Source organism: Bos javanicus, chromosome 21 (assembly GCF_032452875.1).
Source record: "Bos javanicus breed banteng chromosome 21, ARS-OSU_banteng_1.0, whole genome shotgun sequence".
Lineage (NCBI taxonomy): Eukaryota > Metazoa > Chordata > Mammalia > Artiodactyla > Bovidae > Bos > Bos javanicus.
The window spans coordinates 27,225,730-27,296,364 of NC_083888.1; the positions used below are offsets into that span (position 1 = coordinate 27,225,730).

General features: G+C 52.9%; 1 protein-coding gene across 1 annotated transcript; it reads left to right on the plus strand.

The window, feature by feature from the left end:
- Nucleotides 1-14,808: 14,808 nt before the first annotated feature.
- Nucleotides 14,809-57,751, plus strand: KLF13 (KLF transcription factor 13). The gene is made up of 2 exons (XM_061394620.1): nt 14,809-15,759; nt 51,993-57,751. Exons 1-2 carry the CDS (start codon nt 15,165-15,167, stop codon nt 52,280-52,282), a joined length of 885 nt encoding a protein of 294 aa, XP_061250604.1. The 5' UTR covers nt 14,809-15,164; the 3' UTR covers nt 52,283-57,751.
- Nucleotides 57,752-70,635: the final 12,884 nt, after the last annotated feature.

The window sequence follows — 70,635 nt, forward strand, 5'->3', positions numbered from 1 at the left end:
AGGCTTGGAATCCAGACAGGGCCCTGGCTGTTCCTGAGCCTCTGTGCCTCTCTGGGTGGGCTTCCCTGTGCAGCAGAAAGTTACCCTACCTCCAGGTGACTGCAGCCATGAAATTAAAAGACTCTTGCTCCTTGGAAGAAATGGAAATGATGATTTCAAATTGTAATGCTAGAAAAGACTCTTGAGAGTCCTTTGGACAGTAATGAGATCCAACCAGTCAATCTTAAAGGAAATCAGCCCTGAATATTCACTGGAAGGACTGATGCTGAAGCTGAAGCTCCAATACTTTGGCCACCTTATGTGAAGAGCCTACTCATTGGAAAAGACCCTGATGCTGGGAAAGATTGAAAACAAGAGGAGAAGGGGACAATAGAGGATAAAATGGTTGGATGGCATCATCAACTCAATGGACATGAGTTTGAGCAAGCTCTGGGAGATGGTGATGGACAGGAAAGCCTGGGATACTGCAGTCCATGGGGTTGCAAAGAGTTGGACAGCACTCAGCAACTGAACAACAACAGGCTGTTTCAGTCAACTCCAGCTGCTATAACAAAATACTGTAGGTTAGGTGATTCAGACAACAAATACGAATTTCTCAAAGTTCGGGAGGTTGGATTTCCCAGGTGGTGCAGATTCAAGATCTGGTGGGAATTCTCTTTCTGGTTTGCTGTGTCCTTATGTGGTGGAGAGAAAGAGACCTCTTATGTCTCCTCCTCTTCTTTTAAGGGCAGAGGACTTCCCTGGTGGCTCAGTTGGTAAAGAGTCTGCCTATAATGTGGGAAACCCGGGTTCAATCCCTGGGTCGGGAAGATCCCTTGGAGAAGGAAATGGCAACCCACTCCAGTACTCTTGCCTGGAAAATCCCATGGATTTTCCATGGGATAGGCTACAGTCCATGGTGTTGCAAAGAGTCAGACACGACTGAGCAACTTCACTTCACTCACTTCAATCCCATCTTGGGAGCTCCACCCATGACCTCCTCTAAACCCAATTACCTCCTACCTTTTAATACATTGAGGTTAAAGCTCCAACAGATGGATGTGGAGGAGACAAATATTCAGCCCATACAATGGAGCCATTTCACGGACCAGATACAAGTGCATGGTGTTAGCCATGGGTGGATAAACACAGACCTTTTGCTAGTGATCACTGCTCTCTTCCATGCATGATCCCCTTTCTTCTGAAGGGGATGCGTGTTCTTTTCTGTCTTTATGCATGGGTATGTTCTCAGTCTCTTCGTCATGTCTGACTCTGTGTGACCCCATGGACTGTAGCCTGCCAGGCTCCTCAATCCATGGGATTTCCCAGACAAGAATACTAGAGTGGGTTGCCATTTCCTTCTCCAAGTGATCTTCCTGACTGAGCAATCAAACCCATATCTCTCGTGTCTCCGGCATTGGCAGGCTAATTCTTTACCACTGTGCCATCTGGGGAGCTCATGTCTTTATGAGAAGAAATGAGATGGTGCCCAGGTGGGGCAGGGGTACAGATGACTGGGGGCTGAGGGCAGCCCTGTAGCTTGAGATAGATGAGGGTGAAGTCCCAGGGCTTGAGACCAAGCCAGTTAAAGGCAGAAAACCCCACACCTTTATCCAGACTCAACTCCATCCCTTTGGGTTGGATGAGGATGGCAGGGGGCAATGAGATATCCTGGTCCCTGGTGACTCCCTCACAGTGCCCCCTACCCAATGGGCAGGCTCCACAGAAACACCTGCAGTAGGTGTTTGGGAGGGAGTGCAGCTTTTTTAGTTTGGTTGATAAAGAAGAGATATGTGGCCAGAAAAGAGATTAAAATCCATTATAAAAAATTTAAATATGGTTTGTATATTATGTAATCATCATTAAAGGATGATGAACATTTTGAGTGCAACTATGGCTTCTTGGCTTCTCAAAGCCAAGAAATATTTAGGAGTAAGGTGTGAACACTGTACTTTCAAATGATTCAGGAAAAAATAGATACAGAAAGATATACAGAGAGAGAAAGAGAGGAAAGGATGGCAAAAACTCAACCACTGGTGAGTCTGCATAAAAGATGGTCATTTCACTTCTCTTTCAGGGAGAAAACTTTCAAAGTTAAGTGTTAGAGAAGAAAGCAAATGGCATTTGACCTTCTGCAGTGCCCACTGAGTTAGAGAAAGCCTGGGACACCTTGCCCTCTTGCCCTTCCTGCTACTACCAGGGACGTCTCTCACAGGCCAAGCATCACCCAGAGCCCTTCCTAATATTGAGGTGTTTATAGTGTGATGGAGAAGGATGCTTAGGATTTTAGGATGAGGATGCCGGGTGGTAGAGGTGGTCCAGCTGGGACTCCAACCCAGACAGACCCCACTCCCCTCTGCTGGCTGCATGTCCCCGCTAAGACATGGTGGGGCTAAGACTCTCTGGCTCCAGCTGCAAGCTTCTCCGCATCCTCCCCCTGCAGCAGGCAGGTCTCAGATACTCACCTAGGGCAGCTGCTCTACTGGCCAGGGCCCTGGGGACACCTGCTGTGTGAGCCACCCACCAGCAGGGCTGTCCCTCTGTCCATCGGGCCTCCTCCTGGTGGATCTGTCCCTGGAGCCTCAGTGGGGCAGCAGAGGGTGCTGAAGCCAAGCCGCCTGGAGACAGCTGAGAGAGGAAGCCAGGGTGCAGGAGCTGATGTGCACAGCAAGTGGAGAGAGGCGGCCACAGTGGCCTCAGAAGGAAGAACCCAAAGGATGGACAGATGGCAGCTCTTTTGTCCAAAGGTCCCGCTGCCATGCTTCTCCAGGCCTGGTCCCTCCAGGCCAATCCTACAGAAAGCATCCAGGGCCCAGCAGGCTCTGCTTAGGCATCCTCTCCTGGCTGAGGGACCACGCCTGCTCCAAGTATTGCGGGAGAGAGGCCATGAGCCGAGGGGCAGGCTGACTACACAGGAGAAAGCCCAGCCTGGCCTGATTCCTCCCCCAGGGAAGCAGCCCAGAGGTTGGGGCAGGACAGGTATGGCTGCTCCCAGAGCCCTAGATTCCAGGCAGTGGTACACTGGGAGTGGAAGGCAATAAGTGTCCACATCGCTCCATCCTGGGGTTTCCGGGACACCATATCTCCGTGGTCCCCTTAGATCCCATTGGTCCACATGGAGTCAGAGGCATGCCCAGGTCCGAGGGAGGCTGGGAAGACCAGAGACTTCATTTTCTCCTCTAATGCAGAGGCCCTGGGGAGACCCATCTGGGGTGCAGTGGATCTCTGCCAGAGTCACTCTCAGCACAACCCTCTGGGAAGTGGCCTTGGAACCATCTTTCAAACTGCTGGAATCTCTCTCCCTCTCCCAATAGACTCAGATTTCACAGGGACCACAGGTTGTTGTGGAGATCTACCTCTCCTTGACACTGATGAAATTAGAGTTTATCTTTAAAAGGAAATAACACCTCTTTTTCTCGAAAAAAATCTTTGGTTTCCTGGAAGAAAGGAAGGGAAATTGGGCTGTAGCTTTTCAGGCCTCTGCCATGTCCTTCCCAGAGAAGGCAATGGAGACCCACTCCGGTACTCTTGCCTGGAGAATCCCATTGACGAGGAGCCTGATAGGCTGCAGTCCATGGGGTCACGAAGAGTCGGACACGACTGAGTGACTTCACTTTCACTTTTCACTTTTATACATTGGAGAAAGAAATGGCAACCCACTCCAGTATTCTTGCCTGGAGAATCCCAGGGACGGTGGAGCCTGGTGGGCTGCCATCTATGGGGTCGCACAGAGTCGGATAAGACTGAAGCACCTTAGCAGCAGCCATGTCCTTATGAGCTGCAGAAGATTGCGACACCATCCCGCTTCAGCATGGAAACGCCTTCACTCTTGCTCCCAGTGGCAAGTTTCATTTCCTGAAGAATGCCACAGCAATACCTCTCACCCTGTATGCTCTTGGAGAATCTTGCCACTCACCCACCAAGAGGTGTCCTCCTCTTGAAGGAGGGAGGCCTTGTGACTGCCCTGGTGCAGAGAGTCCTGTGGAAACACTGCTGTGTGACTTCTGGGTGCCAGGTTTTTTTTTTTTTTTTTTGAGTGGGGGTTGCTCTGCCAGTTATTAGTTGTGGCATATGGGAACTAGTTCCCTGACCAGGGATTGAACTCAGGTCCCCTGCACTGGGGCTTCCCTGGTGGCTCAGCAGTAAAGAATCTGCCTGAAATGCAGGAGCCACAGGAGATGCAGGTTTGATCCCTAGGTCCAGAAGATCCCTTGGAGGAGGGCATGGCAACACACTCCAGTGTTCTTGCTTGAAGAATCCCATGGACAGAGGAGCCTGGCAGGCTACAGTTCACAGGATCCCAAAGAGTTGGACACGACTAAAGCGACTTACCATGCATGCATGCACACACCCCTGCTTTGGGAGCGTGGTGTCTTAACTACTGAACCACCAAGGAAGTCCCAACAATAAATGTTTATTGCTATCTCGAACAACTGAGTTGCGAGGCATTTTGTTATGCAGCAGTAGCTAAGACAGTAAACAATTATCAATGACCGTCACAATGAGTATGTAGAGGAAACTGGTCTGTCATTGGAAAAGATGGCAGAAAGGAGCGAAGAAGTGATTCTTTTCATGGAGAGAATGGAGATTATTAGCAACGTTTAAGCTTTTTAAGCTTTTGAATATTTTTCAAATTTAATAGTGTTATAATAAGGATGCTCCTGAAGCCTGGAATTTTAGTGTGTGTCAGAGGGGCCAGGCTTGGGACAGTCATAGTTCTGGTCACCTTCTGGAGGAGGAGGTCGGGCTGCAAAGACCCCCAAATGGGTCAGGTGCCAGAGGTGTGGCATGGATGGGGGTCCACACAATCACCTCTCCCTGGCTTGTCAGAGGAGAGTCTGAGGCAGGGAACTCGCCACTGGGGTCTCTCCCTGACCTATGAGGGGAGTCTCAAGTCAGTCCCTAAGTCAAACACAGAAGAGGTCAAGTCCCTTGAAAATCCCACAGCTCACAAATAGAGTCCAGACCTCAGACCCAAGCCCACTATCTTGGCTTTTCCCTCACCAAGATGGAAAGAAAACCTTTTCCTTCCTTCTTTCCTCCCTCCCTCCCTTCCTTTCTCTTTACTGTATGACACAGAGAATACAACCAACATTTTATAATACTATAAATGGAGTATCTTCAAAAATTGTCAATCTCTATGTTGTCCACTTGTAACTTATATAATATTGCACATCAACTCTACCTCGATTAAAAAAAAAGAATGCAATTCACCTTGAGAATAAAAAAGTAACCAGATCACCACACATAGAGAAATACTTCAATGAATTTGATTTTTCTCATTATGGAATATTATGTTGCTTACAGGATCAAATTTTTATAAAATTTACAACAACAAGAACAACAAAAACCTTTGCCTTGAATGAGCACTAGGTCAGACATTTCTTGGTTTACAGGGACCGTGTTTATTTCACCTAACTTATTTTAGTTTCCCTGGTGGCTCAGATGGTAAAGAATCTGCCTGCAATGCAGGAGAATGGGGTTTGATCCCTGGGTTGGGAAGATCCTCTGGAGAAGGGAATGGCAACCCAGTCTACAATTTTTGCCTGGAGAATTCATGGACAGACCGTGGGGTCGAAAAGAGTCCAACACAACTGAGCGACTAACACACTTTGCTCCACAATAACCCTGAATGTAACAGCCTACAGCAACAACCCTTGATTCCATGGATCAGGAATTTCAAAAGGGCTTGGAAGAGATGGTTTGTTTCTGCACCACTGATGCTTGGGCCTTATGGCTGCTCAACCCCTTCTACACTCACATGCTGGCTTCCAGGTCAAGGTGGTAGGACATCTTACATGGAAGCTCAGGGAAGTCACACCACCTCCCTTTCATTGGGCTCCATGGATTGAAGCAGTCACCAGTGTCAAAATGTTCATGGCCATTTTTTAAAACTGCGACAACACTGCAACAATATTCTAAAGCACCTTACGATCTTGCAACAATTTCTCCCTTGAAGAGAGCTCCCACAGGCGACGTGGGTAAAGCTGCTGTAGGTAGAACTATGTGCATCACTGGGATGGTTCAGATGATGAGCCTGGCTCCCTCCCCCTCAACCCACCCACCAGTCTGGGCTGCAGTCTCTGAGTTGGGTCCTCCCACCCCAGGAGTTACTGCTTCATAATGAAGCGTGGGCTGATAAAGGTCTCTAAAGTGAGACTTCAAGGACACAGCAGAACCCATCCCCATTCACTGAGGACTCGTCTGGGAGGGGCTGCATGCCCTGAGGCACTGCATATGACATAGCATTGTCCAGTGGCTGGCCCAGAGCATTGGGCATCCGTGTCCCCTTGGAAAGGAATCTTTGGAGGGCCTGTCTCCCAGTGACCTGCCAGAGCCGACGCAGATCCCTCAAAGGGCCTCCGTCAGCCGTTCCCAGTGGGAATTATTTCTGCTCTTAGAGAAACGGACTTCTGGTTGGAGATGGCAACCTCTTGGCTGCTCTCGAGCTACCTGAAATGTGATTAAAACAAATTCATGGGACTTCCCTGGTGGTCCAGTGGTTAAGACTCTACATTCCCGATGCAGAGGGCCCAGGTTCAATCTCTGGTAGGGGAACTAGATCCTGCATGCTGCAACTAAGATCCAGTGCAGCCAAATAGATAAAAATCAATACATTAAAAAAAAAAAAAACTAATTCATTTTCAACTTCTCCTTTCCTTTTCCTTGGGGGAAAATATTTCTTTTTTGTCACCTGAAACAATATCCCTGGTTGTGCAGTTCTCTGCTTTACACACGAAAGAAGTTTCATACTAAAGACCAAATCCAAATCCCAAACCAGAAAATTCTGGTTCAAAGACCCTCGAATAAAAACAATCAGCCCATACTACATTTGCAATATTTTAAATCAACCAGTTTAACTATAAAATCAGGTCTAATAGCTACGGACTTTCTCAATATATGGCTTCCCTGATGGCTCAGTGATAAAGAATCCGCCTGGCAATGCAGGAGATGTGGGTTCGATCCCTGGTATGGGAAGATCCCTCAGAGAAGGAAATAGCAACCCACTCGGATATTCTTGCCTGAAGAACCCCATAGGCAGAGGGGCCTGGGGGACTACATTCCATGGGGTCACAAAAGAGTCAGACATGACTGAGAGACTGAACAACTACTCTCGATGTACTGTCCTACATAGGAAGCCCACAATCCAGGAAACTAGATATGCATGTGAGGATGTGAATGATGGATGGATATTAAAGGTGACCACACAACCCTGGTGCCCATACTCAAGAGACTGGGCATGACCCCATCCCACTTTCTAACTCCCTTCTGCACTAACAAAAAAAATACTGCTTCCCTGTATCCTGTCAACTATCCTTCAGTCCTTCCCTAAGACCTACAAGCAAACAGCCAAGAATTAAGTCTTTATCTTACATTGTTCACTGCAAATCTGCCCAACCCTGTTAACAGGAATACTCATTAGACAGGATTCCCCTGAGAACCCAGAATGGACTAACCTGGCTCTAATTTAATTGATCTGATAAATTCTCACATTAATTAGCTAGCTTCCCAGAGGCTGGGGATGCAGGCACCAGGACAAGGCCAGAGAACCTGGGCTCTGCCTTTCGCTAGATGTGGCCTCGGGGAAGTCTCTGGACCTGACTGAGGCTTGATTTTCTTACCTGTAGGGTGGGAAGGCCTGGCCCCTTTTTTGTGTCTTCTCCAAGCGAGTCAATAAGTCAACATGTCAGGGGAGCTCTGAAGCATTTCCCGGAGGCTGGGACTTACTGACCTTGATGGGTGCTGAGCAAGAACCTCAGAATCAACTCAAAAGGATTAAATACAGCATTTGGCTCAGTATACCCACCAGGGAGGGGATTGCTGCTGCTGCTGCTAAGTCGCTTCAGTCGTGTCTGACTCTGTGCGACCCCATAGACGGCAGCCCACCAGGCTCCCCTGTCCCTGGGATTCTGCAGGCAAGAATATTGGAGTGGGTTGCCATTTCCTTCTCCAATGCATGCATGCATGTTAAGTCGCTTCAGTTGTGTCCGACTCTGTGCGACACTATGGACAGAAGCCCACCAGGCTCCTCTGTCCACGGGATTCTCTAGGCAAGAATACTGGAGTGGGTTGCCATTTCCTTCTCCTGGGGGAGGGGATTACAAGTTATGAATGGTTATTCGGGTGTGTGTGTGTTGAGGGTGGGGGTGGACAGTCCCAGAAAGAACAGACAATACCCACTGAGACCAGAGACCCTCCCAGATCATCGTGGAGGAGGGCAGGTCCCATGTCGCTTGTGCTCAGGCGTTGAAGCCATCTGCTCCAGGAAGCCTGGAAGAGACCATCCATCATTTTAACATGCCTTCCTCACACATTGTTGCTGACCCTATAGATATCTCTTAAGTCTTTGGATAGCGGAGTCTCAGAAGCATTTCCCATTTCATCTCTCCCCTGTGTAAACCTGTACCAGATGTGAGGATAGCTCTCATTGTTCAGGCCCCAGTGGGTTATTCTGCCCTTCAGCACCACTGGGAGACTGGACATGAAGACAGTTTTCTGCTCCACCCCCATGTCATACAGCAGAGAATGGTTTGTTCCCCTACTAGCACGGCAAGCCATCAGTGACTCCCTGGGAAAGAGGAAGGATGATGCCCAGAGTTGTCACCCCACAGCCTGGCTGCCACCAGGAAGCCAGCCCCAGAGGAGAATGCTATAGAACAAAGCACAGACCTCACTCCATCTGCCACCAAGCTTCTCTCTATAAACCATGTTCTATTGTTCCCCTTCGGTCACCTCCTCCCACTTTTGTATTCATGAAGGTGGGCTAAGTTGCAGTAATAGGTAGGCCCTGGATGATTATGGCTCAAACACAGTGACCATCTGTGAGCAACCTTGGCTAGATTTCTGGGTTCCAGGCTGCTCTATTTTGTGACTCCATCATCCCCCATCCCCTAGGGCTTTGTTGACATAAGCATCCACTGGGCAGAGGGAAAAGAAGAAGATACAGGAGGAAAGATCCACTCTCTAAAAGCCTGCAGTTCCTCTGCTCACAGTCCCACCCTGGGGACTTAGTCACCTGGTCACACCTCACTGCACAGGTCTGTGGAAAGTATGGTTGCTCACTGCTGTAGATAGAGGGGATGGATTTTGTGGATATCTTAGGCCAGTTGGGGTGCTGAAACACAATATCTGGTGTCTTATAAACAACAAATATTTATTTCTCATAGTTCTGGAGGCTGCAAGTCCAAGATCAAGGTTATCAGCATATTCAATGTCTATTAACTAGATTTTTGAGGAACTAGTAGGACCAAAGAAACCATATCCAAGCATTAATAGAGTTTGTGTCTGGAACTTAAGATAACCCTTCATTTCTAACCTCCTTCAGGCTGGAAGCACTATGGGGAAAGTGCTCAGCCCTCTAAGGGAGGCAGATTCCCATTGCCCACCATCACCGCCCCCCACTCCCAGGGCAGCCAAAGAGAATGATGGTGGAGGGGGATCCCCTCAAAGTGGAGGAGCACCCCACGGTGACCTGGCCTCCCAGGGAGCGGGGCTGGATTGTTCACACACTCACTCCAGGATGAAGGGCAAAATTTGCCCAGCAGTGTTCAGAATCACTGTGAACACCATCTGCTGGGGTTGCCCCCTCCTCCCCTTTCTGAATTGGTCTGTTTGTTGTGTATTCTGTCCCTTCCCATCACTGCACATTGGGGTTGTGTATTGGGGCTGGGGGTGGGGTGCAGCAGCCTACAGAGGTAATGGATCTCCAGTCGATGCTTGAATCTCTGTCTTCCTGCCTGTCTCTGATCTCTAGGTCAGGATTGATAAGGTTTCCCACCAGGGGAGGGGGACAGTGTATTTTGTGTATGGAAAAGAAGGCATGAGGGACACTCTGGGTCCCTCTGCCATGGCAACCAGCATGTTCTAGACAGAGGCTGCTCCATCAACTTGGGTGTCCCCAGGCAACTCACAAAGGAAGTGTAGCATTGCCAGAAATTAACACTTGAGATTTACAGGCAGTCTTTCCTGCAGCATGGCCCAGCTTCTCCTGACAGGTACATGGATCTTGTCTACTTCATCTCCTGAAGAAGTATCCGTGGAGCTTCTGCCCTGCTCCAGCCTGGCCTGGTGCTTCTATGCTCCTCCCTTTCCTTCTGTGTTGAATGCCTCTTTGCTGTATCACACGCCTCCCTCTTTCTCAGTTGGCTTCTTTATTTTGGTGAAATAAAATTTTGAGACCTCATTCATCTCAAAGTACTTGATTTACACTTTTGCTGGGTGATGACTGGAGAATAATTTTCCTTTAGATCCCCAAGGCTTTGCCCCTCACCTTCTGACTCCTGACCATCTATCTGTGACCTGCTTCTAATGTCAGGACACTTCTGTCCCCATTATTCTGCACTTCAACAGTGATATGCCTTTGGGAAGAACTGTTTTTTCCCTGTTGAGCTTCTTGTGGGTTTTTCAACACATGCTCTTGAGCTGGGGAGATTTTTTAAAGGATGAATTCATTGATGATTTCTTCCCTTCCACCTCCACCCCTGTGTTTCTCTGATCGCTCTTTTAGGGTTCCTATTATTTCATTAATGGACTTTCTGGATGGCCCGCCTTTGTTTCTTCTTTCCTGTTTCCCATTTTGGAGGTTTCTTTTTGTTTTGCTTTCACAGAGATTTCTTCAACTTTATCTTCCAATCCCTCCTGGCAGTATTGTTTTTTAAATTTTACATATGCAGTTGCTAAGTCACGTCTGACTCTTTTGAGACTTCACAGACTGTAGCCCACCAGACTCCTCTGTCCATAGGATTCTCCAGCCAAGAATATTGGAGTGGGTTGCCATTTCTTCCTCCAGGGAATCTTCCTGATCCAGGGATCAAACCTGTGTCTCCTGCACTGGCAGGCAGATTCTTTATCACTGAGCCACCTGGGAAGCCCTTTATTTCCACTACTTCAAATTTCCATGAACACTTTTTGTTTGCTCACCAAAAATTTCTTTATACATGGCCTCCCTTCATGGGTTGCTGTAGTTTCTTTAGTTACTCTGACGACATGACTTCGATTGATGGTTACATTGCTGTGTACTTCTCTCTGCACAGTCTCTGTTTCCTCCAAGTTGCTGTTAAAAAATCTATTGGGGCTTTAGATTTCATGACACAGGATTTCCTGAGATGTTTGATCAGCTCTGGCCACCTGTGAAAGCTGGACTAGAGGTTCTGTATCTGTGGGGGTTCGGGAAGTGCAGCCTTCCCTGGAGTGTGGTCTGGTGGGTGGTTCCACTAGGCAGCTGCATATGTAAGGAAACTAAGGTGTTCCCCTTGGCCTGCTTTAATGCCCCAGGAAAGACCCTTCTAGCCTCTTGGCTGCCCGCGTTCTGAAAACCCAGAAGGGAAGCTGGAACATGGTCTCAGCATCTAATATCTACAGGTTCATTTAACTCCTCTGTTCCTATTATGGCACCTCTGCCCTGTGCATGGTATCTCTCATCCCAAGATGCTTCCATTTACCTTATTTATATTATTATTATTATTTTAATTTGACCATGCTGAGCTGCATGTGGAATCTTAGTTCCCTTAACAGGGATTGAACCCATGACCCCAGTATTGGAAGCACAGAGTTTTAACTGCTGTACCACCAGGGAAGTACCCTTTAACCTTCTTTAGATGACAGACATCCCATCTTTGGTCAGGATGGGGAAGGCAGCATAGATCTGCTGAGACAGTCTGGGTGCTTCTTAAGCAATTCAGTTCAGTTCAGTCACTCAGTCGTGTCCGACTCATTGCGACCCCATGAACTGCATCACAGCAGGCCTCCCTGTCCATAACCAACTCCCGCAGACTTTCAGCCAATTACTATCTTAGCCCCCATTCAAACCCCCATCCAGAGGTGCCTAGTGCCATCCATTGGTGGACCTTATGGGGACTCCAGAGTTTTTTTTCTTGGCTCCCCACACCCTATCCCACCCTGCTACCATTTCAAGACTTCATTGTCTCAGGTCTGTATAGTATTCTAGCTTCAACAACTGTGTTGCAGTTACTTGTTCCCTTGCTTGCCCTATTCTTGCCAGTTTCTTTCTAACAACAGGTAAACACTGCTGTGAAAGGAGGTTCCACAAGTCAGAGTCAACACACACCATCCATCTGCCATCTCCAGTGGAAACCTCAGCCCCCTTTCCAGCCCAGCCTCTCCACTCTCCAGACACATCCCCATTCACTTGCTCTGGGCTGATCTTTCCTGAATTGTGTGCTCAGTCGTGTATGACTCTTTGCGACCCCATGGACCATATACCCCACCAGGCTCCTCTGGCCATGAGATTTTCCAGGCAAGAATACTGGAGTGGGTTGCCATTTCCTCCTCCAGGGGATCTTCCCACCCAGAGATTGAACCTCGGTCTCCGGCAGCTCCTGTTTTTGTTTATTCCATTCCTTCCATCTGACACTTGATCCCCACCCACCCTCAGACATACAGAAGCCATATCTGTCAAAATCTTATGAAGCAAAAATAACACAGGCCAGCGGTTATGGTGAGATTTTCCCCTGAGGAAGAGAATGTATGTATCTGGAAGACACTCCCATGTGGGGCTGGGATGAGGGTTGCTGGGCCCCAGAACCCCCTTCTATGAACAACCGTTAAAGGCCTGAGAAGCAGGCCTAGGGTGTGAGTTTTGCCCCCCAGGATGCTCTGAGAGTGCAGCCCAAACACTCAGGGAGGCTGCATCCATGCAGAGACCTGGGACTGTTCTGGGCTGTGGATGGGGGTGGGGTGTGTGTACCTGAGGAGGACCCTTGACCCAGGCCTATGTCCGTCACCCAGAACAGAGGATGGTCACTTGTAGCCCAACGCCTAGAAGGGTGCCTACTCCTAAGAGGCCTGCCAGGGTGTGCCCAGGCTGGAGTGTGTCAAGGGGGGGTCATGGAGCTAGTGGTACCTTGGAGATTGAGCAGAATCCTGCTTGCTGGAGGGAGTGGGGAGTGGGGTGGATGGCTGGTAAGTCAGCACCCGGCCAGCCCCATCCTAAATGAAGTGACTGATTGTGACATGTGGTGAGACTGCAGGAACATTCTGAATCATTATTTGGTCAGAACACAAATCTCTTAAATGTCATCAACACAAGTTGGCTGGGAGAAGAGAGATTATTTCCTGCCAGTAGGAGACCCTCTTAGAGGAGGAGTCTGACCCAATAGGCCAGTACAGAGCCCCACCCCTGCAGAGCACACTGTGTGGTCTTCCCAGGGGTCGCCCACCAGTGAGCTGCTGGAACTTTAGGGTTTTAGTCACGGTTCCCAGGGTTCCCAGGGCACCCAGACGTCCACACCAGTTTACAGGTCACCACAACATGCAACCCAAAATGCGTTTGTCCTTGGTGACCTGGAAAGTTTTTTCTACCCAGGCCTCAAGATAATTTGGTGTGAAATGGCTGCTCTTAATTTTGTGCGCAGGACGACACTGTCCCAACCACCCCTCTTCTCTGGTTCGAGGGATCCAGTGCCTGGGCTGCCCTCCTTCCACTCTCCCCGCGCGGGCAGCTAACACGTTTGAATGTCCATTAAGGGCTGCAGACCCCGGCCGGTCTCTCCGGGCCAGGGGCTTGCTGCGCTCGGCTTCAGCCTCTAACCTCTAGGCTGATGGCCTAGGCCTGGAGAAGGGCGGTGGGGTGGTCTCGGAGACAGCGAGAGTGAGGGCGCCGGGGAGAGCCAAGGGCAAGTGGGCGGGGCAGGGCAGGGAGCCTTTCCTCGGCGAGGCCCGGCAGCGGGTGGGCGGGGCCCGCGCAGTCTGTGGCGTCGGAAGCCTCCCCCGCCGGGAGGGAGAGGGGCAGCCGGGAGAAGTTGGCAGCGGGCCTGGGGAGGGGAGCCAGAGGAAGGGGCCCCGCGTTCCATGAGCAGCGGCGCCAGCGCCCCGGCACGTAGTTCACTCCTGCGAGCATGGGACGCGGTGGGCACGTCACCCACGCTGCCAGGCTAACCACCAGCCTGGTGCCAGTCCGCCTCCGGTTGACCCAGGCTCAAGGGCAGTGGGGCCGGGCCCAGTTCCCGGCTGCCCGGGACGATCGAGAGCTCCGGGTGCCTCCCGTCAGTGCATCCCCTGCCCCACCCGAGACCCCGCTCCCTGCTGGGCCGCGCCAAGCACCGGGCTCGGCAGGGGAGGAGCTTGCAGCGGGCGAGCGGCCCGAGTCTCGGGGCGCGGCCGCCCAGGAACCCAGCTTCGGCGGGGTGCGGCGGGGTTGTTCCGAGCTGGCCGGAGCGGACACGCCTCCTCGCTGGGCACCTCACTCGGGAGGGGAAAGGGAGAAGCGGAGGCGAGCGCCGCAGGGTGCGCCCACCCGGCGCACGGCAGAGGCGGGGCGGGAGGGACAAAGGGGCGCCCTCCTGAGCGCTCGCCTCCGCGCCGGGGTTCAAAGCTGTCACCGTACAAAAGCTCCAGCAGGAAAATACCCCGCGAGGTCCCAGCCGCTGAGGGGTGGGGGAGCGACCGCGCGGCCACGCCCCGGCCTGCCGCCCTCGGACGTGGTGCGTCAGCGTGCCCGGCTCACAGCTCTAATTTCCGCCCCTCCTCCCGCCGCCAAGGGGGCACGCCCATTGGCACGCGCAGGCCCCTAGGCCGAGTGGGAGTCTCTCACTGTGAGGATTGGCCGGGCCGTGTACCCGCGAACCAATGGCGCCAGTCCTTGTCCTCAGCCACGCCCCTTCCCCAGAGGCGGGCGCGCGACCGCTCCATCCCGCCGGTGCGCGCTCCGGGATCCCCGCCCCCTCCGCGTGCGCGGCTCCCCGCCGCCGCCACCGCCGCCTGTAACCTGCGCCGCCAGGATGTGGCTGGGGGCTGACGTCGGGTCCAGATGTGGCCCCGGCCCCGCCCACCCCCGGGGCCGGGCCGCCCACACCGAGCCGCGGCGCGCACGGCTGCTGTCCCGCCTGCCACAATGCGCGGCGAGGCTGCGGCCGCGACTTGGCGCGGTTGTCCCTAACGTCGCCGCTCGGCATCCTTAGGATAGGCCGCCCCTGACGTTGCGCGGGGATCCCACTCGCCCGCGCCCCCCATGCGTTCACTCTTCGGAGCCCAGCCGGGCGGGCGCCTAGCAGACGCGGAGCCGCGCGGGTGACGGCAGAGGCGGCTGCGCGCCTAGCCCAGCCCGCGGAGAGGGCGCGCCTCGCCCCCGCCCCCCGCCCGCTCTCCGGAGGCCGTGGGTGCGGATGCGCCGCTGACGACTCGCAGCAACCAGCAGTGCCGCCCGTCCGCCGGCTGGATCCCGCAGCATGGCAGCCGCCGCCTATGTGGACCACTTCGCCGCCGAGTGCCTCGTGTCCATGTCGAACCGCGCGGTCGTGCACGGGCCGCGGGAGGGGCCGGAGCCCGGACCCGAGGGCGCGGCCACTGTCGCCGCCACGCTGCCCCGCGTCGAAGAACGCCGCGACGGCAAGGACAGTGCCTCGCTCTTCGTGGTGGCGCGGATCCTAGCGGACCTTAACCAGCAAGCGCCGGCGCCCGCCCCGGCGGAGCGCAGAGAAGGCGCCGCGGCCCGGAAGGCGAGGACCCCCTGCCGCCTGCCGCCCGCGCCGCCACCCGCCCCCGAGCCCGCCTCCCCCGGCGCCAGTGGCGCGGCGGCCGCGCCCCTCAGCCCGGCGTGGAGCGAGCCCGAGCCCGAGCCCGAACCCGAGGCGGGGCTGGAGCCCGAGCGAGAGCCGGGGCCCGCGGGGAGCGGCGAGCCCGGCTTCAGACAAAGGGGCCGGCGGGGCCGAAGTCGCACCGACCTCGAGTCCCCGCAGAGAAAGCACAAGTGCCACTACGCGGGCTGCGAGAAAGTTTACGGGAAATCCTCGCACCTCAAGGCGCACCTGAGAACTCACACAGGTCAGTGGGGCGGCCCGGGAGCCCCGAGCAAGCGACCCGGGGGCAGTACTAGTGGCCCGGCCACGCCCCCGGAGCCACCAGCTGGGTGCGAGGGCGATCAGGCCGGGAACAGTCGGGGCCTCGCCTCTTTCCCCGTGGCTCCGGGCTGCGGGCAACCCTGCGCGCCGCGCGAGGCGGGTCCGTGCGCTGGGAGCCGGCACCCGCCCGGCGACCGCGCCCCCGCCGGGCACGCCCCCTCCTCCGGCGCGCTCGGGCGGGGCCGCGGGGGCGAGTGTCGTCATCTGGCCCGGGGGCGGGTACCCCGCCCAGGCCCGGGGGCGCGCGGGCAGGTGCGGGCGAGCTGGATGGGGGTCACTGGTGGCACCCGGGGAGATTGGCGGCCCGGACGCCCGGGAGCCGCGGGGAGCGGGTGTCCTCTCCTGGCCCCTCCCCCGTCGGTCGGGCGCGCGCTCAGCAGGGGCGGGCCCGGCTCGGGCGCGCGGCGGGCGAAGTTCACGCGGGGACAGGGCTTTCTCCAGCCACTCGGCACATTCTTCGCTCTCCTCTTCCTGTAATTTTTCCAGCGCTCTAAGGTTTAATTTGTCGAAACCGGAGCCAGAGGCTGCCGACGCGGGGGGCGGTCCCGGGTCCTCGTCCGGGGCTCTTTGTGGGAGCCCCGCCCATCCGGCCGGCGGGGGCGCGCCAGACCCGAGGGGCTCCTTGGGGCCGCGGCGCTGTCTCCCGAAAGGAGCGCACTGCCTTCTGGCCGCGGATCTGTGCCGCCTTCCTCGCGGCCTCGCTCTCACCTGCGGGGGCCGGATGCGGGCGGGCAGCACCTGCACGGGGGCGGGTGGCGGGAGCCGACATTCTAGGAGCCCCGGACCGCCGCCCGCCCCCACCCTAGGGCAGCATTTTCCTCTCGCTGGCCCAGGACTTTGTCTTAGATTCCTCTGTAGTGGTTTTCTGTCTTTAAACACAAAAGTGGAAACAACCTTTCAATGGATGGCATGCTTTCTCTCCCAGTTTGGTTTAAAGAATTGTGTATTTCCTCTGAGCCCACGCGAACTCTTCTGGACACAAGTCTTCCACTTTGGGAACCGGTTCAAAACTATCATACGATTAACCTTGTTTCAAAAGTTGAGGCGTCTCATTTGTCAAACAGTTCACAAGCTGATTAAATGACTAATTTAAAAGCCGCAGTTTTCAAGGATCTAGAGCTGAAAAGCTTTTTCTCCCGATAAATTTGCAAATGAACCGCCCCACGGTCTGCAGGTGTTAAGAACCGCGTATCTCATGAACTGCACCCCCCACGCCGGCCCCGCATTTCTGGTCCCGCGCTATGACCGCTCAAACCGCTTGGCAGGTGGTGGGGTCGCGGGTGAAGGTGGAGCCATTTCTAGGCTGAGTCAGAATTCGGGCTGTGTGGACTCCGGGGTGGGGACGTTGTTGCAAGAGTGGGTGTGGTCGTGGGGGAGGGGCCACGCTGGATTCTGAGCCAGGTGGACCCCGTCCCCTAGTAGCGGGGCCGCGTTTGGTTTGTGGCTGGAATTGAGCACTCGGTTGAGAGCCAGGCCAGTACCGAGCAGGGGACTGTATTGGGAAAAGCTTTCTGAATCCTGTGTTACTGTGGCCTCCCAACCCGGTAAAGAGTCTGCCTGCAGTGCGAGAGACCCGGGTTCGATCCCTGGATCGGGAAGATCCCCTGGAGAAGGAAATGGCAACCCACTCCAGTATTCTTGTCTGGAAAATCCCATGGACGGAGGAGCCTGGTCAGCTACAGTCTATGGGGTCGCAAACAGTCGGATACGACTGAGCGACTTCTCTTTCTTTCCCAACCCGGCAGCACCCGGTAGCCAGATTCGCGAATTTCGGAGGGATCGGCCCCGGGGCGGGGCTCGCCCGGGCCTCCGGCTGGGGCTGCCTTCCGGATTACCTCAGGCCCCTGAGCCAGGCTGCCTGTGCCCTACGCGGCACGGGGCAAGATGGCTAGATGTTTAGGGCAGGGGCGCTGGGAACCCGCGCCTTCGCAGTGGGGCGGAAGCCAGCCTCTCCGGGGTGCCTGGAAGCCAGAACAGGATGAATCCATTCTTTGGCCTGCAGTGTGCTAGTCTGTTCATTCTTAGAGCAGGGAGCCGGCCCCGCCTTCCAGGTGTGCAGAAACTCGAATCTGCCTCCAGAGCAGATCTCCAAGTCAGGAGTGCACAGGGTCCCCTGGGGCCTTTAGAAATGTAGGTTCCTAGGTCCCAGATGCTGACTGCAATTTAAGGAATCCCTCCAGATGCATCTGCTTATGAACTAAGGACCTACCTGTGGCCCAGGGCACCTTCAGGAAGCCTGAGCCCAGGTGTGCAGAGCATAAGTAACTGGTGATCATAGAGGGCATAGGGGCAGCCCACAGAAGGGAGAGGCTAGGCAAGCTGGCTGCAGGGGCTGACTCAGAGGCGATTTGCGGAGACCCAGGAGGCAGACCCTGGTTTGTGGGCTCCCAGAGTGTTCTGGTGGGGAGGGTCTCTGCAGGCAGTGACTCAGGTTATGCTAGGCCTTTCAAACTGTTAGGGACGCCCTAACAATAGTGATTGTATGGTGGGGGGCGTGAATACCAATATGACTTTAGCCAAGGAGGCAGTTGGAAGCTTGCTTTGCCTAGGGACTGATTCCCATGCCTCCTTGACCACCTGGAAGGTCTGCAGGAAACGGGTGTGCATATGTGAAAATCCTTTGGGAGGTCCTAAGGTCAGCTTTGACTTCGATTTCCCACCACCACCCTGACCAGCTGCATGGAAAGAGCCGCAGTTAGCTGTGTGGCAGTGTGGTCCCCTGTTACATTCCCCACTGGTCATCCTCAGGACTGATGACCTGCTGTCACCTTTAGGTAACTGGTGTTAGAGCATGCGCATGCTAGAACAAAACACACGATCATCTTTGCAACTGAATCCCCTTACTGTTGATCATAACTTCCCAGCCCAGACCTGGGAAGTTTGCTTAACCTCACTCTGGGGACTCCCTAAACCAGGAGCAGATTTTCTTGGAGTCTGAAGGGCTTTGATTTGAAAATTCAAGGACTTGGAGAAGGGAAGCACTGGATCCCTCTGAGGACACCCCTAAGCCCCTCTACCTGGCAAAGTCCCACATGGAAGGGTTCCTGCCTGCTGGGCTTGGTGGAGCTCAGGCAGAGTGGGCCCAGGCTTTCTTGGCAGACACATCCTGGATCCATTCTTCCCTGTGGGTTCTCACAAACAATTGTTTTCAGATAACCTTTATACCCTATTCACCCTCCAGCGCCAGCAGCCAGAACCTCTCCTTGCACCCTGGGCTGGGCCATCTCAGCAGGTCTGGGGGGCCTGGCTAGAAAGGTGGATCCAGCCCCGCCTCCTGCAGTCCCAGAGTTAGTTGCTCCTGCTCACCTGGCCTGTGTGGGATGGAAAGTAGAGAAGGTTGCATTGTCTCAGCCATTTCCTGTGATCACTTGGGGCAGGGTTTGTTTAAAATTTATCTTGACCCCCTGAACAAGGGATTTGATCCCCAGGGCCGTAACAGGGGCCAGGATTTATTCCTAACTCTCCCCTGACTTGAGCTCTGGCGTTAGAACGTGGTATTCCAAGCACACTGCCTGCCTAGACCCCTGGCAGGTGCTCCCCAGGCAGCTGTGTTGGGAAGGCAGCCTGTCAGCGTGGAGGGTGGCTGCCAGGATCTCCTTCACCCAGAGCAAGCCACGCTGGCACAGGGCCAGCACTTTGTCTGGGCCACAGCCAGGCCAGTATCTCCCGCCCCTGCTCCCCCACAGTCCTAGCCTGCCAGTCGGCCTGGTTGTGAAACTCTTCAAACAATGCAGAAGTGTACAGGCAGAATTCATGAGCCCTCCCCTCCCCCAGCTAGCCACTGTTACTCTTGTTATAGATACATTTCTTTCCAGACTCTTTTAATGCATTTTTGTGTATATACACATGCATGTTTATCCACGGAGTAGGTGATTTGAAAACACACATGTAGGATCCACAGAACACATCCAGTCAAGGCTTTTGTCCTGTGTGTTTGCTTAGGGAGGCAGCTTCATTCTTTTTCCTGGCTGCCTCATACTCCAGTGTGCAGCTATGTGGCAGTACTGTCAGTCACCCAGCCTCTTGCTGCAGGCACAGCTGTGCTGCTTTTCTCATCTGTTTGCTGTTGGAAACCATGTAGCAGGGGACTCTAGTGTGTGTCTTTGTGTCCACCTGGCATTTGTGGGGGATCAAGACTTAGCGGTATTAGTGACAGCATAGGTGGCGCATGTGTGGTGGAACTACTCTGTTGACTTAAAGGACAGGTTATGTTTTGAAAGGAAACAGACCAAAAGACCCCAGGGCTAAGGGTCCTGCTATATTGCTGGCTGCCCTTTCTTTTTTTCTAAAAAACAAAACTTCTTCCAGTTCTCCTTTTGTACATGTGAAAGCATCACATCGAGAACATTTTTTGAAGCAACCTCAACAAAGCTGTGTTAGCCATGCCTCACGACCAGCCGTCCTGCTATCCTGACATGGCTTACCCGCTGGTGCTCAGCCCCCGCTGCAGTGAGGTATGCCCCGTGGGCCGCCCAGCACAGCCTGCACTGGTGGGGGAGTGTCATGTGAGCTATTTGCTCCCCACTTCCCTGCCTAAAAGCAGACTGGAACCCTCCCCACCCTCTCCCCCACACACATATCCGCTTCCATGTGATTGGCTGGTAGAACCAGGTTTTACTTAATCAGAGGCCCTGTCTGTGTGTGGCCTCTGGAACCAACAGGGTTAGGGGAGTCCCCCCTTCAGAGCAGTTGCTGCTGCCAAGTCCACTCATTGAAGGGGGCTCGTGGGGACCCCTGGCTCTCAGGGCCTGTCTGCCCCAACATGACTTCGAATGCCGGTGGTTGTCTAACTCCTGGATGTAGTGCATCAGAAGGGCAAGGCTGAGATGCACTGCTGGTGGCTAAAAGCCTGGGAGAAAGGAAACCAAAGGCTTATTCACATGTAGTAGTAATGTGTTTAAATGCATAACTTGAGAAACCCCACAAACCCCACAGCACTAGAGCAGACAGACCCGGGGTGTCTGCAGAAGCCATGCCATCCCAAGGGTCTGTGCCCCGTGACACCTGATCTTCCCAACAGAGGTCTGGAGCTTTCAGGGCATAGTTAAGGTGTGTCTGGTTTGGGCTGAAAGAAGGCAGTGAAAAGAGTTTTCAAAATAAAAAACCTGTAGAATGACACACTCAGCTCTCAGGTTGTGTCCAGCATATCTACACTGCTCACCAGGGGCCAGGCCTTCCATTTGCAATAGGACCCTATGGAACAGGCATTGCCATCGCTATTGCTTTTTAAAGGACAGCCAGGCTCAGACTGGTTAAGAAATATGCCGGAGGTTGCAGAGCAGGTGAGGGTGGAGCTGGGACCTATGCCAGGCAGCCCCGCTCCAGAGTATGTCTGCGTGTGTGACGGCTGCGCCCATGTGAACCTGGGGATGGCGGGTGAGCAGGGCCTCAGGGTGTCAGAAGCCCATGTGCCCCTTGCACACTGCTTCCCCCACAAGTCCTTATTACTTCTGAAACATTAAGTGATGGTACAGTGTACTTTCATATATTCTCTTGCTGCTGCTACTGCTAAGTCGCTTCAGTCGTGTCCGACTCTGTGCGACCCCACAGATAGAAGCCCACTAGGCTCCCCCGTCCCTGGGATTCTCCAGGCAAGAACACTTGAGTGGGTTGCCATTTTCTTCTCCAATGCATGAAAGCGAAAAGTGAAAATGAAGTCGCTCAGTCCTGCCCGACTCTTGGCGACCCCATGGACTGCAGCCTACCAGGCTCCTCCGTCCATGGGATTTTCCAGGCAAGAGTACTGGAGTGTGGTGCCATTGCCTTCTCCATATATTCTCCTAGTCGGTAGTTAATATTCTCTCCCAGTTTAAAAAAAGTCTTTCTTCCCTCCTTCCCGCCTCCTCTCTCTAAATATTATATTTTCTACCTTCTTTGCCTCTCAAAATACTATTTACTATGTAACATACAGTCCATATTCAGTTTCCCTGATAACCAACCCCTCCCCAGGTGGCCCACACAAGAGCCAGGATGTGGTTAATCACACATTACATTTGGTTGTCCTCATTCTTCAGCATCCCTCAGTCTGAAAGCACACCACCTCTCCGCATCATTGGGTCTTTGGTTCATTGGCATTTTAGGACCCAGGCCAGTTGCCTTGCAGAAAAATCCCTCCATCTGCACTTGTTTCATCGTTTTTCTCATGATCAGATACCATGTAAACCATCTTTGGTAAAAACTATAGCACAGGTAGTGCTGGTGCCCCAGAGGGGGACATGCGGTGCTGTATTGCAAATGAAGGGGTGTTTGCCAAGCTGCCCCACTCTACAGGAATGTCCTGCTCTCAACAATAAGTACCACTCTGAGACCGTGGCTTGTCAGAGGGTCCCGCTGGTCGTGCGTGGAGCCAGGTGCCATGCTGGGGTGCCGTCTGCTCACCTGCACTCAGCCCCTGCTGCCCGGTCCACCTGCCTGGCTTCTGTGCATCCCCCAGCCTCCTTGCCTGGACCAGTGCTGGTTTTTCAGGTGTGTTGTTGGAAGTCTTTTTTAAAGTCAGAGGACAGCTCGAGAGTCCCCTAATGTTAGGTTGAATCAGATGTTTCTGGATGGTCTTTGTCACGGTTTAGGAGGTGGTCATGGGTGTGTTCTTCACGGTCAGCACACCCACACCCGGCTCTGTGCCCAAAGTGACCCGTCTCCCAGACCTGGGTGGGCGGGTCCTGCAGCCCATGGCACCCTTAATGTCCTAGTAGGTCTTGACATACTTTCCAGAAAAAACCCAAATCTGGATCTAAGTCCACACTCCTGAGCCTGCTTTCCGTTCCTTTTACAGCCCCAAGTTGGAAGTCAGTGTCCTGTCAAGATGGGAATAAACTTGTTAGTTAAGTCAGGAGCACCTGCTCCTGTGTGACTGGAAGCGGGTGGAGAGGACAGAGTCGCCTGGAGCTGAGCACTGGGCTCAGAGGACTCGGTCCCTGCCCTGGGCCAAGACAATGGAGGCTGTACCTCTTGAGTTTTTACTCTGAGGGCAGTGATCTAACATGAGGCACTTAGTGTAGGACAGGAGAACCCCTCACCCAACCCCAAGTTCTGCCATTTACAAGGTATTCTGTCCCTTGTAGCTGGCCTGAGTATCCCAGCCTGCAGCGTGTTTCCATGGAACCTGTTTCTATGGAACCCATGACTTCTGGTCCCGGTTGTCTGTTTTACACGTCGGGGCCCACACCCGCCCCCAGCCTTTTTCCAGCAAGGAGGCTCTGCAGGGGGTGAGTGGGCCCTGGAGGGGAGACAGCACTCCTTGGTCCTCTGGTGGCCTGGCTGTCCTGTGTCCTCCACCTGCTCCCTGTCCCCACTGAGTCAGGTGGGGCAGGGCATCCTCCCCATTCACCGTGGGCCTTGTGTGTGCAGTGGAGGGGGCGGCCTGGCCCAGTGCGGTGGATGGGGTGGGTGTCCTCCCTGTTCACCATGGGCCTTGTGTGTACAGTGAGGGCAGCCTGGCCCAGTGTGGCATCTGCATGACATCATTCTGAACCTGCAGCATGGATTGGGGAGCCACACTCCAGGTTTTTACTGTATGCAGAGGGAGTGGGGGTAGGAGTGATCTGTTGATTGTTCTCCTTTTCTCAAGTTCATCACGCAAAAACACTTGCTAACCAGGAACTTGGCCGCCCTCCGTGGCCATCGGCCAGTCTGTCCCAAGGTGACCTGTTTGGAAAAGTGCTGAGACTTGAGGCTTGGATTAAGTGTCCCTGTGCCGTAGCCTGTCCCGCACAGGTGGGTGGCCTATGGTCCCTGAGCACAGGCCTGCCTCCTGGAGCCAGAGAAAGCGCTTTGCAAGAAATAGTTTGGGGCCCAAATTGGCGGTCACTCACTGGGGGGTATGAGGCTTGGCCTGTGCTGGGTCCTGTCTCAGAAGGAGCTTCTGGCAAGGCCCATGTCCTGCAGACGCGGCCAGCTGGAAAGAAGCACAGGTGTGGGAGAGGGAGGGGGCTTAGGAGCTGGGGGGCTTCCTGGCTCCCACCTGGGGCCCCAGCAGGGTGACAGCTAGGCAGCCTGGCAGGGGGTCTGGGGCCCAGGACGGGGCTCCTTATACCCTTGGGTTAAGTTGGAGGTCATCCTCCTCCGATGGGAGCAGGACAGGAACTTCCTTCCCCTGTACATTCCTTTTCTGAGCTCATTTGTTTTTAACTCTTTTAGTATATTAACACTCACTTTAAAAATGGAGAAGGAAATGGCAGCCCACTCTAGTATTCTTGCCTGGGAAATACCATAGACAGATGAGCCTGGTGGGCTACAGTTCATGGGATCTCAGAGTCGGACACAACTGAGCAACTAACACACTTTCACTAAATAAAAAAGATAAAGTGTCTGGGGGCTAGAGGAAGAAGCTAAAGTTAATGGCAGATCAAGAGTGGAGGTTTTTGCAAGAAAGTGTTGGGAAACAGAGAGGAACCATAAAAGGTACACACAAACCTCAGCACTCAGCCGCCAGAAGGGGCCGACCAGGGCCTGGGAGGCCCAGGCATGTCCTTGGCGGACAGTGGTGTTTTGCCTGGGCCTTTGGCCAGCTGAGCTGTTCGTCTGAGATGGGGGGAGGGTCTGGGAGCTGGGGGGTTAGCATCTTAGAGTAACGAACCTTACAGGTTTTCACTAGGGGGAGAGATAGTAAGTGTGGATTCATTACACAGTTGCCACTGATACTAATCTAAGCTGTATGGTGAGTGATAGGCAGTCTGGCCACTTAGGGGCCCTGCCTGCTTCCCTGACTTCTGCCCTTTGTCCTCCTTCCCCCTTCGGGCCACTCTGGTTTGCCCACTGGTCGTGGGTGATCCTCTCCCACTGGGAGTGAGCACTGTGGGGCAGGCAAGCGGGGCTCAGGCAGATCTCCATCCATCACTGAGGTCTCGCCCAGTTCCCATTCTGGAAGGACTTCCCCATGTTTGTTCATCAGTTGTCATTTTTGTCCCCGAGGACAGGGAGTGCAGGGTCAGGAGGACCTCTCGAGACTCCCGCTCCTGCAGCCCTGGGTGCTCAGGGCCGTTACTCAGGTTTCCTTGTCTTTTCTAGAGAACCCCTTTGGGCCGCTTGCCTGCAAATCCTGTGGCCTTTGGAATTCCCTGACATCCCAGTGGTTATGGCTGTGCACTTCCACTGCAGGGGTTGCAGGTTCAATCCCAGATCAGGGAACTAAGATCCCACAAGCCTCACGGAGCAGCTAAAATATAAAAAATAATAACATTGCCTTGTTGTTTGGCCTAAGGCACCAGGGTATTCCCTGGGATAGTCTGAAGGACTTTGCAGGATGCCATCTTTTATGATCATGAAATATCATTCGGTGTTTTCTCTGAGCCCTCTTCCGGGTGGGGCCTGAGCATTCACTGCACAGGCGTGGTGCTGTTGTGTTGGTGATAGCTGTTGTGTTGGTGATCGAGGTGGTTGCCCTGAGTTACCATCAGGCCTCTGGGGTTTGCTGGAAATTCAGCCTCGTCTTCTTTGTTGTTGTTCAGTTGCTAAGCTGTGTTTTACTCTCTGCGACCCCCCATGGACTGCAGCATGCCAGGCTTCCCTGTCCTTCACCATCTCCCAGAGTTTGCTTAAACTCATGTTCATTGAATCGATGATTCCATCCAGCCATCTCATCCTCTCGTTCCCTTCTCCTTCTGCCTTCAGTCTTTCCCAGCATCAGGGTTGACTCTTCACATCAGGTGGCCGAAGTATTGGAACTTCAGCTTTTCAGCATCAGTCCTTCCAATGAATATTCAGGGTTGATTTCTTTGATAGGCTCTCCTTCCTGAACACTGGACTGGGTGTTACCTGCTCACATCCTGCTTTGGACAGGTGGCATCAGCCTTCAGTTCACTCACTTGAGCCTTTGAGAAACGTCAGTATTGATCTCCCTTCCCTTAATTGTCTCCCTAACTTGTGACCCAATTGTTTTAACTTCTTCCATGTTCAGCTCCTCTCATCATGTGTTCAGTTCTGCACGGGGCCTTGGGAGATAGACACTGACATGCACGTGTGCATGTGCTGTGCATGCTTATGTGTGTGAATGTGGTCAGCCTCCCGCCAAAGCTCAGGGCAGTTGTTTCTTTGGAAGGAGGCCTGTCAGGAGGCCTCTGGCCAGGTGGCTGTGGCTGCAACAGGTGTGTCGTCACACCCAGCGTCACCCTGAAGGAGCCTGGGGAGGGCACAGTGTGTCCAGAGTGGCTGCAGGGCCAGCAGGGATCCTGGAGCCATGCTGGAGGGTGTGACTCCCTGGGTGCCAGTAGGTCACGTGTTCTGGGCTGTTCTGCCCTGATCTAGGCCGACAGCCTGGTATGGGGGTCTGGTTGTGGCTGACCTGAGCTAAGCAGCAAGTCCAGCCTGGTCCTCATGTTTCCTCCTCCTTTCTCTCCTCCCTTTCCTTCACCTCCTCCTTCCCTTCCTCTCCCCCAACCTGGGATCTATGCACACTGCCAAGCTGTCCTCAAGGGTTCCAGTCCTGGGCAGAGGCAGGTGGGTGCAGGAGGAGCAGGCCCAGGATGCTGGAGAAGCCCTTCCTTTGTGCTGTGGCCTGGCTCAGCCTGGGAGAGTGGTAGAGGGCTGGGGTGGGGCTGTAGCTTCCTCCTCAGTCTTCTGGGCCCCTGGGGACACCCAGGCGGCCTTTCCTGTGAGGTGTTGAAGGTGGCAGTCTAGCTGTTCCCAGTCAATGGTCAGCATCCTCCTACACAGCGCAGGGAGAGGTAAACACTGGGTTGCCTTGGCAACCGGCTGAGCCAGGGCTCAGAGTGCTTGTGGTGAGAGAAGCTCTCATTGTCTCAAGTTTCTGGGATGAGCTTCTATTTTGATTTTTTTTTCCCTTTAATTAGCTGGAGTGACTAAGATACCAAGATGCCTGACCTCGTTCCTAGAATTTCTTAATAAACATTTATATTCCTTTTATAGGAGGCATGTTTCCTCCCATGATTCATAAGCTTTTTGTTTTAAACTGTGGAGAGGCCCTGGCATGGCCGGGGAAGGGGCGGGGGTTGTGATGGCAGGGTCCTGGCCCGCGAGTGCTTACTTCAGCACCACCCAAGGACTGTGTTGACTTTGAGGTTGATGAAGCTCCCTGGAGAGATTTGGGGAGATACCTCTCTCATCTTAGGGTGTTCAGAGCCCCATAACATGCATCCAGAAGTCTGTCTAAGCCCAAACAGTACCTTTCCCCCCACCCCCCAGACTCTTCCTGGGAGGCCAAGATAGGAGCTCGTGTACACCTTGATACAAGGTGTACTTTGGTGTTTGCTCTTAAACCTTGCTGCTCTCAGAGGTGGCTGGGCTGGGTATTCCTGGGCTCGAGAGGCTCTAGCCAGGAGGGGGCACCTCGCTGGGTGACACTCAGTGACAGGCTTTCCTACAGGCCTCTCCCTTTACCTGGCACTGCCCTGCTCCATCCGCCCCCACTGAGAAGGTGCCAGGTGAGTCTGCAAGGAAGCTGACCTTGTTGGTTTTATCACGCATAGAGCAGACCCACGTGGCCGTCTACAGAGTCGGGCCAGGCCTGTGTCCAGGGCCAGTCTTTATAGTGGGTATGCAGGCCTCTTGGCTCCCTTCCCTCAGCACAAGACAGGGCTGCCTCATGGGCCCCCCACCCCTGGCTTTCCTGCATGAGAAGCAGCTCCCTGAGGAAGCGGCTGTTGGGGTTGCAGGGACAGTGTGTTGGGGGTCCTGCCATCTGTAAGTCCTGACCATCTGGGCTGTGGACTTGGAGCCATGTTGTTGCTGTATCTCTGGTCCCAGCCCCACAGAAGCTTGCACATGCGCTGTGTCTTAGTAACCTCGGTCAAGAGCCTCTCAATGCTTTGTTTTCATCAGAGGAAGGGCTTTTTGTCTGATTGTGTGCTGTCATTTTAACAGACGCAAAGTGCGGTACGGTGTTGGCCCGGGAGAGACAACAGATGGAGCCTGCTTCACATTCTCAACTGGGCAGCAGGTTGGGCCGTGCTGACCACTGACCCCTGAGAGCGTGCACAAGGCACATGGTGTGTGTGTGTGGGGGGGTGTGTCTGTGAGTGTGTGTGTCTGCAAGTATGTGTACGAGTGCGTGTGTCTACGAGTGTCTACTAGTGTGTGTGTGTGTCTACAAGTGTGTATGTGTCCATGAGTGCATGTGTCTATAAGTGTGTGTGTGTGTGTCTACCCCATGAGAGCAAGTTTCCCCCCGCTGCTGCATTGCTCTTGGGCACCTGAATTAACAGACATTTTTGCTGACTTCTCTTTTGGGGAGAAACAGATGACTTAGAATGACTTTTTGAAGTAGGTTCCAGCTCGTGCATCAGGACCTCACAGAACCACCCCGGAGCTCATCGTGTGGGTGAGCTGTGTCCCAACCTCAGCTCTGGTCTGTCAAGGGCCCCTCCATCCATTCTGGGCCACAGAAAGGCAGTGGAGATCCTGTTGCTATGGAGATGTGCTGCCCAGAGTCTGTGCTCAGGCTGGGGAGTGGCACCCTCGCAGGTGAGCCTCACTGGTTACTGGTTACCAGGCACTCAATCCTGACCACAAACTGTAAAACAGGAGCTGCCGAACTGGAGCCTTGAGGTAGAAGCCCAGGTCCCTGTCCCCAGAGCAGCTCTGAACATGCCTGGGCCAGGGGTAGGAGCAAGGGTGGCATCCTCCACCTCCCCACCGCTGGGTATCCCTGGTCTTGACCATCTCATGGTGATGAGCAGCAGTGCCAGTCCTGCCAGGGCACTCCACCTGGATGGATGGGCCCTCTGGGTGGGGCTTCCAGAAGCCAGCCATGTTGGGAGAGAGGCTCACCTCTGGGGGGGCCCCTTTGTAAACCGCAGCCTCTTCAGTTGGAAGGACAGAGGTCTCTTTGGCAGTGGCCGTGGCCCCTTCAGGTGAAGGGCTCTGTCCCCATGGCCAGGGGAGCCCCCTCAGGACCATGGGCTTCCTGAGCCCTGGGTCTGAGCAGCACCCAGGGTGTTTTCCAGGGTGACTGTTCTCATGGACTCCAGGCCATTCGGGGATTTTCTCCACTTTCTTCTCTCTCTTTTGGGGCTGCAGTTCTCTGTTTGCAGATTCGAGAGTTGTGTCCTAGAGGGAAGTGTGGGAGCCTTGTTGAGGCCAGCTCGTCAGCTGCGGAACCACAGTTCTGTCCTTCTCCTCGAGGCTCTCACCCTCGCATCAGTGCATTTGGCATCAAGGTGCTTCCTGTGCAGTCTGAGGGGCCACGTGGAAGGAGCACCTCTGTGCTGAGTGACACCTGGGCACCTGTGTGGCCGTCCTTCGTCTCTCTGGCATCTGGTTGTTTCAGAGGACATTTGTGGGATTCCAGGTGGGGCAGGGGCAGTTCCACGGGGTTGCTGGACAGAGGACGACGCTGAGTGACCAGGCTGTCAATGTGTGAGGTCCCCGAGCCAAATGCCTCCAGCAGCCCTTTACCTGCGCGGCTCCGCCCCTGCCTCCGCCCTCGGGATGCTCACCTGCTTGGAGATGGTGAGGAGGCCAAGTGGGGTCCAGCCTTCTGCGGGGCCCACAGCGGGAAGCTCCTTGTGTCACCAGCACCCTGGGCCACAGTGATGCCAACCAGGTTTCTTGTGTTAGGGTACGATTTCTCAGCACAGGAAATGACTGGGAACTGTTTACTGCTCACACAGTCCAGAACTTCTGGAGCTGGCCAGCCGGGTCCTGGGACACACTCTGGTTTGCAGGCTCAGATGGTGGCCCTGTGAACCCCATGGAGGATGGAGTCTTGCAAACCCTGGGTTAGGTGGCCAGAGGGCGCCTTGGCTCCCAGGCCGGGCCTGCTGTCTCCTGGTCCCAGTTCCTGAATCACTTGGGGAGGGGGGAGGTGTCTGCTTCTCCATCTCCCTGGAGTCTGGAGTCATCCATCCCTCGGATGACATAGTGGCCCCCACCCACTATGCTTGGAGCCTATCACTTCTGTCCGGAGGCTGGCCTCACTCCCTCCCTCCTCTGCATACAGGACCAGTCTGTGCTGACCTCTGGTTCCCCCTCTCACACCTGCGGCAGGGCTGGGGGGTCAGCAGAATGGTCTCCTGAGTGTCTTCATCACCGCCCTCACCCCTGTTATCAGGCCAGGGTCAAAACGTGTCCCTGAGTCCAGCCAAGGGTGCCGGGGTGCTGGGAACTGGCAACAGCCAGGTGCTCGGCTGTTGGGGTGGCCTACCCCTGCCCCACCGATGTAGGCCTAGCTTGTGGGGAGTCACCCCGCACTCGGGGGCCTAGGCTGGGGGGCCTGTTTCCAGAGGTCGGCAGGGAGAACTCAGGGAGGCCTGGGCTGTCCTTCCACCCCTCCCTGGGGCCAAACCTGGTCATCACAGGATCTGTCCTAAGAATGTGGAGAATGAATTCTGGTTCAGAGGTTTATGGATTTTTCTTCCCTAAAAGCAGTAGAACCTTTCTGTCAACAATATCTCAGTGGATTCCAGGACAGAAAAGAGCCTGAAGGACGGCTGGCAGGGCAGGGGTCGGGGTGGTGAGGGCGCTGCGGCCAGGAGCACTCTGTGCCCCTGGAGGACAGTGCCAGCCTCCCCAAGGCTGGGCAGGCTCCTGCCCCCACACGGTGGGCACCAGATGACAGGCTCCAATGCCCGAGGCCATGAGTGGGGTGCACCGATCCTTAGGGCCAGCCTGGGGACTGGGGCCTGTGGTCTTGGGAAGATGCTTCTGGGCTGGGGATCTGCGTCCTCCCAGGCCTTCACAGACTTGGCTAGGGTGATGGGTCTGGAGGAGGCAGCGCTGAGAACCCAACCACACCGAGGGGCAGGGTGGGCCGGCCAGGAGTCATGTGAGGTCCCACGTCCTCGGGCAGTGGGGTCCCAGCCACACTGTAGCCAAGGTCAAGGCAACAGGGCTGAAGCTAGGGGCTGGCCTGGCCAGTGGCACACACGGACCCGAGTGTAAAGCCACATGTGTGGGGTGTGCCCGACAAGACGGTGCCAGGGCAGGGGTTTTTTGCTGTCCTGAGTGCCACGAAGGCCCTGGCTCCCACTGGTGAGGGAAGCCTGCACCCCCCCCCCAACTTCCTCCCTCCCCAACTGTGGGGCCCTGTGCAGGTATGTGGTGGGAGGTGTGTGGTGACGGGACCCTTGGGGGTGAAAGGAGGCACTGGGGATGGGGAGGAGCGGATGGAGTCTGGAAAGTGGGGAAGCTGAGCTGGGTTGATGTCCCTGCTGGGCAGCACCTGCCTGGCTGGGGGTGTCACCGCCACGAGGCCACACTGAGACCCCGGGCGGGGATGGGTTGGTGCCTCCCGTCATGGACACCACTGACCTGGGGCATTGTGACAGGCACCGTGCTCAGTAGGTATGATAACTTGGAGGCTGAGAAACCGGCCAGGGAGGCATGGAGCTGGGGTTTGGTGTCCCCCTTCCCCAGCATCCCAGGCACCCCCTGGAGCTCCACTGGTGGCTCCAAGGCTCCTGAGAAGAAGGCTCCTGTGGCCCACCCTGAACCACCTGGGAGGCCAAGGTCACAGGCACTGGCCCCTGTGCCTAGACCTTGATGGGCTGACTGCGGTTTGGGAAGTGCACTTCCTGGCGCTTGTGGGTGGGGAGAGGGGAAAGGCGGGTCTTTCCAAAGCCGTGAACCAGTCTCCAGTAAGGCGGGGGCAGGGGGATTGAGTTTGGACTGTGGGGTTGTGGGAGCAGAGAGGCACTGCCCCGTCTCTGGGGGGTAGTCCAGAGGCAAGTCTGGGCCGGAGGGGCGTTGCCTTGGGGATGAGAGCCAGGCTTAGGGTGTGGGCATCCAGGAGCCAAGAAGGGGTGGTGGGAAGGTGGAGTCTTGTGGGGGTCTTCAGCAGAGTGGATGGAGGCCCTGAGGGAAGGGCTGGGTGACTCTGGAGGCCAGGGAAGAAGAAAGGAAAAGTGGGTGTCACCGATGTCCTTCATGTCCCCCAGGGCAGGGCCCCAGGGCTGCATGTATACCCCTCCCCTCCAAGGGTATCTTTGAAAGAATGCACAGGAGGAGGGAAGGCTCTGGCAGCTTCTTTCTGCTCTTTCTGGGTACCCCTTGTCTATTTCTGAAGACAGGACCCAAACCCTAGGTTTTCTGCTGATGGAGGAAAGTGGAAAATGCACAGGACGTGGTGGGATGTCAGGCTACCCATGGAAGGGTCCAGTCTAGAAAAGAGACAAGGACACGGTGGACATACACGGGAGCAGCCGGCAGCTCCTTCTATCACCTCTGACTTGGCTTTGTGCTCAAGTGACAGCAGAGCCCAAGGTCTGCCTGTGTCAGCCCAGCCTGGTGCTCTCTGAGAAGAGGAGGGCCATATGTGGCATGCATGTGCAGACACACGTTTTTATTAAAAATGATATATTAACTGCAAACAATTTTGGAAAATTTGGAAAAACTCAAAAGAGATTATGTGATACCCAATTTTACCTCTTCAGAGCAGTTGTCTGGCTCTGTCCTCACCTTTAGGTCTCTTCTAAGACCTAAAACTGGGGATGGTAGACAGCCAAGTGGAGAACTCCATAGCATCTCCCGGAAAGCTGTGTCTTTTCAGATGACCCAGATCCACCATCCGTGGACCCAAGGGCAGCTTCTGAGTCGGGTCCCATCGACAGTTGGAGAATGTGTGCTCCACCCATTTATGACTTGCTGGTAGTGCTCTGGGACCGGCTCAGATGTGTTCCTGTTTCTTGTAAGAAGTAGCTTTACTGGAAACTATGATTTTAGCACATTGCACTTGTTTTTATTTCTGATTATAAAAGCCAAGTATGTTCATGAAAGAGGATTTGGGAAATGGAAAAGCATTAAAAGAAAAAGAGGAAAAGCAGTAACTTTAATCCCACCTCCCACGAGACACTGTGTTAACACGTCTGCCTGTATCTATTTTAACATGAAATGTGGGATCATCCCACACAGTCATTTTACGTTTGGCCCTTTCCCACTGTGACATTCTGTGGTGGTCACGTCTCCAAAGTGCCAGCAGGCCCCTGGACCTGGCTTCTCATGGTTGCCCTGCACATCCTCGTCTGTTCATCCCTGGTGTTCTTACTAGGCCCTGGGTCAGGGGCTGTGATACCTCCAGTGACTTGCTTTCCTGGAAAGCCTGTGACTGACTGTCACTCATGGTGGGCTCATCCTTGTTATCATCCTGGGAGCAAGCACAGGAATGCGCACTTAGGGGCAGATTGCCTTCTAGAAAGGAAGAATGAGTGACACTCAGTGATGCATGAGAGCACCCAGCCCAGCACCCTGGCAGGAAGAAGGGTGCTGTTAGACGTCCAAGGGCTTTGCGGTGAGCTGAGCTGGCTGGTAGGGAAGGCCCCAGACTTGCTCTTTACCCCTTACCCCGGGCCTCTCAGACTGCTCTGCTATACCTCTGGGCCCTCAGGGCTAGAGGGCGTGAGACCTTGGATGCTGAGATCTCCTGGCTCTGGGAAGCGGCCATGGAAGCTGTGTTCATCATTGGCTCAGGCCTCACCCACAGCTCTCCATCTCTTCTCAACACTGGTCTCCACAGCAGACCCTCCACCTGGACTCCAGTTCCACTCTTCAAATTACCCGGGCTCCATGCTCTGTACACATGGACCTGGTGGCCCAGGTGGCGACCAGCCGACCCCTGGTCAGAGTTTCTGGAGATGTAAATGGCACTGAGGTCAGTGCTGGGTCTAGGCCAGCTTGGCTAGGTGTGGGCCAGCGCTCGCCCTGTGGTGGCTTCGAGGACTGAAATGTGCACACATGTGGTGGTGGAGTCACTTGTGGTGCCTCAAGCTCATGGCCCTGGGCTGGCCCCGGGGAAGGGCCTCCGGCAGCCGCTCTGACTTGGGAATGGGCGCCCCATCCTTGGGGCCACAGCCACCCCATGGCCTGTGTGTTCCAGGCCAAGCCGAGCACCCTTAGGAGCAAAAAGGGGCTTTGCTTCCACCTTCCCGGGAGCACTGGGTGTGACCTCTAGGGGAGCAGAGCTCCCTGACCGCCAAGCGGCAACAAGACCGGGCCCCCTCCCTTGTCTGTCTGCAGTCACTGTGCAGCCAGCCCCTCTCAGGGCAGTCAGGAGTCACAGCACCCACCTCCCAGCCATGCCTGTGTGCTCAGGGCCTCTGCCCACCCAACCGTGTGACCCAGCATGTCACAGACCCTTGGGCCTGGTTTCCTGGTGTGTCACCGGCACTCCCTATGGAACCAGGGCAGGGGCTCGTAGGCCTGGTTTCAGGGCACAGTCACGGGAGTTTATACCAGCCCTCCCTGGAGCAGAAGTCAGCCAGGCTAGTGCCAGGGAGGCCATCCCTGCGGCTGTGGGAGAGAAGGCCAGCTCGCAGGGCAGAAGCAGCAGGAAGTCCCCGTGGGCGGGAGGAGGGGAGCCCCAGGAGGGGCCAGGATGGGACCTGCCATCTAGCCGCCCACCCCCGGGTGCCCCCTGTCTGGCTGGTCCCAGCAGGGCTTGGGTGGCGTCCAGATTTATTTTCATTTTCAATTCCCTTTATTGCTCAAACCACCTCAGGGCCACAGAAAACAAACTGTTATCCTCAGCCGACCTCAGTTCCCTGGCCTCAATTGTTTGCCATTTGCTAATTTTAGCTTCTGATCATTTCCACCCTCATCCTACCCCCAAAGGGAGACACACACCAAGAATAGTGCCTGGAAGGGGGGCGGTGTCTGCGGCCAGAGTTCCCACAGCCATCTGGCCGCAAGCAGGGGTGGCCGGGGCCTGCAGCAGAACCCCCAGATCCTCTTGGTGGGGATCCTGTACCCACAGGGCTTGGATGTGAGGAAGAGGAGGAGGACTCTTCTGAGTCTGTTTCTCCTTTTAAACAGAAACCAGGCTCTTTCTGGGAAGTCCCCCTCCCCCATGGCCCGACCTGGCTCTTGGACCCCTGGAGACAGCAACTCCATAGCACTGCCCACTTCCGGGCTGAGGGGACTCACACAATCCAGGGGCCCATGTGGCGCTTGGCAGGGAAAGCTCAACCCCCGCCCCAGCGCCAGGGCTTCCGCCCAGCTTACAGGGCGCCACCCTGGCCTCCGTAGGGCGGACCTGGAGCCGCTAACCAAAGCCCAAGCCTAGGGTGCGGCAAGTGGGCCTCAGGCACTGGAGGAGGGACAAGGTTCAGTGAGCAGGTTGGCCTCTGAGCCAGGCCTGCTGGAGGAGAGAGCAGAGCCTTCAGCCCTTGATTATCTGCAGGGTCTCCAGGTGCCCCTAACATGTCAGGGCCCCGATTTGGAGACCAGAGTCTGGCGTGTCTTGGCCTAGAGTAGCGCTCAGTAAGGTGGAATAAAGACACAGAAGCCCAAAGCCCCCCATCCTCTGGTGACCACGGAGCTGGGGAGTGGAGAGCCCCTAACCCCGCACCCACTGACAGAGCTGCATGAGGGGAGCAAGCAGCTCCAAGACAAGCACACTGTCAGAGCTGCTCTGGACACAGAGTTTTACAGAAATCAGGAGCAATGACTGAAACAGCAGAGAGCTCGTGGGGTGATGCAGGCTGATGGGGATATTCTATGGTGGGGTGGGGCAGGCACCACATCCACCCACCTGGTGCCCTCCATGGCTTTTGCAGACGGGTGATGAGGCTAGCACAGCAACTCTCCGAGGAAAGGCTGGGCTGCCAAGAATGCTGGACCTGTCCCTCCAGTATTATCAGAGTCACTCAGGGTGGGGGGCGGGCAGGACCCGAGGCCCGCATCCACGTTCTGGCTGTGACCCATCCAGAGGCAGCCGTGTGGCCTCTTTGGTGGTGACCCCCTTGCCCCGCTTCCCAGTCTCAGTTTGGGGTGTTATCCCACTCACCTTCAGAGGTGCTCAGGACTAAGAGATGCTGCAGGCATCCTAGGTGTTGCTCACGTTTCTTTTCCTGAGAACTAAAGTTGCCCTTCTGCCTGGTTTTCTCAGCACTGCTATTACTGCCTCATCCCCTCGCCCCCGGCCACGTGGCTCTCCCCACACGGTGGGACATGCAGCCTGTCCTCTAGGGCACTCCTCTCCAGCTCCTTGAGGCCCTGGACTGGTGGTGCTGCTGTCCTGGGACCTGCCGCCATCTAGGCCCTGTTTCTTGGAGCCTCTGCTCCTCAGTGGAGCCTAAAAAGGCACAGGAGGCTCTTTCTGGAGACTCGTGTATCTGCAGTGTTTTGCTCCTGGCCTCGTGCCTGAGTCCTCTGGGCTGGATGTCTGGTCCTGGGTCTCCTAGTCAGCTTGGGGTTCAAGGGGCCTTGCTTTGCAGTCTTGGGCCTTTGCTGTGGTTGCTGGCAAATCCGCGGCCACTCAACTCCTGGCACCTGACACGCTCCCCTGTCCTTGGAACTGTGGGTGTGGTTTCTGTCAGGGGTCTCTATGGGGGTGGGGAGGGTGGTTTTCTGGTTCTCACCTGGTTCACCCTCCTCAATAGGCCGTGTTCCTGAACTTGGCCTCGCTCTTGCCCACCCTGGGTGACAACCCCGTGTGTCCTCCGGCTCTCTGGGCTCCGTACCTGGATCCTTTAATTTTCTTACCTTTGCCCTCTTATCATCCATTTTCTCATCTTTTGCTCTTTGTCTGTGGTGCTGTCTCCATGTTCTCTGACAACTCTGAGATTGGATTTTAATCTCTGCCATATCCCCGTATTGTGTGTCTTTGCTTTCAGACTCAGTTTCTGGGTCTCTTCTCTTTAAGGAGCATCCTGTTTTTGCTTCACACATGTCGTATCTTACCTCTGAGCACCAGTGACAGCTCTGGGAGTTGCTTCTCCTCACCTCTGCATCCCCCAGGCTGCCTTTTTCCTCTGGCCTGCCTGCCCACCCGTGTCAGAGGCTCTTCTTATGTGTCTGGTGGCCAGTGGTGATTCTGCCCAGAGGCTGGGAGCTGCCTGGGGGTGTACCTGCCACACCACTGGGTAGGACAACCCCTTCCCCTCACAGGCGCCACTGCTGCCTTGGGCCACAATGTCCAACCGGTCAGCTAGGGCCCTTCTTTTACTCTTGTCCAGAGATGTTATCCAGGAAGGACAGCTAGAGCCCCAGCCAGAAGTCTTCTCAGGGTACACAAGGAGGCAGCCATTCAGGAGAGTGCTGCCCCTGAGGCCGGTGATGGTGTGACCCTGGTGGTCCTGCAGTGTTGGAACCCACATTGTGGGTGGGGAGGACTCGGTCCATGTAGGGAGGACGTGGTCCAGGCAAGTATGAAAGGCAGAGTGCATATTGCCCCCTCTATCATGAAAATGCACCCAGTGGTTTATCTAGAACTCAGTCACCAGAAATCAGCCCTGAATATTCATTGAAAGGACTGATGCTGAAGCTGAAGCTCCAATACTTTGGCCTCCTGATGCGAAGAGCCAAATCACTGGAAAAGACCCTGATGCTGGGAAAGATTGAAGGCAGGAGGAGAAGGGGGTGACAGACAATGAGATGGTTGGATGGCATGACTAACTCAATGGACATGAGTTTGAGCCAACTCAGGGAGATAGTGAAGGACAGGGAAGCCTGGCCTGCTGTAGTGGATGGGGTCGCAAAGAGTTGGACATGACTTAGTGACTGAACAACTATAATAAATTGGGCAGAATCAATTCCCAAAGCCCACTGTAGCTGCAAGGGAGTTGGGCAGGAAGCATTTTCCCCTGGTGCATTGTGGCTGCAGAAGCTAAAGTCATGTCATCTAGAGAAAAGAAGATCCAGATAGCAGGTGCTGGGATAATGGACACTTGGCTGTTTCTGCCACAGTCACCACTGGGCAGTTCCTGCACATTCATCCTTGGAATGGGCAAGCATTCAGCAGGGAAGTGTCTGGCTGGCAAAGGTAGCCACTGTGTGAGCCAGTCCTCCTAACACATCTGAGGAACCTTGGAAATCTCTCACTTTCACCAGCATTTACTTTTTTCCCCAACAAGTGGGGCTGTATTAGCCCTTTGCACTATCTAAGAAGTACTGACTGACTTCTCAGAAATAAGCCAGGTAGCCTGGATGAGAGGGGAGTTTGGGTGAGAATGGATACTTGTATATGTATGGCTGAGTCCCTTTGCTGTCCACCTGAAACTATCATAACGTTGTTAATCAGCCATAGTCTAACACAGAATAAAAAGTTAGAAAGAAGCCACGTGCTCACTGCTCTCATGATCCCACAATGTGACTGCAGAGTTTTCCGAAATTCACTGACTACTATAGTAGTCAGCTCTCTTGGGCTTCTCTCTACTGGGACAGGTTCCTAGACTTTCCTTGTTCCCCTTGACCTTGACCGTTGTGAGGGGTGGTGGCCAGGGATTGTATAGAATGTCCCTCAGTTTGCATTTGTCTGATGTTTTTCTTGGAGTGAGACTGGGTTTATGGCTTTGGGGGAAAAACACCATAGAGGAGAAGTGCTCTTCTGTGCTTAGTCACTCGTGTCTGACTCTTTGCAACCCCATGGACTGTAGCCCATCAGGCTCAGACTCTGTCCATGGGATTTCCCAGGCAAGAATACCAGAGTGGGCTGCTGTTTCCTAGGGTTCTTCTAATCACTTTATATTGGTAGGAGAGCAACAGCTGGTATGTACTTTGTTACTCAAACATTCCAGCCTTGGCCAGGGCCAGGTCAGGTTGGCTTCTGGGTCCCTTGCCCCTGTCATGCTGACTTCTGTCCACTTCTTCACTGTCTGGCATTACAAGCTGCTTCTGGCTCATCTTGTATGTTTACCACTCCAGTCCCAGAGTGAGCCGTGTCTCCAAGGATCCCCATTTATGTTTGTTGTAAAGTGGTATTTAGAGACCAAGATCTAGGTGCCACGGGTGTTCCTCATTCCTGGGGGTGTCACTGCTTTTTGCTTTTGTCCTGGTGGACAGAGCCAGGATGTGTCCTTGCCCACAGTCTTCACTCACTTAGCTCTCTGTGTGAACACAGGACTGAGCATGAGTTCACACCATCTCAGATTTGGCGGCGTCCCTCCCCTACCCCCAAGGAAGGACGCACTGCCTCCCCTGGTCCAGAGGCTGTTGCCTCTCTGAAAGCAAGACCCAGGCTCCCTCCCCTTGCCTTGCATCTACCTGTTTGTTCAGCCCTGGAGCACATGTGAAGCATTTTGGGATGGTCTGCCCTGGATTCTCCTCTAAGAGGCTGGAGCTCTGTTGAAGTGTGGGCTCCTTCCTTGTCCCTGTCTCCCCACCCACCCAGACACCATGTCATGTGTTTGTAATATGGCTGGTGTCTATTGTCCCAGCCAGCCCCCATCCTGGGATCTCCAGCCTTCTCTCCAGGCTAAACATTTACAAACATTACAGTACATTCTTGTTGAAGTCCAGTCTATAGGTTTTGGCAAAGCAGAGAGTCTGTAGCCACCCTCCCAGTACCAGGCAGAAGAGTTCCATCACCCTAAAAATTCCGCTCTGTGGTCGACCACAGCCCTCCAACCTCTGGTGCATTTTCTGTCCTTACAGTTTTGCCTTTGGCGGAATGTCATATGAGTAATCATACAATGTATAGACTTAGGGGTCTAGCTTCTTCTTCGTAGCAAGATGCATTTCAGATGCATCCACCTAACCAGTAGTTCCTTCTGTTTTGTGACTGAATTGTGCTCCACTGTGAGGACGCAGCTCATGTTAAACCCCTCACCCACAGAAAGTGCTGACTGCCAGTGTTGGCTGATGGTGAAGTCCCTTGATGAATGCCTAGGAGTGGGACTGCTGCTTTGTCTAGTGAGTCTGTGTTTAACTTCTTAAGAAACTTCCCAGCCATCTTGTAAAATGACCATCCCACGTTGCATTGTCACTAGCAGCAAACAAGTTTCAGCTGCTCCACCACCAGGGTCAGTTTTTTTGGATTTTAGCTGCTCTCATTTGTGTATGGGCTTCCCAGGTGAGGCTAGTGGTAAAGAACCTACCTGCCAATGCAGGAGACATAAGAGATGTGGGAAGATCCCCTGGAGAAGGGCATGGCAACCTACTCCAGTATTCTTGCCTGGAGAATTGCCATGGACAGAGGAGCCTGGAGGGCTACAGTCCATGGGAGTTACAAAGAGTAGGACACAACTGAACACACACACACACTTGTGTAGGGTGCCACCCTCTTGTTTTACTTTGGTTTCCTTGATGACAAATGATACTGAGCACTTTTCACATAGCATTTGCCATTTGTGCGTCTTTGATAGTTGAGTTTGGGTCTCTCATCAGTATTATTATGCAATCAAGTGTTCGCTTATTGTTGAGATTTTAAAATTCTTTGTATATTTTGGATATGAGTTCCCTGTACTTACTTTTTATTTACTTTCAGGGTGTGCACTGGGTCTTCATTGCTGCAAGTGGGTTTTCTCTAGTTGCGGCAAGCGGAGGCTTCTTTTGTTGTGGAGCACAGGCTCTAGGCACACAGGCTCAGTAGTAGTGACTCACGGGCTTAGTTGCGCCACAGCATGTGGGATCTTCCTGGACCCGGGATTGAACACGTGTCCCCTGTATTGGCAGGCAGACTCTTAACCACTGGACTACCAGGGAGGCCCCAGTCCCACTTTACTTTTGATTAGCCTTACATGAAGAATATTTTTATCAAGTGAGTAAAGCTGGGTCTTTACTTGTGGATCCTAAACGCGTGTCCTCACTTTTCTGGGGTGTTTGAGAAGATCTCCAATGAAACTGACTGAAATGTGAATCCTGGGCTGTCCGGGTCGGGGTGCCACCAATCACAGACTCCCAGACAGGCTGTTGACGGCACACTGCTCCTAAGGCAGGAGGATTCTCCTTCTGAGACGGCAGGGAGAGGGCTGGGCCTTGACGGAGCTGCTCCTCTCAGCTCAGGGAAGACACTAGTGGGTTCCCTTTGGAGGCAGTTAGTGACATGACCACCAGAACAGAGAGGAAAGAGATGGAATCATCTATTCTTGGGGTTCAGCTCACATGAGCTGCTCATGGCATTAAGTCCCCTGGAGGAGATCCCCTGTGTAGAGCAGTCTGGGGTCTGGAAGCATTGAGGGAGCGGAGGAGGTGACACACCTCACCCCACCTGCCCCTTCAGGAAACGTACGGGGATGTGAGTCGAGTGTGTGTGTGTGACACACAGAGATGGACTCAAGCCCTTGTCTGGGTGGCTGCTGGCCGCCTGCTGGCAGAAACCATTGGTATTTTATTCTCGCTGTTAGAAAGGGGACCTTGGGTACAGAAATTTTCAAATGTGTTTTGTAACCCTTAGCAAAAGCAGGAAAAAGACCTTTCTGAAATGCCTGGTGTGTAGTCCTTCTGACCTTCACAGGCATGTGCACCCATGCGTGTCGGTGAGCTCCCTCAGCAGAGGCCTGGGTGCTGGCTTCCACGGATATAGGCCCAAGTCTGAAATACCTGTTAAGTTTGTTGATCTCCCATGGTTCAGTGGGTTAAGAATCTGCCTGCAGTACAGGAAATGCAGAAGACCTGGGTTGGATCCCTGGGTCAGAAGATCCCCTGGAGGAGGAAATGGCAACTCACTCCAGTATTCTAGCCTGGAGAATTTCATGGACAGAGGAGCCTGGCTGGCTACAGTCCATAGAGTGGCAAAGAGTCAGACATGACTGGGCGGCTGAGCGCACACACACGTGTAGATAAGTGTAAATGTGTGTGTTCATCACCATTGTGTTGCGTTCTGACTGTAGAAAGCAGTGCAGCTGAAAACCATAGTGATGGCAGGATGAGGTCATCCCAGATAGCTGTGGGTCCTCCACGCAGTGACAGCTCTGGGGCACGTACATCTCCCCCACGCACGGGACAGTGGGGCTGACTACTCAGAGGTCTGTGTTCCTGGTTAGCCGGTGGGGACAGAAGTGTGAAGTGGACCCCTGTCTGGTTTGTGAGAGCATCAGAGAGAGAGCTGGGCTGGCTTCACACCCACCTGCCCCACCTAACACATGAATCCTGGCTGTGGTGACCTTGGGAGGTGACTCCAAGGAGTGCCACCTTGGGGCAGCTTTCACTGGCCATCCTCAGCATCAGTCCCTTACCAAGCCATAGAGGATGGGGGCACCCCAGCCCAAGCTTCTGGGGACACTGCCATGAGTGGGGGCCGCAGAGTGGCTTCTGCTCTCCTTCCTGGCCCAGGTCCCTTGGAAACCTGCTCCAGGCTGGGCCAGAGAAAGGCAGAGGGCCAGGCAGGGTGTGCGGAGAAGGGCCAGCCTTTGTCCCCGGACCTGGAAGGCTCCCAGGAGGGCACTTCTCCCCAGACAGCATGTATATCTTCAGGGAGGGACAAGGCCAGGAGAGTCGGGGGAGCGGGCGATGGGTGGCCTCCCCCTCCGTGTGTGCAGCCTGATGTGCTGACTAGCACCCAGGCTTGCAGCAGGGCAATGCCCCTGAATTCCTGCTATGGCGTCTGCTCCAGCAAACAGAATCGGGTGTAACTACCCCATGTGACCGAGGCTGGCCAGACACTGGCGAGTCTGGTGACCTGGGCTCCTTCCTGAGCATCTCCAGTAGATCCCCTGAGTCTCCCAACTGTTGTAGAAGAAGTAGGTCAGTGACAGGATTTTTTTTTTTTTTTTTTTGCATCTGCTCGCTCAAAAACCAAAAGCATTTTCAGATGATAGTAAAATGCCTTACTTGTTTTTATTCTGATTTACTTGTTTTATGATGTCAGCTCTGCAAAGTCTACCGTTTGGCTCTGTTTTGTTCGAGCCTCGTGACTTTTTTTCTCTAAGGGAAACGGCCTACTTCTTGTCCCTGGAATAGCCTGGCTGTAGGCACCAGGCCTGGAGGCATAGCCCAGGCTCAGGTTTTGAGGGTGCAGCCTCTGGGTGCTCAGGCCTTGCAGACAGACAGGCCAGCCCCTCAGGGAAGAGAGCTGCCTGGCTCCTTCCACATGGTGGCTGCCTACAGGGATGCCCTTGCCCGGGGTTGGGGGTCTGCTGGCCCTACCCTGAGGAATCGAAGGGGGGCCTTGTGGCTCTGTGGGAAAGGTGGTCACACTGGGGCAGGTGTGGCTCCCCAGGCTGTCTGGATGATGGGCGGTGGCTTCCAGGGTTCCTCTCCTGCTGTCACCCCGGATGTTAGTGGCCAAGGTCAGCATGGGCGGCTGGCCATAGCCGAGCGTGGTCCATGGTGGGGAGGGAGGCAGTCCTGACATGCCATCCCCTCCTGTGAGCCGGGTGAGGCCATTCTGACATTTGACCTCAGGCCCCATCTTACAGATGGTTCATCCTGACCCCCCACCTGCCTCTTGGGGTGGGTGCAGTCCTGAATGGCGCACTCACGCCCATGCACCTTAGGGACTGGTTCCCTGCCTGCGAGGCCCACCCAGGAGGCACAGGGGGAGGAACCTGAGGGCTGGGGGAGGGGACACAGGAAGAGGAAGTAGGGCCAGAGTGCTTGCATAGCTTCTGCCTGAGAGCAGGGGGTGGTGTGCCCCACCCCCTGGGCCAGGCCCTCTCCCTGGGGCCCTGGTGGCCCTGCTAACCATGCAGAGCTGGCTTTTTTGGGGCGGGGGTAGTGTGGGGCCCCAGGTTGGCCAAGGGCTCATCTGTATCAAGAAGCAGTCTGGTCCCCGTGGTAGTCTCCGAGGACTTCTGTGCAGCTACTGGTGACTATTGTCACCCCAAGGTCTCCCCCACCTCAGAGGCTTTTCCATGTCATTCCTGCTCCCCCATGCTGCACACACCCTGCCCTCATCCTTTCTTTTTTGGTCCAGGAGGAAAACCTTTCCCAGGAGCCTGCACAGGACACCCAGTCCCTCCCTCTTTCCTGGCCCTGGCAAAGGACTCCCATTCTCCTGCCTTGAACTTGGCGTTTTCATCCTGGCAGTAGGATGAACTCTCCTGGGTTGCAAGAGGAGGATGGGTGGCAACCAGTGTCTGCCCCATCCACCCAGGCTGGTGCTAAATGGTCAGTTGTGGGAGAGTGGACAGAGCGACTTTTATGGCGGGAACCTGGGGGGCCTCCAGGCATGATTACAACCCCGGGTCTGCTGCTGTTGGAATGCATCTCTGCTGTCTTTTAAGCCATACCAGGTCTGTCACACTGTTTATCAGAGAGAGTCCTCCCTCCAGTTGTCTGCAGTGTGAGCAGGGCTGTGGAGTCTGGGTGGAGTCCCAGTCCTGCCCTAGGAACTTGTAGAAAGGCAGAATTTGTGGCTGCCATTTCCGAGTTTGCTACGGATTTCTGTTTTTAATTTTAGGTAAAGACACTATATGTTTCAAAATCCAGGGCATTTAAGTCCCTTTCCAAGGAAAGTTTTCTGAGTCCTTGCCCTCCAGGCGCCCAGCTCTCTGCACCCACAGACTGCTAGTCCTGCGTCCTCAGGTGCCCACCCAGAGCATCTGAGATCCAGGCAGACCTGCACGCACGTGAAACTTGGCCTCCAGACTGAGTGTCCTGCTTGGGAGCTCGCTTTTCTCACTCAGTGCCATCCCCCAGAGATCTTTCCATCTCAGTTCAGAAAGAACCCGTTCAGCTCCTTCTTCATAGGCGTCTGTGGCGTGAGGGTCTGTTAAGTGTATGTAACAAAGCCTAGAAGAGCAGGAGTTGTTTTGAGGCGTTCGCCACACTGCGAGAGCAAGCTCACATCCCATTTTGTAGGTGTGCGGGTGTAGTCTGCAGGATAGCTCCCCCAAGTTGCATTGTGAGTTCAAAGGATACACAGGTCTGTCATTTGAGTAGTCATTGCCAGGCTGTCCTCTGCAGAGCTGGTGGCAGTATGTACTTCTATCAATAAAGAGTGGGTGTGCCAGCTCACACCATCTCAGCACCTTGATAGGTAAGAAGGGGAGTGTCTGTGGGGTTTTGCTTGTATCTGTCTCCTGATGGGCAGTATTGAGCATCTTTTTGGATGTTCAAGAGTCATTGTACCTCCTGTTTATGAACTGTCAGTTAGTGCCCTCGCCCATTTTTCTATTGCGTGTTATTTTTTTTTCCCTTTTAATTTCTGTCATCTCTTCCAGTATTGGAAATTAGTCCTTTGTAACAAGAGCTGCAGATACATTTTTCTCAGTTTGTTACTTATTTTTTGCCTTTCCTTGTGACTTTGTTTATGGAGATGTATTTTATACTTTTGTAGTCAAATTTATCAGTCTTTTCATTTATGGCATCTAAATTTTGATTCATAGAAAAGAATTTCTAGCATATAAAAGGAATGTTCTCTCATGTTTTCCCCTAAAACATCTGTGGTTTTACTTTTCCCATTTAAATCTTTGACCCTTAAGAGGCAATTGTTACTTAGTTGTCCTGAGTAAGATGTTTTTGGACCCTATCCCTTGAACCCTGCCTTAGATGTCATTTTCTGCTCCATAATTTCCATGGTCCTAGAATCTGGTCCAGGCATTTCTGCTGTGCTGTACTGCCAGTCAGCAGCCTGTGCAACGAACGGCATGGTAGATCTGGTGGTCATTGCCCCCACTTCAATATTATTTTTCAGAGTTTTTTTTTTTTTGCTATTTCTATTTATTTTTCTACATGAATTTTAGGACCATGCTATCCTATTCCAAAACAAAGCAAGGCAAAGCAACAACCCAGAATGCCTACTTTAAAAATACACCTGCATTGGAAGTTGCTTGGGAGTCTAGTGGTTAAGAATCCACTGTCCAATGCAGGGGACACAGGTTCGATTCCTGGTCAGGGAACTAAGATCCCACATGCCAAGCCTTCAAGCTGCAGCTAAGACCCAACACAGCCAAATACATATTTTTTTTAAATACACCTGCACCCACTGTACAAACGTGGAGACACACGGGTCTGCAGAAGGCAGATTTGCTTGTTTAACTGGAGCCCCCAGGCTGTATGTAGCAGTCTCCAGCCAGGTACCACCTCCCTTCATGTCCTGCCAGCCCTGGCATGTGCAAGAGTGCACAGGAGCGTGTGATGAGACACATGCATGCACCATAGCATTGCTGAAGGAGAGCAGCACCCCAGGCAGGGCCAGGCAGTTTTGGCAGAAATGAGCACTGGCTGGTTGTCTAGCCAGGGACGCTCCCAGGAGCTCTGCCTGTGATAACCGCCTATCTCCTCAGAACACACATGTGTTCTCACACTAAACCTTCACAGTTACTGTGAGATGCAGCCAAGACAAATGAGCAGGAATGCAGGTGCGGGAGAGGGGCAGGCGCTGACCTCTGCAGGGTTGGCTTCCAGGCAGAAATCACTGCTTCTGCCCGCTGAGTCCCAGGGCAAGGGGGATCCCACCTGGTGGCAGTTCTCTCTCCTGGGCCTCACCTCCCTCACCTGTACAGTGGTGGGTAAGAGCTTCCAGCCTGGACTCCCCAGGACACAGGGTTTGTAAGTCACCAGCAGAGGAGCCGAATGGTCTCCTAAAGAAAATAGAAGTCAGCTTCCCCCTCAGAGAACAGGCCTTTCTATTGACCCTGAGGCTGCCGGTCTGGCTTTCTTCGGAGGCTGGCAATTGATCGGCCCCGGTGGTCAGCCATCTGCCGAGATGCCCGGAGTGGGAGGGAAAGCAGGCCTCCCAGGAGTGAAGAACGTGGCCGTTTTGAGGTTAGGAACTGGAAGCGGACACATGCCGGAGACCACAGATTGGAGCGATCTATTGATGAATGGCAGGCCGCTTGCTGGCAGCCAGTAACTGGAGCCTGGGAGCAGCTGTTTCTCTATGGAGGCCTCTGTCCGTGCCTCCCCTCTGACTGGACCAGCCTTGCCCCTCCCCCATCATCCTCCACATACCCGCACAGATGCCGTGTGCTCACCGAGGTGTGCTCTTGTGGATCTGGGCACCCCTGGACCACCTGCTTCTCTGTCCCGGGGCCCCGGGTCAGACTTCTCCTCCCATCTCCCTTCCCCAGGTTTCCCGAAGCTGAGGCCGGTAGAGCCCAGCACTCACTGCCCAGAAGGGGCCCTGGTCTGCAGGCGCGGCGCTGGTCCTGGCACCACCACTGCCTCGACTGACCACCAGGGGCTCACACACAGAAAAGAACCACGACGCAGTTGCTCTTGGAACCAGCACCTCCCTCACTGTGTGGAGGCTGGCAAGTTTGGCCGAGGCTGGATGAGCCGAGTGAGGTCACGGGGCGCACACGCCCTTGACGGAGGGCAAACGGGAGGCGGTCTCTGGACCGGTCGGAGCGAGCGGAGCCTGCGCACTAGTGAGCGCGGCTGCACCTGCGCAAGACGGGCCCCGGGGCGGGGCGCCGTTGCGGGGGTTGGGCGAGGAGAGCCCTGGGCTCCCGCCCGGCCTCTTGTGGCTTCTCAGAAGGAACACGCTGTCCCCGCCCAGGCCTGCGGCTTGGGCAAGAGTGTGGGACGCCCTGTTCCCTGATAAGATGAGGCAACCGCTTTCGGCTGCCTCTCAGGGCGCCAGGGAACATTTATGTAACCCCCGCCCTGCGTGCCCCTACCCCACCCCCACGACCCACTCCCTGCGGGACTGCGTTCCCCGCAACTGCACACCGCCAGGCCCGGCCCCCCACCTCGTCCCCACACTACATCCCCAAGGATCAGCACCCGCAGATCCTCAACCTACCTCCACGGTTACCCTTGTCCCTCAGTCCTGGCTCCTTGGGGCCTAGCATTCACTGGCGGGTACCCACCCCTCCAGCGTGGCAGGCCCCTACCCCAGTCCGTGGATCTCCAAGGCCCGTCACTGTGACCCTGACCCTCCTCCAGTTTACCTCTCTCCTCCCCGAGCATCCAGTCCCTTTGCTGTCACCCTGCCTCTCTTCACAAAGTCTCTCTTCATCCTGTCCTATGGCCCCCTCGGCCCACACACCTGCCTCCCTCCTGGCTTCTGAAGTTGGGGGTGGTGGGCGGTGGGCAGGGAGGCTGCAGGAGACCTGGACTCCCTTCAGGGGTCTGGGGTCTGAGTCCTTTCTGCGCTGGGCCGAGCGCCCTCCGGTGGTAGCTTGTGGTACCGCTCCTGTGGCCTGATTACATCCTAGGAAGAGGCAGGTGCAGAACTTGAGCTTGGTTTCTTCTCGGCTACACCACACACACACACACACGCACGCACGCACGCACGCACGCACGCACGCACACACACACGCACACACACACACACTCTCTCTCTCTCAGCTCAGCCACCATGCCACCTGGGGCCAGTCTCCAGAGCCCCACCCTCCAGAGGTTTTCAAAGTGAGGCCCAGAGACACCTGCAGGTACTGCAGACCCTTCCGGGGAGCTGTAAGGTCAGAACTATTTTCATAACAGTAACATTATTTGTTCTTTATTCTCTCAAAAGAATATAGTGGAATATCCCAGAGGCTGTGTGATGTATGGTGACATCACCCCTCTGACGGCTACTGGAATGTGTGCTTGAGTTTAAATATTTTAATTTCTGTGATAAATCTCGATGGACATAACCCAGGTGAACAAAAGCTCCCTCCCTGGGAGGGAAGCTCCCTCTCACCCTTCCTAAAAGGGTGAGCAGCGCTGTTGGGGAGGACTCCCGTCCATGCTGCCTTTGCCCCATGCTTCTGGTCCACCTCCTGGGTGCTGCTTGAGGCCTCAGCTGCAGAGGCCAGCTGAGCCAGACCCAGTGCCGCTTGATGCCAGCATGAATCATAACTTCTGAATGGTTTATCCGTCTGTCTATGGACCGGCTTATTGTCCGCTGGGAACAGGCTGCTAGAGGAATAGAGAAGGGAGCAGGGAAAGCTCTGTCTGCGGGCATCACACCCACATCCCCAGGGCCAGGCATTATGTTTGTACTCCATCGTGCTGCTGATGCCTGGGCAGGCTGAGGGCTGCTGGCTGGCTGAGTGGTGATGCTGGACCCTCCCACCTGCTGCCACCAGGCTGCCAGGCACCAGCACTCTGTCCTGTTGAATGTCGCCCCTCCCTGCTGTCCTGGGATCATGCAACCCTCTCTAATTATATCCACCTAAGGAGCCTCCCAGAGTTGCAAGCAGAAGGACCCTGAAAAGGACAAGCTCTCAACGAGGACACAGGGGCTTATTAGAAAGCAAGGTTGAGTGTGACTTTGGGTTGGTTTTGTGCCCCCCACCCCTGGCTCCTCCAAGCAGGCCCAAATCTGAGAAGACTAGTTGATAAGAATAAAAGATAAAAGTGACAATAGCATCTCAGGAGTCATCACTGGGCATGTACCAGGCCCAGTGCCAAGGGCTGCTTGAGTGCAGTCCTGTAGAATCACCACCTCACTATGAAGATGGGGCACTGTGTTCATTTCCTGTGGCTGTTGTAACCAGTTACCACAAGCTGGGTGGCTTGAACACTCACAACAGAAGTGTGCTCTCTTCACTGTGGAGGGCAGCAGTCTGAAATCAAGGTGTAGGCAGTGTCAGTTCTCTCCCCGTGTCTGGTGGCCACCCCAGATACCGAGTCCCTTGGCTTATGGGCCCATCATTCTCTGGAGTCCTTTTCCTTTTTTTCTAGTCTTTGTGATCTCATCCCATAATCTGTACCTTATCGTATCTGGAAAGACATTTTTCCCAAATAAGGTCACATTGCCATCTTCCAGGGGTAACGACTTGGATATATCTTTGGTGGGGCCACTCTTTACCCCCATGGCAGGCAGTGAGGCACTTGTCTGAGGCCTTAAGTCAGTACATAGTGGAGAGAGGGGCCGAGTCTCACCTTGAGGTTCAGCACTGGTCATGTGAAGGACACCACCATATCCTGTGCTGGGCCTTTCCAAGTACTTTATAACAACTGTGTGGTGTCATTCTGCTAGAATGGAGTTTGAACTTTTTTTTTTTTTTTTTTAAGTTAAAAATGTTTTTGCCATGTGTCATGTGGGATTTTAGTTCCCTGACCAGGGATCGAACCTGCGTCCCCTGTAGTGGAAGCACTGAGTTTTAACCACTAGACTACCAGGGAAGTCCCCTCATTTGGCATTTTAGTTTACTTCTAATTTAGACAATTTTCTTGTATGCCTTCTGTTTTTCCTGCGGTTTCTAATTGCCTCTTTTTTCTTTTAAGCAAAGAATACTATGTGCTTTCACTGCATCCTGACTATATGCATTCAGCCTCTTGACTATACTCTCTGGTGTGTGGAACTCCCTTTCTTGTAAACCTCCCTGTGTGATTCCTGGCCCACAGCTCCAGTGCCCCATCAGGTCTCTTCCCTCACTCCTGTCCCAAGATGACCCTTCATTGTTCACTCACTTCCCTGGCTTCTCCTTTTCTTCCTATTTTTGCTAGTGTGTGAGAGGTACTCTTGGGAGCATCTGTTGCTCTGTCATCTAGTGTGGCTTATAAGACGGCTGCTGTCTGTCCCAGCCTCTTTCCCTCTCAGATGACCTGCTTCTCCCCTTTCTCTCAAGTGAGTTCTGTGGTCTCTTCTAGTGTTCTAACATTGCAGATACTCTTGGCAGGAGCCTTTATTCACTACTCCGCCCACCTCTATGCTAACCCTTTCCATGTTAGTTTCCTGTCTCCTTTTTTTACTGTAACATTGCTGTGGTTGTTCAGTTGCTCATTAGTGTCCGACTCTACAACCCCATGAACTGGAGCACAGTAGGCTTCCCTGTCCTTCACCATCTCCCGGAATTTGCTCAAACTCATGTCCGTTGAGTTGATGATGCCATCCAACCATCTCATCCTCTGTTGCCCCGTTTTCCTCCTGCCCTCAGTCTTTCCCAGCATCAGGGTCTTTTCCAGTGAGCTGGCTCTTCGCATCAGCCGACAGATTCTATTCCATTGTTTCTTTGGTAATTTCCTCTCCTCCATTCTTTTCTGTTCTTTTACTCAGCAGTGTCTTCTGTTAGATGTTGCACCCACAGGATCAATTCCCTGTGACTCTGAACTGTGACCTCCTGCTGTTTGTAACTATCAGATGGGAAGTGGTTTGCTTGCCTGCTTGATTATGAACCCCCCTGCCCACACACCCTTCTATCCAAAACAAAGTCAGTAAGGAGAGCATACAGAGCCATACAGAGCTCTTAGCTTCAGCACTGCTAGGAGACAGAGAACACCACAACATTCCCATATTTTCTAGAGCTGTTTCTGTTTGTTTTTTCTATTTTCCTGGGATAGTTCCTTGAGTATGTTTCTAGTTTTTCTATGGAATTTTTGTTTGGGCAACAATACTCTCAATTTTTAAACACTTATTCTCTGTACTCTGAACTTCCTTTTTATGGTATCCTGTTTACGCATAAAGTTTTGTCTGAAATATCTTGAGAATGCTAGTCAGAATTTTTAGGTTAATATTCTCTTCTGTTTCCTGGCTTCACTCTTTTTCCTCTGGAGTGAGTGGTTTTGTTGCTCTTGGCCTTGCCCTTTAATGCCACTGGTTTTCCTTGGCTGCCTGGCCACCTTTGGGTGTCTGTTTGTATTTAAGGTTGATGGCCTCATTGGGGGTGGGCAGTGTCAATTTCCTCTGTTGGGCCCTGATGGACAGGCTTCAAAGACCAGCTCTCAGCTTGAGGGCCAGAGTCTGGGAGGGAGGGGGAGAAATGCAGCAGGAAGGGGTACTCTGTGGCCACCCCCAGTGCCAGAGGCTGCCCTCTAGGGTGCAGGAACTCCCTGCTGGTTCTCCCCGTGCAACTAATGCCTTTTTTGTGTGTGGTTCAGAGTTTGCCTCGGTGAAGGCTGACCTGCCTCTTGCTCTAAGCTGTCCTCACCTTCCTCTCTTGGGTGTCACCCCCAGTCTCCTCTGCTGACTGTTAGCCAGGTTGGAACTTCTCAGAGAGGAACAGCAGCAGACTCTAGTTGGAGCTGCAGTCAGTCTCTTGGCCAGTGTCTGCGTGCTCAGCCATGTCTGACTCTGCAACTTCATGGACTGTGCCCACCAGGCTCCTCTGTCCATGGAATGTTCCAGGCAAGAATACTGGAGTGGGTTGTCATTTCCTTCTTCAAGGGATCTTCCTGACCCAGGGATCTAACCTGCATCTCTTGGATTGGCAGGCAGACTCTTTTTACCACTGTACCGCCTGCTGCTGCTGCTGCTGCTAAGTCGCTTCCTGGGAAGCCCATAAACAGACTCTTAGTCCCAGAAAATTGTCTGTCCTGACCTGTTCATAATACAGATGAGGAGATTGCAGAGGGTCTGAATGGCTGGGTGTTGGGGTCGGCAAACTGTCTGCAGATCCTGCAGGATTTGAGGCTCTGGGGTTAGGACTTCTGTGGGGTGAGGGTGATCTGTGGGGTCAGGGTGATATGGCCAGACTTGCAGGCTTGCGAGCTCGCCTTCCCCGATCCCAGCTCCCATTCTTAGAGCCCAGGGACCAGCCTATGCTTCCCGCTGCTCAGGCACAGCTGACCCAACACAGGCTGCTGGATGGCACGCACTTGAGGGGGCCGCAGCACCTGGGATCCTGTCATTTACTCCCGGGAGGGGTCGGATGGAAGCAGATGGGACGGGACAGGAGGGTGCTGGCGCCCACACGGAGGTTGGCGGAGATGGGGCGCCAAGGAAGAGGCGCAGGGAGGGCGGGGCAGCCTAGGGTGTGCGCTGAGACTGACCCTAAGCCCTCTCACCCGCAGGAGAGCGCCCCTTCGCATGCAGCTGGCAGGACTGCAACAAGAAGTTCGCGCGCTCCGACGAGCTGGCACGGCACTACCGCACACACACGGGGGAAAAGAAGTTCAGCTGCCCTATCTGCGACAAGCGCTTCATGCGCAGCGACCACCTGACCAAGCACGCGCGCCGCCACGCCAACTTCCACCCGGGGATGCTGCAGCGGCGCGGTGGGGGTTCGCGAACCGGCTCGCTTAGCGACTACAGCCGCTCGGACGCCAGCAGCCCCACCATCAGCCCGGCCAGCTCGCCCTGAGCGCGCCTGCGCGCGGGGCGGGGCCCGTGGCAAGCCACGCCCCCACCCAGGCCATGCCACGCCCTGAGGCCCCGCCTCCTTACCACAGCCATGAGCAGATGCTCTCACTTCTCGTGATTCCGTGTCTTTTCATTTTGTAATAAGAGAGGGAAAAAAAAAGAGAGAACTTTATGAAGTCGACGACGACAACAACAACAACAAAAAAACCAATTTTCTTCACCTCAGGTGTCAAATTTGTAAAAAACAAAAAAAAAAAACAAAAAAAACAACAATGAAAAAAATTCCAAAAAAATTCCAAAAAACACCATCCACAATTGCACAAGAGACATACCCACGCAGGTGAGATTCAGCGGTGTTGAGCCCGCCACCCCCCCCCACCCCCCCCTTTCTCAGGGATGGACATGTTCCAAGAGGTCAGTGAGGACACCCCCTTCCTGCCGCCTTATTCTGTACATAGATTTCCACTCTGGAGTTTCCTTTAAGGTTTGGGCACACACTGGGGGCGGAGCAGTGCAGGTGGAGCTCCCCGCGGGCGGCAGATGGAGCGGTGGTCACCAGCCTTGTGCTTTCAGGGCAGACCCTTGAGCAGGGCCCACGGCTCCCTTTTCCTGCCGCCTGCCCAGCCTCAGGCTTGCCCCAGCGGCAGTGGGCTAAGAATGCAGAGGGCTCCGAGGGACACCTCAAGCCGTGATGGGCAAGGGGAGCAGTCCTCCTCGGGGACCCTGCCCAGGTCCCTCTCAAGCGCTGGAAGCAGAGATGCAATCCTGGGTTGGGCAGACCGATGCACCGTCTGATGTCTACACGGCTGTGCAATGCTGTATCCCCGCAGAAGGCGCCAGGACCTTCCACTATTATACCACGTCCTCTGACTGGCCTCCTACAAGGATGTCCAAAGGTGTCACCGGTGCATCCAGTTCCTACATTTTCCCCGACTGACCCTGCTCGTGAGACGCCTTTGTTTGACACGGTGGGTAAAGCAGGGCTCTGTGCGTGTGGCCTGTGGTGGCCTTGCGTAGCACTCCACGGAGACTGTTCGGTAGCAAGAGACCGGAACATTGTGACTTGGAACTTTGGGGGGTAGCAAGGCGGATGCTATGGGAAATGCAGTCAGAGAACATACATTCTCTTTCCTCCCCGGGGAGCACCGGACAGAAGTTGTGGGAAGTGCTTTTTTTTCAGACCCACCATGTCCCCAGCTGAGACTCAGCGAACACTCACCTTCTCCATGAGCTGTGTCCCCTGGACTCCTCCCTCCCTGGTCTCCCCCTCCCACTTGGGAGGCCCCAGCCCACCCCCAGCCTTGGGGCACTGGGGTGTAGGGTCCCCATTGCCAGCCTTCCCGAGCAGAGAGCTGGGGACATCTCTCCGGGAGCCCCGACCCGGGCAGGTGGATCAGGCAGGCTCCAGCATGCTCCCCTGTGGAGGGCTGGGGCAGCCCCCGCCCAGGCACCTCCCTGGCCTTCCTCCAGGGAGTCAGGGCCTGTAAATACAAGTCCCCAGGACAGTGTGTGTATGTGTGTGTGTGTGTATGTGTGTGTGTTGGGGCAGGGGTGTGGGTTTGGGAAGGACTTGGGGTATCTTGCAGAGACCTCTGCTCATTTCGATGAGGAGGAATGACCCTTGGGACCTCAGAGGGCCGTAGCAGGGCTTCCCTGAGCCCAGAGTGCCTTGGTTGTGGCCATCTTGCTTCTGCCCCCACCCGATCACAATGAGGGGTACAGCACGGAGGAGCCCCGGAGACCCAGCCCCAGCTGGTGCTCATGGGCCCTGGGCGGCTCCAGAGCACATGGGTGCCCCCATGTCGTTAGCAACTGCCCTCCTCTGCGCTCCAGGTGCCCATTTCTAACTCTGCTGTGTCAGCTGGGGTCAGCCAGTGGTGTGATGGGGGCTTCTAAGAGCATGGCAGGTACGAGGTGGGCAGGTGTATCGTTCTTGCTGTGCATGGGAACCAGGCAGAAGTGGCATGGGGGTGAGGCCTCACCCTGGCCTCTGTTGGGGCTGGGTGATAGCCCTGCTCGCATTTGGTCCAGGACAGAGAACAGAATGTGCTGGACACCTGGACAGAGCAGTGCCCTGAGCACCGGGGGTGAGAGCTTTTCACGCCCAGTCCCCAAGTGAGGCCGGCAGGGCCCTTGGAGTTCCCTCCCAAAGCCGTTTCTGTGTGGGGCTGAGAAAGCCACACTCCGAATACATTTCATGTCTCAGGAACTCACATTCCAGGTTCAGGAATTTTATTCCAAAGTCCTTTGGTGCGCTCACTGCCCACACGCGGTCCCCAAAGTCAGGGAGGGGGGCCACATGCCCTGCGGGAGCCTGGTGTCTCCTCGCGACCTGGCTGTGGCATTGCCGAGGAAAGAGGGTTTCAGAGCCCATGTCTCTCTGCACATAGGAAGAGGGGAAAGGACTCTAAACCCAGTCATCTTGGAATAAAAGAAGAGCTGGTTTGTTTTGGAGGGGGGAGGGGGGTGGGGGAGGGAGGGAAAGCGGGCGTTTGCTGTTCCCAAAGAGAGCACTTAATTTAATTTTTCCTCTAAGTGACCCAGGGCTGTTCCGTCTGCTAGATGGAAGGGTAACATTGCCTTAAAACAGAAATATGCAGGCGCGGGCTATTTTTGGCAGATGAGTGTGTCCTCGTTCCCAAAGCAGTTTTGGTCTAATGGCAGGGTGCGGACCTTCCGAAGTGGGCCTGGCTCAGGACACGGGCTGCTGCTTCTCTGCCTTTGGGCATCTGGAGAGAACTGGCTGGCACCTGGAGCTCTTGGCCTAGAGCTCCAGCCATCAGGCCATCCTGGCTCATCTGAGGCTAAAATTCATCTCACTTGAAGGGTGGGGAAAATCCATGCATCTCAGGCTAGGTTCGAATGGGCTTTTGCTAGCATCTCATCATCACATGTGGAAGGAGGGAGTGCAGGGCCTCCCTCCCTCAGACCCCCGTGGGAAGTGGTTGCACGGTGGTGGGGGTGGGTGGAGGACACTGCTGAACAGCCTGCATTTTTTTTCTAAGAAGTAGAATGTCTTCCCGGCCCAGGTCTGTTTCAGGGTCTTTCATTTTTCTGGTTTATGGCCATGCTTGCTGGCTTCAGTGTGACAACTAGAAACAGTAGTGAAAACTCCAACCTTTGCGTGCTGACTCTAGTTCTTGTAGGCCAAGGGGGCAGAGATCTCAAAATGAAGGTTGCCGAGGTTCCCCTCCAAGAAGGCCTACAAGCGACCCTGGGCTCAACCTAGGGGCTGGTGTTTGGCCCTTGTCCCAAACAAGGAAGCCCTCAGCGTCAGCCATATTAGGGTTGTCAGCACCCCAAACGCCTACCCTGTTCTGTAGCCATGAGGAAAGATGAGCCCCTTCCACAGTGGGCCATGGGGTGCTGTGTGGGGATGGGCAGTGGTGCCCTTAATGGGAATGTGATCCTGCAGGTGCCTGCCTTGCACCCTGCTGCAGCCCATGCACCGCACTTGAGGTGCAGGGCGACCCCTTTACTCTGAGGCTAGGCATCCGGGCAGGTGCAGGATTCGCCAGGGTGCGGCCTCCAGGTGCATACTTCAGCAGCAGCACTGGAGTCCCCAGACCTCCCCATGCTCTTGGTCACAGCTTAGGGCGGGGTGGGAGGCAACTTAGAGGCAGGGACAGACAGCGGGCCATCAGTGGCCCCTAGCCTGTTTGTTGGGACATACGGACAGGGCTGGTGGCTTTCTGGGGTCCAAGTGAAGTGCGGCAGAAGTGGGGTCTCCATGCAAGTCTCCTGCCCCCCAGCCCACTGTCCCCAGAAGATCCGGCCGCTTTTCTTGCCAGAAGCAGGGCTAAGGTGGCTGCCAGGTCAGAGCGCCCCAAGGGACTTGCTCCTTGAGTTCAGCGAGCGAAGGACCACCCAGCAGGGAAGCATGACCTGAGCAATAGCGTCCCCTTGATGCTCAGCTCCTGGTTTCGGCTGTGTTTACAAGGCTACCTGATTTTTTTTTACTTCTAACAGCTGTCACTTTTTTTTTTTTTTTTAATTTTCTTAACCCTTTTACAAAGTCATTCAAAGACTCAGTGCTGAAGGGTTTGAAGATTGATGGGTTGGTCACACTGCAACCAGTAAGAAATGCTCTGCAGGTCACCCACACCTTTGCTGTCCAAAGATCCCACATTCAATTCTGGTGACCGTATATCTTCCAAAGCTAAAACCAAGGGTGTGGGCCGAGACTTTTCTTGAATTCAGGATTGCCCTGGGGAAAGCCAGGTCCTGTAACTGATTTTCCTGACTCCAAGACTTGAGCTTCAAAGGTTTGTCCCAGACACATTCCAGAGAATTTTGTAGCAGAACTCAGACGCACCGTCCAGCTTACTACTGATAAATGCCTGAACACCGTTCAGGGAGAAGCCCTTCCTCCTGCCCACTACTCTGTCTCATCAGTTAGAAGAGTTGGATGTGGTGGGAGGCAGGAGCCCAGGGCTGTACTTGGTTTCTACTGAACTCTTCTTGCCATATGGGACTTGCAGTGCCCCCTGGCCCCGCCCAGCCTCTCCCCTTCTCATGCAGCTTTAAAACCTTACTACTTTTATTTAAAGAAGGACGGATGAGAGCAAGTTGCTTCCCCTACCCTGAACACCTTGCATTCCCTGTGGGGGACACAGGAGACATGGGGGGTTGGGGAGGGGTGCATGAGCAGCCTTCTCCCAGGGCTCCAGGATGTCTTCCTGGTGATATGATGACAGGCTGCTGCACATATTTGTTTGGAAACCAAGCCAAATACCTGCCAGGCAACCAGAGGTCTGGGTGAAGGCTGTCTCCCCTACTCAGCCCAGGAGCACCTGTCCCAGGCCAGCTTGCCATCCCTGGAGCAGGGGGCCACCTCCCAGGATCCATTCCTGGGTCAGGGTGCCTGTCTCTGGGCGTGTGGGCAGGAGGCTTACCTTGGAGAGTCCCTGTGCCAAGCACCGAGGACCCTGAGGGCTGGAGGGTAGCTGAGCAGCTGTGCATTGTTGGGGGTAGAGCCTTTATGGCTCCCACAGGCCAGGAATCCACCCGGGAATCTCTGTGTGCTGGGTGCACTAGGGGTCTCAGCAACCCTAGACTTAACAGACGACCCCTCCTCGTCCCAAAGCCATTGATGGAGCTTCTCTGGGATTGTTTGCCAAACCCCATGGTAGACTCCAAGGGTCCAAGACCATTTCCATCGAGCACACTTTTCTGTAGGAACTTTTGGTTTTGTTTTGTTTTTTCAACCAGCACCACACCATGCTTCCGAAGGCCACGTCTCGTCTTTCCCAGATCACTACAGTGAAGTATTACAGTTGTACAGTTCCCAATCTGGCCTTGGCTTGCTCGGATAAAACTTTGTATGTATTTTGTAAGGCATAGATTCTATATTGTAATGATGTCCTATGCAAAAAGAAAAAAAAATTAACGAAACTGTAAATTTTATTGTTTTCACGTGTATGCATGTTTAGTGACGTTTACATTTTGAAATAAAATTTATGATTCATTATTTGCCAGAACTGTTTCTCTGATGGGCAAGGCCCTGGAAGGGGAGGGAACCAAAATGGCCCAGTTTAAGAAGTTGGATATAACTGGCCCAAGGGGTAGACAGCTCAGAACTGGCAGGCCTTACATGGGGGAGGGGGAGAAGGCTTTGCAGGGGACAAGTAGTTTGGCTACCTGATGCGAAGAGCTGACTCATTGGGAAAGACTCTAACGCTGGGAAGGATTGAAGCCAAGAGGAGAAGGGGGCAACAGAGGATGAGATGGTTGGATGGCATCACCAACTCAATGGACATTAATTTGAGCAAACTCTGGGAGGTGGTCAAAGACAGGGAAGCCTGGTGTGCTGCAATCCATGGCGTCACGGTCAGACATGACAGTGACTGAACAACATGGTGGCCCACTACCCTGGTGCCTTTGGCTCATCAGCTTCCCCACACCCCAGAAAGCTCAGCCTCACCAATCCAGTCCCCAGGAGCTCTGAGAAGGCAGGTTCCCGTGCAGGGTGCAGTGCTTGTTCCAGAAAATGCTCTGTATGCAGCCAGCTCGGCCCGTAGGTCAGCCTGGAAGCCGACCCTGAAGTACACCGAGGGGGCCAGCCTAGGACCATGGGGACAGGGACAGGGATTCCGGGATATGGGGTGCAGGGTGATGTCTGTTGATGCCAGTGAAAGTCGCTTAGTCGTGTCCGACTTGGCAACCCCATGGAATTCTCCATGCCAGTATACTGGAGAGGGTAGCCTATCCCTTCTCCAGGGGATCTTCCTGACCCAGGAATTGAACCAGGGTCTCCTGCATTGTAGGTGAGTTCTTTACTAACTGAGCTATCAGGGAAGCCCTGATGTCCAGTTGATGCCAGAGCCCACTTGAATCTGCAGTCATGAACTGCCCAGCTGCTCCCTGCAGCAAGGCTGGTCCACGCCAGGCAGGGGTGGGGGAGGGTCCTGGACTGCAGTTGTGCTTCCAACCCACGGTCACAGCCCACCAGGTGCAGACCCAGAACTGGGGTTTTTCCGTGATCACCTCTTGTTCTCCATAGGCTACATGCAAACCGTGAACAAACGTAAACTAGCAATAACAAAGGAAGGCCTTGCAGGTGACCAAAGATGCCTTTTCCTAAAGCTCCATCCACACTCGCCAGGCATTTCCTGATGAGAGCTTGTTTTCTGTGTCATAGAGGAGGAGGAGGGGTGGGGAGGGAAGCCCCCTGCATACACTGAACTGTCAGGAAAACATGCACACCGTTTTCAAACAAAAGTCTTTCTTTCTGGAGCCCAGTCTCGGTGGGAGGGAACATGTTCCGTAGACGACTGTGGTTGTTGTGCCTTACAGAGATAGTTCCTGGTTGCTCACAACTCCCCAGACAGCAGCAAGCAAGATGGAGCCACTTCCATAAATAATTGTGCGCTAAAAGCCTGAAAGCTTCAAAAATATCAATGGGAAAAAAGCAGCCATAGATTGTGACATCGGTCCTTTCCAAGCAGGGCCTGGCATTCAGATAGCCCCCATCTCAGGAACCTGGGATCCCCGGAGACCCCCAAGAGGTCTCCAGTGGTGAAGAAGGGGGCGGAAATAAAACCAATAGGTTTTCCCAATTGCTTGAAAAGCAAACGTACTAGCCTGTGTCCACAAACACAGCACATCAACCATGGAGGGAGGGGCTGTACAAATGGGACCTCAGCACTGGGTCCCGCTTCCTCTGCATTTTTATCAGGTGAAAAGATCAAACTGAAGGCAGTCAGGTGCAGTGCTGAGGGTGTGGGGTAAGTGTGCACATAGGTGTGCACTGGGCAATGGCTTGGTTACCAGAGTGAGAGTTCTAGCACCAGCAGGCCAACAGAATGTCAGCGAGAATGTGACCACAGCTGAGCCACCAGCATGTGCACTCCGGACTGGGACAGACCCATCTTACCCAACCAAATCCTGGGAGGACACGGCCTGGCCAGCCTGGCCTGCAGCGGATCTCTGGTGCAGGGGTTGACCAGAGAGCTGTCTTTGAGTGGGTGGAGGCGGGGGTGTGTCTGGTGGAGGGAGTGTTGACTGGGAGGACAGAGGCTGGCCAAGCATTTCCCATCTTCTGGCACTGGCCTGCCAGTGGCCCACTGTTAGGGGGAGGGGTTCCCAGCACAGGCAGAGCATGCCAGGACTGCCTGGTAGGGATCTGCATTCTGCAGGGGAGGCTGGTCGGGAGGCAAAATTAGGACACAGTGTGTTTCAGAGAAAATCCAAAACTATCTCCTCGTGCCCTTGGCAATCCTGATGGGATGTGGACTGGCCTTTGCTGAGTTGGGCTCAAGGCAGCAGGCCTTGAGGTGCAGGCTAGACTGTGCAATTTATTCCAGGCACATGGGTGGCTCAAGCAGCCCTCCAGTCAAGCCTCTTCTGTCCTCTGGGGAACTTTCTGCCATTAGCACCACTCCTCGGGCCTTCCAGGAGGAAAGCATATTGACCTGGTGACAGCCAGGATTGGAGATCCTGCAGTAGCGGCCCCCGGAACAGCAGGTGTTGACCGAGAAGCATGGGGACCATTGTAGTTTCACATCGTGGTCACCCTCATTTAGGAACCCAGCTCCACAGGAGTGAGTGGCCCCTTGGGTGAGTCCTCTACCCCTGCCCCCGTCAGGGTGTCTTCCATTCCCAGCACCTATTAATACAACAGGGCAATGAGCTATCTTGAATTCCACAGGAGTCCTGCGTGAGTACCAGCAATAATTATCAATATAGTTTACACAGTCAATAGGCTTCTCCTTGGACCTCCCAGGAAGAGTCATCAGCACACACACCAGACACACAAGGGCTTCTGCTTGGTGATTCATTATTGCTCTGGGAAAATGAGTATCAAACTCTGGCCCTGATGAATATAAGCTACTCCCCTCTCTGTCTCCTGCTCTTCCTTTTTTTCCTTTTTATTAATTTTTTATTGGTGTATAGTTATTTTACAACGTTGTTAGTTTCTGCTATACAGCAAAGTGATTCAGTTATAAATATATCCACTGTTTTTTAGATTCTTTTCCATATAGGTCATTACAGAGTATTGAGTATAGTTCCCTGTGCTATGCAGTGTGTCCTTGTTGGTTATCTGTTTTATATATAATGTGTGGGTCCTCAGTCATGTCCGACTCTGCAACCCCATGGACTGTAGCCCTCCAGGCTCTTCTGTCCATGGAATTCTCCAGACAAGAATAGTGGAGTGGGTTGTCATTTCCTATTCCAGGGGATCTTCCCGACCCAGGGATCAAACCCGAGTGTCCTGCATCTTCTGCATTGGTAGGCATATTCTTTACCTGCTGAACCACCTGGGAAGCCGCATCTTATGTATAGTACTGTATATATGTCAATCCCAGCTCCTAATTTATCCCTCCCCGCTTTGATAACCATGTTTGTTTTTTACATCTGTGACTCTATTTCTATTTTATAAATAAGTTCATTTGATCTACGTTTTAAGATTCTACATACAAATGATAGCATATATTTGTCTTTCTCTGTCTGACTTACTTAACATTTGATGAGAATCTCTAGGTCCATCCATGATGCTGCAATGGCATTATTTAATTATTTTTTATGGCTGAGTAATAGTCCATTGCATATGTACCACATCTTCTTTATCCATTCCTCTGTTGATGGACATTTAGGTTGCTTCCATGTCCTGGGCTATTGTAGACAGTGCTGCAATAAACTCTGGGGTATGTGTATCTTTTTGAATTATGGTTTTCTCCAGTTATATACCCACGAGTGGGATTCCTGGGACATATGGGCTCTATTTCTAGTTTTTTGAGGAGCCTCCATACTTCTCTACATAGTGGCTATACCAATTTACATTCCCACCAACAGTGTAGGAGGGTTCCCTTTCCTCCACACAGCCTCCAGCATTTATTATTTGTAGATTTTTTATGCTGGCCATTCATCTCCTGCTCTTTGCAACCGTAAGCACATTCCAGAGGGTTAACTACCTGGACCCAGAGCTGGGAGGGTGGCTCATCCAGGACTCCGCCGCTGTCTCCCAGCCACGGTCTGGGGGATTTCTTCTGTGAACTTTCCATTCGGGAACACAGCTGCTAGTGTTCCACTTTGACTGCAGTGGAAGCGCATACCCCAAATCCTCTGTGGCGGGGGACACGGGGTAGGGAGGCGCACACAGCAAGTGTCAGAGATGAGATCTCGCTGGGGTAGGGGGTCGAAACTTCCACTATATATATATATATTCCTTTTTTTTTTTTTGGCTGTGATAAATCTTCATTGCTACATGGGCTTTCTCTAGTTGTGGTGAGCAGGAGCTACTCTCTAGCTGTGGCGCTCAGGCTTCTCATTGCCGTGGCTTCTCTTCTCTTGTTGTGGAGGACGGGCTCTAGAGCACAGGCTCAGTAGTCGTGGTGCACAAGTTTAGTTGCTCCAAGACGTGTGGGATCTTCCCAGACTAGGGATCAAACCGATATCCCCTGCATTGGTGGGCAGATTCTTAACTACTGGACTGCCAGGAAAGTCCCCTCTACTACACATACTCTTGTGAATGCAGCAAATGTTAAATAATAAAAAAGTTAAAGTTATGTGTTAACATTACCAAAATGTTTTAAATAGCATAAATAGGAATAGGGAGTAGTTAAACAAACCATGTAACATCCAGTATGTTCCATATCCACTATATTATTAAGTGAAAAGGCAGGTTATAAAGCAACATGCAAACTATAATCACATTTTTCTTTTTGGCCACGCCATGTAGCTTGTGGGATCTTAGTTCCCCAACGAGGGACTGAACCTCGACCCCAGCAGGGAAAGTAGAGTCTTGGCTACTGGACCACCAGGGAGGTCCCCACATTTTACTTTTTAAAAATGTTCTCCATAGCTATGTAATTGTGATTACATATTTATAATCACAGAAAAAAATACTGGTAAAAGAAAAAGCTCAAGCATTTGCTATCTTTATGTAGTGGAAAGCATAGGTTACTTTTGCTTACTTATTTTGGCTAATTCTCTAAATTTCAAAACTACTCAGGTATAATGTTTGGAGGGATCTCTAGTCTGTCTGATTCTGTTGTTTTCCTCTATTTCTTTGCATTGATCGCTGAGGAAGGCTTTTTAATCGCTCCTTGCTATTCTTTGGAATTCTGCATTCAGATGGAAATATCTTTCCTTTTCTCCTTTGCTTTTCCTTTCTCTTCTTTTCACAGCTATTTGTAAGGCCTCCTCAGACAGCCATTTTGCTTTTTTGCATTTCTTTTCCATGGGGATGGTCTTAATCCCTGTCTCCTATACAATGTCACGAACCTCAGTCCGTAGTTCATCAGGCACTCTGTCTATCAGATCTAGTCCCTTGAATCTATTTCTCACTTCCACTGTATAATCATAAGGGATTTAATTTAGGTCATACCTGAATGGTCTAGTGGTTTTCCCTACTTTCTTCAATTCAAGTCTGAATTTGGCAATAAGGAGTTCATGATCTGAGCCACAGTCAGCTCCTGGTCTTATTTTTGCTGACTGTATAGAGCTTCTCCATCTTTGGCTGCAAAGAATATAATCAATCTGATTTTGGTGTTGACCATCTGGTGATGTCCATGTATAGAGTCTTCTCTTGTGTTGTTGGAAGAGGGTGTTTGCTATGACCAATGCGTTCTCTTGGTAAAACTCTATTAGCCTTTGCCCTGCTTCATTCTGTGTTCCAAGGCCAAATTTGCCTGTTACTCCAGGTGTTTCCTGACTACCTACTTTTGCATTCCAGTCCCCTATAATGAAAAGGACATCTTTTTTAGGTGTTAGTTCTAAAAGGTCTTGTAGGTCTTCATAGAACCGTTCAACTTCAGCTTCTTCAGCATTACTGGTTGGGGCATAGGCTTGGATTACCCTAATATTGAATGGTTTGCCTTGGAAACGAACAGAGATCATTCTGTTGTTTTTGAGATTGCATCCAAGTACTGCATTTTGGACTCTTTTGTTGACCATGATGGCTACTCCATTTCTTCTAAGGGATTCCTGCCCACAGGAGTAGATATAATGGTCATTGAGTTAAATTCACCCATTCCAGTCCATCTTAGTTCGCTGATTCCTAGAATGTTGACGTTCACTCTTGCCATCTCGTTTGACCACTTCCAATTTGCCTTGATTCATGGACCTAACATTCCAGGTTCTTAACATTCTAGGTTCCTATGCAATATTGCTCTTTACAGCATTGGACCTTGCTTCTATCACCAGTCACATCCACAACTGGGTATTGTTTTTGCTTTGGCTCCATCCCTTCATTCTTTCTGGAGTTATTTCTCCACTGATCTCCAGTAGTATATTGGGCTACTGACCTGGGGAGTTCATCTTTCCATGTCCTATCTTTTTGCCTTTTCATACTGTTCATGGGGTTCTCAAGGCAAGAATACTGAAGTGGTTTGCCATCCCCTTCTCCAGTGGACCACATTCTGTCAGAAAATTAGAGATACCAAGGGAACATTTCATGCAAAGATTGGCTCAATAAAGGATAGAAATGGTATGGACCTAACAGAAGCAGAAGATATTAAGAAGAGTTGGCAAGAATACACAGAAGAACTTGTACAAAAAAGATCTTCACGACCCAGATAATCACGATGGTGTGATCACTCACCTGGAGCCAGACATCCTGGAATGTGAAGTCAAGTGGGCCTTAGAAAGCATTACTATGAACAAAGCTAGTGGAGGTGATGGAATTCCAGTTGAGCTATTTCAAATCCTGAAAGATGATGCTGTGAAAGTGCTGCACTCAATATGCCAGCAAATTTGGAAAACTCAGCAGTGGCCACAGGACTGGAAAAGGTCAGTTTTCATTCCAATCCCAAAGAAAGGCAATGCCAAAGAATGCTCAAACTACCGCACAACTGCACTCATCTCACACGCTAGTAAAGTAATGCTCAAAATTCTCCAAGCCAGGTTTCAGCAGTACATGAACCGTGAACTTCCAGATGTTCAAGCTGGTTTTAGAAAAGGCAGAGGAACCAGAGATCAAATTGCCAACATCCGCTGGATCATCGAAAAGCAGGAGAGTTCCAGAAAAACATCTATTTCTGCTTTATTGACTATGCCAAAGCCTTTGACTGTGTGGATCACAAGAAACTGTGGAAAATTCTGAAAGAGATGGGAATACCAGACCATCTGACCTGTCTCTTGAGAAACCTGTATGCAGGTCAGGAAGCAACAGTTAGAACTGGACATGGAAAAACAGACTGGTTCCAAATAGGAAAAGGAGTACATCAAGGCTGTATATTGTCACCCTGCTTATTTAACTTATGTGCAGAGTACATCATGAGAAACTCTGGGCTGAAAGAACCACAAGCTGGAATCAAGCTTGCCGGGAGAAATATCAATAACCTCAGATATGCGGATGACACCACCCTTATGGCAGAAAGTGAAGAGGAACTAAAAAGCTTCTTGATGAAAGTGAAAGAGGAGAGTGAAAAAGCTGGCTTAAAGCTCAACATTCAGAAAACTAAGATCATGGCATCTGGTCCCATCACTTCATGGCAAATAGATGGGGAAACAGTGGAAACAGTGACAGACTTTATTTTGGGGGGCTCCAAAATCACTGCAGATGGTGACTGCAGCCATGAAATTAAAAGACGCTTACTCCTTGGAAGGAAAGTTATGACCAACCTAGATAGCATATTCAAAAGCAGAGACATTACTTTGCCAACAAAGGTCCGTCTAGTCAAGGCTATGGTTTTTCCAGTGGTCATGTATGGATGTGAGAGTTGGACTGTGAAGAAGGCTGAGTGCCGAAGAATTGATGCTTTTGAACTGTGGTGTTGGAGAAGACTCTTGAGAGTCCCTTGGACTGCAAGGAGATCCAACCAGTCCATTCTAAAGGAGATCAGTCCTGGGTGTTCATTGGAAGGACTGATGATGAAGCTGAAACTCCAGTACTTTGGCCCCCTATGTGAAAAGTTGACTCATTGGAAAAGACTTTGATGCTTGGAGGGATTGGGGGCAGGAGGAGAAGGGGACGACAGAGGATGAGATGGCTGGATGGCATTACTGACTCGATGGACATGGTTTGGGTAGACTCCAGGAGTTAGTGATGGACAGGGAGGCCTGGCATGCTGCGATTCATGGGGTCTCAAAGAGTCGGACATGACTGAGCGACTGAACTGAACTGAACTTATAATGTTTGGAGTGTAAGACATATAAATACTGATGGCTGATTCGTGTTGATGTATGGCAGAAACTAACAGGATGCTGCTGCTGCTAAGTTGCTTCAGTCGTGTCCGACTCTGTGGGACCCCATAGACGGCAGCCCATCAGGCTCCACCGTCCCTGGGATTCTCCAGGCAAGAACACTGGAGTGGGTTGCCATTTCCTTCTCCAACGCATGAAAGTGAAAAGTGAAAGTGAAGTCGCTCAGTCATGTCCAACTCTTAGCGACCCCATGGACTACAGCCTACCAGGCTCCTCCATCCATGGGATTTTCCAGGCAAGAGTACTGGAGTGGGGTGCCATTGCCTTATAACACAATTATCCTCCAATTAAAACCATAATTAAAAATATTTCAATAGCAGTTTTGTGAGGCTAAAAACTTGCCCAAGCGAACTTGGGGACACCTACCCCACCTCCAGGAGATGTCCACCAGCTTTCATAGCAGTGCCTTCCAGGAGAGCAAAACCTGGACGTACCCAAAGGCCTCCTCACGCATCCACATAAGGAGGGACACGTCCACTGGCTGTCTGCGCAACTGTGCAGTGACCAATGCAGAATCGAGGACATTAACCTTACGATATCCAAAAACACTGCTGCACAAAGAAGGCGAGCTGCAAACAGTAAGACTGCTGTAGCGGCCAGCTTGTTAAGTCTGGAAAGCACCTGAAGCCATGACCATGTTCCTTGAGCATCAACATTGGTACCCATATCCTGGAGTCCAGAGGACGTGGGGAGGGCAGGCTCAGGTGGCTTAGAAGGGCCCAAGGGCTTTCACAGGTACCTTCAACACAGTATTTATTTAGGAGGTGGGATCTCTGGGGCTGTCTCCTTCTCCATTTTTGCTTCAGGTGTGAAATGTTGGACAATTTTACATTGCCCACGGATGGGGCCCATGTGTGTCATTTGGGCTACTCCAGCAGGTCAGCAGGCTGTGCCTGTTCCAGGATGAGCTCTGCTCCTGAAATACGGGTGCTACCAGGGGGTCTGGCACTCGGAGCACAGCCACTGGCTGGGACACAAGCCATATGCAGTGACCAAAAATAAAAATAGAACTGTGAGAAGAGGAGGCAGGCACTGGGATCCTCAGAAACAAGAGAAAGATTCATTGATATGAAACTATGGAGGATGCGGCCCTGAGGTCAGGAAGGGGTCCCGTTACCTGCTCTGGTACCTTGAAGTATCCACCTGGGGGATGAGGGGAGCTGTTATACTTATCATAATTCTTCTTCACCCACCCCACCCCCAGCCCCTCTGGCACTGTGCCGTTAGGTAAATATTTGAAACTGGTCTTTTTTCCCCTTCTCGTATACAATAGGGTATACAGGATGCATATTCCTCACACATGGGCTGTAAAACTAATTGTGAAAGTGTCAGTGAAAATGCTTTACAAAGTAAAACAGCAAACTGTATTTACTCTGTGGATCATGGCATGGTGAACTTTGGGAGTCATGTGATCATATCTTTCCTGTTTAACAGTTATGAATTTTAATCAAAGTAATACATATGAACAAGATTAAACAACCAAATGTGCGTGTGTGCGCGCGCGCGCGTGTGCATGCACGCTGTCATGTCTGACACTTTGTGAGCCCATGGACTCTACCCCTTCAGGTTCCTCTGTCCATGTGATTCCCCAGGCAAGAATGCTGGAGTGGGTTGCCATTCCCTTTTCCAAGGGATCTTCTCAACCAATCAGATCTAACATCTCCTGTGTCTCCTGCATTGGCAGGCAGATTCTTTACCACTAAGCCACCTAAACAACCAAAGAATACCCTCCCAAAACGTAGTGATAAAATGTTTCTCTCTTCCCCACTCACCCCTGACCCTCCCCTGGAAAGTTCCACCACTCCAGGGATAAGCCTTTTATATCATTTCTATTTTTAAATATCTTTTTGGTTATTCCCTAAAGCCTCAGGGGAACACTTATCTGTCCTCGGGTTTTGTGATTAATGGGCCTCCTGATATGAAGGCAGAGTCTTCTCTGTGAACCTCCAGTCATCCTCATCTTGGACCATTCCAGGAAGATATTTTTAGCATCCAGGGCAAATTGGGTGAGCACATTTTAGGCACCAACAGTAGTTAAAAATCATATCTCATTTTAGTTTGCCTTGTATCTGGAACTTAATTTTGTAGTATACCTGTTTTTCTCTGTAGTTTTTTTTTTTTAATTAACTTATTTACTTAATTTTTGGCTGTGCTGGGTCTTTGTTGCTCATGCAGTCTCACTCTCTGAGAGTGGGAGCTACTGTTTGTGGCAGAGCTCAGACTCTAGAGCGTGGGCTCAGTAGTTATGGTGCACAGGCTTAGTTGCTCTGTGGCTTGTGGAATCTTCCTGAACCAGGGATCAAACCCGTATCCCCTGCATTGGCAGGCAGATTCTTAACCACTGGACCACCAGGGTAGTCCCTGTCTGTAGTGTTTAATGCCTTTCTTCCTTCTTGTTAGCAAACTAATAAGGTGCCTCGGCCTGAGCCTCTCAGTTTCTCTGTTTTAAGACCTCCTCCCCAGCCCTTTCCCTACTCTCGCCCCTACCTGGCTTTGCTGAGCTGTCAACTCCGGGATTTTCTTTCCTGCCCTAGAACAGTAATTTTGGAGTCCAAATACCATGTTTTTCTGCTTTATTTATCACTTTGCTGAAAAACATCCTGTAGTAACTGTCCAATAAAGGATGTGTGGGAGGCTTGTATGTTTTTGAATCCTCGAAGGTGTGACAATACTGACGTTCTGCCGCATGCATGTCTGGTAAGCAAGCAGACCTCGTTTTATTGCATCTCAAACATATTTTGATTTTCACAAATTGAAGGTCTGTGGCAATGCTGCATTGTCAGATGACAGCATTTTTTTTTTTAGCAATAACGTATTTTTAATTATGGAAGAAGAAATGTCAACCCACTGCAGTATTCTTACTAGGAAAATCCCATGGACAGAGGATCCTGGCAGGCTAGAGTCTGTCCATAGGGTTGCACAGAGTTGGACACAATTGAGCAACTAAACAACAAACAATTTTTAATCATGTGTGTACAATGTTAGACAATGCTACTGCACACTTCCTAAAGTATAACATAAATTTTATATACACTGGGAAATCCCCAAATTCATGTGACTCGCTTTATTGCAGTACTTACTGTGGTGGTTGGGTCTGAACAGTCTTTCCGAGGTCTGCCTTTATGGAAAACTGGGTTCAAAATACTTACTATCTTCTTACACCCAGTGCTTTTGATGGGAAGTCTGGTCCCACTGTGATTCTTGCTCCTTTGCAGCCAACATTTTACTTTTACCCTCTGGAATCCCACTCAAATCATGTTCATTATGTCCCAGACACTGTTCTACACCCCTGACCTGTGCCAACAAGCTTGATTCCCACAATAGCCGGTTTACAGATGAGAAGATAGAGTTGTCTTTGGACAGTCAAACACCATCTGCGTGGCTGAAAGGAGAGCAAGCCTGTTCCATGGCCACAGTGGGGAGAGTGCACTCTCAGATCAGGGCACCTTCCCTGGGGAATCAAACCACAGGCAAGCCTGGGTGTTCACCCCCACCAGGGAGTATGTGCACTCATCAAAAAGCAGGGCACAGGGACTCGCCCAGTGGTCCAGTGGTTAAGACGCTGCCTTCCAATGCAGAGGGGTGAAGGTTCAATCCCTGGTCAGGGAACTAAGATCCCATATGCCTTGCGGTGTGGCCAAAAAAATAAACAATTTAAAAAAAAAAAAAGCAGGGCACAGATGGGAACAGCCAGCATTAGAGGGTCTAAGTTTTGTGTGTGTGTGTGTTTTTTAAGGTAAAATGTCAAATAGTACCTATAAGATACTACCACTTGTGTAAGAAAGTAGAGGATATTAAAAATTTTTTTGTATATCAGTTTTTGCAAAAAGAAGTCATGTGGCTGTGGGCAGAGGGGATTCGAGTGGTAGCAAGATTTCTCTAGGCGTACTTTTTTTCCTATAACAACTTTATTGAGATATAATCTATATATCATACAATTCACCTACTTGATGTACACAGTTCACTGGATTTTAGTATATTGCCAGACACATGCAACCATCACTACAAGGTTAGATCATTTTCATCCAGTCTGAAGGTGCCCCCTGCATCTACTTTTCCTTCTCTCCTCACTGCCATCGCCCTTCTCTTTTCTCTCTTTGATGTTCCCTGCCTCCCCCCACTGGGCTTCCCTGGTAGCTCAGATGGTAAAATATCCGCCTGCAATTCAGGAGACCCTGGTTCAGTTCATGGGTCGGGAAGATCCCCTGGAGAAGGGATAGGCTACCCACTCCAGTATTCTTGGGCTTCCCTCAGGCTCAGACAGTAAAGAATCCTCCCACAATCTAGGAGACTTGGGTGTGATCTCTGGGTTGGGAATATCCCCTGGAGGAGGGCATGGCAACCCACTCCAGTATTCTTGCCTGGAAACCCCCCATGGGCAGAGGAGCCTGGTGTGCTACAGTCCATGGGGCCTCAAAGACAAGATGGAGTGACTAAGCGCAGCCCAGCCTCCTGCCGATTGTCTGCAGATGGCTTCTGGGTGCCTGGGGCAGCGTCTGATACAGGAATAAGTTGTTGTTATTGTTGCTCAATCGCCAAGTCGAGTCTGACTCTTTGCAACTCCATGGATTGCAGAACGCCAGGCTTCCCTGTCCTCCACTATCTCCCAGAGTTTGCTGATACTGTGGGAGTAAGTGTCTAATACTGATTCACCCAAGTTCACCGAGTGCACGTATGAATAAAGGACCGTGTTGGAAGCATCGCTTG

What these genes read in the sequence shown, in the direction of transcription:
- KLF13 (XM_061394620.1), top strand. Translation starts at nt 15,165, where the DNA reads ATGGCAGCCGCCGCCTATGTGGACCACTTCGCCGCCGAGTGCCTCGTG. An exon ending in GCACCTGAGAACTCACACAG is followed by an intron (nt 15,760 to 51,992) that starts GTCAGTGGGGCG and finishes TCTCACCCGCAG; the next exon opens with GAGAGCGCCCCTTCGCATGC.